General features: G+C 37.8%; 1 protein-coding gene and 1 pseudogene across 2 annotated transcripts; one reads left to right on the forward strand and one right to left on the reverse strand.

Moving 5' to 3' along the window:
* Positions 1-17,698: 17,698 nt before the first annotated feature.
* On the reverse strand, positions 17,699-36,015 carry BIRC3 (baculoviral IAP repeat containing 3). 2 transcript variants are annotated; one of them, XM_069554819.1, is made up of 9 exons: positions 35,783-36,015; positions 29,545-32,738; positions 29,337-29,436; positions 27,612-27,690; positions 25,681-25,729; positions 23,896-24,138; positions 18,804-19,058; positions 18,494-18,535; positions 17,699-18,380 (listed from the first exon to the last, which is right to left on the reverse strand). In XM_069554819.1, exons 2-9 carry the CDS (start codon positions 30,395-30,397, stop codon positions 18,187-18,189), a joined length of 1,815 nt encoding a protein of 604 aa, XP_069410920.1. In that variant the 5' UTR covers positions 30,398-32,738; positions 35,783-36,015; the 3' UTR covers positions 17,699-18,186. The 2 variants fall into 2 exon arrangements, with proteins under 2 accessions (XP_069410920.1, XP_069410921.1); XM_069554820.1 differs by having other exon boundaries at positions 35,516-36,015.
* A 12,113-nt stretch (positions 36,016-48,128) lies between these two features.
* Positions 48,129-48,620, forward strand: LOC138421170 (small COPII coat GTPase SAR1B pseudogene; annotated as a pseudogene).
* Positions 48,621-51,693: the final 3,073 nt, after the last annotated feature.

Genomic DNA, 51,693 nt, shown 5'->3' on the forward strand with positions numbered 1-51,693 from the left:
AAGAAATTAAGGAAACAATTCCATTCACCATTGCAACGAAAAGAATAAAATACTTAGGAATATATCTACCTAAAGAAACTAAAGACCTATATATAGAAAACTATAAAACACTGATGAAAGAAATCAAAGAGGACACTAATAGATGGAGAAATATACCATGTTCATGGATTGGAAGAATCAATATAGTGAAAATGAGTATACTACCCAAAGCAATTTACAAATTCAATGCAATCCCTATCAAGCTACCAGCCACATTTTTCACAGAACTAGAACAAATAATTTCAAGATTTGTATGGAAATACAAAAAACCTCGAATAGCCAAAGCAATCTTGAGAAAGAAGAATGGAACTGGAGGAATCAACTTGCCTGACTTCAGGCTCTACTACAAAGCCACAGTCATCAAGACAGTATGGTACTGGCACAAAGACAGACATATAGATCAATGGAACAAAATAGAAAGCCCAGAGATAAATCCACACACATATGGACACCTTATCTTTGACAAAGGAGGCAAGAATATACAATGGAGTAAAGACAATCTCTTTAACAAGTGGTGCTGGGAAAACTGGTCAACCACTTGTAAAAGAATGAAACTAGATCACTTTCTAACACCGCACACAAAAATAAACTCAAAATGGATTAAAGATCTAAATGTAAGATCAGAAACTATAAAACTCCTAGAGGAGAACATAGGCAAAACACTCTCAGACATAAATCACAGCAGGATCCTCTATGATCCACCTCCCAGAATTCTGGAAATAAAAGCAAAAATAAACAAATGGGATCTAATTAAAATTAAAAGCTTCTGCACAACAAAGGAAAATATAAGCAAGGTGAAAAGACAGCCTTCTGAATGGGAGGAAATAATAGCAAATGAAGCAACTGACAAACAACTAATCTCAAAAATATACAAGCAACTTATGCAGCTCAACTCCAGAAAAATAAACGACCCAATCAAAAAATGGGCCAAAGAACTAAATAGACATTTCTCCAAAGAAGACATACGGATGGCTAACAAACACATGAAAAGATGCTCAACATCACTCATTATTAGAGAAATGCAAATCAAAACCACAATGAGGTACCACTTCACACCAGTCAGAATGGCTGCAATCCAAAAATCTACAAGCAATAAATGCTGGAGAGGGTGTGGAGAAAAGGGAACCCTCCTACACTGTTGGTGGGAATGCAAACTAGTACAGCCACTATGGAGAACAGTGTGGAGATTCCTTAAAAAATTGCAAATAGAACTCCCTTATGAACCAGCAATCCCACTGCTGGGCATACACACCGAGGAAACCAGAATTGAAAGAGACACATGTACCCCAATGTTCATCGCAGCACTGTTTATAATAGCCAGGACATGGAAACAACCTAGATGTCCATCAGCAGATGAATGGATAAGAAAGCTGTGGTACATATACACAATGGAGTATTACTCAGCTGTTAAAAAGAATTCATTTGAATCAGTTCTGATGAGATGGATGAAACTGGAGCCGATTATACAGAGTGAAGTAAGCCAGAAAGAAAAACACCAATACAGTATACTAACACATATATATGGAATTTAGGAAGATGGCAATGACGACCCTGTATGCAAGACAGGGAAAGAGACACAGATGTGTATAACGGACTTTTGGACTCAGAGGGAGAGGGAGAGGGTGGGATGATTTGGGAGAATGGTATTCTAACATGTATACTATCATGTGAATTGAATCACCAGTCTATGTCTGACACAGGATGCAGCATGCTTGGGGCTGGTGCATGGGGATGACCCAGAAAGATGTTATGGGGAGGGAGGTGGGAGGGGGGTTCATGTTTGGGAATGCATGTAAGAATTAAAGATTTTAAAATTTAAAAAATAAAAAACTAAAAAAAAAAAAAACCAAAAACAAAAAAAAACAACACAAAAGAAAAAAAAAAAGCATGCACGAAGCTAGTAGGAAGGTTAAAAGAAAAAAAAACTAGTAAAGTCATCTATATCTGCAATAAGTAGTTAAGGATACATAAAAAAAATATGTAATATATGATGGATGTCAAACAAGAGTAAATGAAGGGAAAGAGGAGTAAAACTGCAGAGTTGTTAAAATGCATTTGAAATCAATAGACCACAACATAATATTATATTGTATTATATATTATATTGTATTATATTATATATGTATACATATATAAACCTTATGGTAACTGCAAACCAAACAGCTGTAATAGATATACACACACACAAAAGAAAGGAATCCAAACATAACACTGATGATGGTAATCAAAATCACAAATAAAGAGGAGAAGAAGAGAAAAAGTCAACAATCAAAAAAGAAAAAAAAAACTACAAAAAAATCAAAATTAACAAAATGGCAAGAAGTATATACCTATCAATAACTACTTTAAATGTAAATGTACTAAATCCTTCAATCAAGACATAGAGTGGTTAAATGGGCACAAAATCAGAACCTATATTTATGTGGCCTACAAGAGACACATTCATATCTAAAGACTGACATGGACTGAAATGAGAGAATGGAAAAAGTTATTCCATGAAAACGGAAATAAAAGCTGGGGTAGCAATATTAGTGTCAGACAAAATATATGTTAAAGAGTGTAACAAGAGACAAAGGAATGTTTAAAGGGTCAATCCAAAAAGAAGATATAACAACTGTAAATATATATGTACCCAACATAGAAGCATGTAAATACAAGAAGAAAATATTAACAGACATAAAGGGAGAAATTGATAGGAACATAATAATAGTTGGAAAATTAACACCCTATTTATATCAATCTACAGGTCATCCAGGCACAAAATCAATGGGGAAATGGATGTCTTAAAATGACACATTAAACCAAATTGACTTTATATATATTTATATATATATATATATATATATAGAGAGAGAGAGAGAGAGAGAGAATCTCAGCCAACAATGGCAGAATACACATTCTTTTCAGATGCACATGGGACATTCTCCAGGATAAGTCACATGCCAAGCCACAAAACAAGTCTCAATAAATTTAAGAAAACTGAAATTACATCAAGCATCTTTTCTAAGCACAGTGCTAAGAGAAAAATAAATTACAAAGAAAACAACCTGCAAGAACCCCACAAACATATGAAGATTAAACAACAAGCTACTAAACAACCAAAGGATAAGAGAAAAAACTAAAAAATATCTGGAGACAAATGAAATGAAAACATGATAATCCAAAATATACGGGATACAGGAAAAACATTTCTAAGATGAAGGTTTACAGCAGTAAAGCCTACCTCAGGAAGCAAGAAAAATCTCAAACTACCTACACTTACACCTAACGGAATTAGAATAAGAAGAACAAACAAAATCCAAAGTTAATAAAAGGAAGCAAATCATAAAAGTCAGAGCATAAATAAAAGAAATATAAAAGGAAAAGCCAATAGGAAAGATCAGCAACACTAAGAAGCTGCTTCTTTGAAAAAAATAAACAAAATTGCTCATCAAAAAACAGAGAGGGCCCAAATCAATAATAGAAACAAAAGGAAAGTTACAAAGATACCGCAGAAATTCAAAGGATCATAAAAGATTACTATGAACAATAAAATGCACAACCTATAAGAAATGGACAAATTCCTAGAAATGCATAATCTCCTAAGACTGATTGAATCAGGCAGAAATAGGAAATAAGAACAGACCAATTACTAGCAATGATATTGAATCAGTAATTAAAAACAAGCAAAGAAAAAACTTCCAACAAACAAAAGGTCCTGGTCCCTCCAGGACCAGATGACTTCATATATGAATTCTATCAAACACTTTAAGAAGAGGTAACATCTATCCTTCTCAAACTATTCCAAAAATTTGCAAAGGAAGGGACACATCCCAAGTCATTTATAAGGCCAGCATCACCATGATACCAAATCAGACATTACCAAAAAAAGAAAATAGCAGGCCAGTATCAGTGATGAACATAGAGGCAAAAATCCTCAACAAACCAAATCCAACCAAATCCAAAATTTAAAAGATCATTATCAAGTGGGATTTATACCATGGATACAACAATGATTCAATCTCCACAGATCATCAATGTGACATATCACATTAACAAACTGAAGAATAAAAAATCAAATGATCATTTCCACAGAGGCAGAAAAAGTTTTTGACAAAGTTCAAACCTACAAAGTTCAAATATGATTTTTTAAAAAATGCTCCAGAAAGTAGGCATAGAGAGAACATACCTCAACATAATAAAGGCCATATATTATGACAAGCTGACAGCTAATATTATACTCAATGGTGAAAAGCCAAAACCATTTCCTCTAAGATCAGGAACAGGACAAGGATGCCCACTCTCACCACTTTTACTCAACATAGTATTAGAAGTCCTAGCCACAGTAATCAGACAAGAAAAATAACTATAAAAAGTCCAATTCAAAAGGAAGAAATAAAATAGTCTCTGTTTGCAGATTACATGATATGACACATAGAAAATCCTAAAGATGTTCCCAATAAACTACTTGAGCTTATCAATGAATTTGGTAAAACTGCAGGATACAAAATTAACATATAGAAATCTATTGCATTTCTTTACACTAACAATCAACTATTGATAAAAGAAATTAAGAAAAAAATCCCATTTACCTCACATTAAAAGGAATAAAATACCTAACTAAGGAAATAAAAGACCTGTGCTTGGGAAACTGTAAGATAATAATGAAAAAAATTAAAATGACACAAAATGGAAAGATGTGTGCTTGGATTGGAGCCGATTATACAGAGTGAAGTAAGCCAGAAAGAAAAACACCAATACAGTATACTAATACATATATATGGAATTTAGAAAGATGGCAATGATGACCCTGTATGCAAGACAGGAAAAAAGACACAGATGTGTATAACGGACTTTTGGACTCAGAGGGAGAGGGAGAGGGTGGGATGATTTGGGAGAATGGCATTCTAACATGTATACTATCATGTAAGAATTGAATCGCCAGTCTATGTCTGACGCAGGATGCAGCATGCTTGGGGCTGGTGCATGGGGATGACCCAGAGAGATGTTATGGGGAGGGAGGTGGGAGGGGGGTTCATATTTGGGAATGCATGTAAGAATTAAAGATTTTAAAATTTAAAAAAAATAATAATTAATTAATTAATTTTAAAAAATGAAATAGTTAATATTGTTAAAATTCCCATACTATCCAAGGCAATCTACAGATTTAATACAATCATTATCAAAATACTGATGGCATTTTCATAGAACTAAAAGAAATGTATCTAAAATTTGTGTGAAAACACAAATGACCTTGAATAGCTAAAACAACTTTAAGAAGAACAAAGCTATAAGTATAGGCATCCTGATTTCAAACTATCCTACAAAACTTCAGTAAACAAAACAATATGGCATTAGCACAAAAACAGACACTCAGATCAATGGAAGAAAATAGAGAGCCCAGAAATGAACCCACACTTATATGGGCAATTAATCTATGACAAAGGAGGCAAGATTATACAATGGGAAAAAGACAGTCTCTTCAATTATATTTTGTGAAAACTGGATTGCCCATGCAAAAGAATCAGAATGGACTACTCTCCCACTTTATGCACAAAAATAAATTCAAAATGGACTAAACCAGTAAAGAATCCACCTGCAATGCAGGAGACCCTGGTTCAATTTCTGGGTCAGGAAGATCCCCTGGAGAAGGGAATTGCTACCCACTCCAGTATTCTGGTCTGGAGAAGTCCATGGACTGTATAGGCCATAGGTTGCAAAGAGTCAGACATGACTAAGCAACTTTCACTTAACTTTCAAAGACTTAAATATAAGGTATGAAACCATAAACTTCTAAAAGAAAACATAGGAAGTATACTCCTTGACAACAGTCTTTATAATATTTCTTGGATCTCTCTCCTTGGGCAAGGGAAACAAAAGCAAAAATAAATGGTACTACATAAAAAAAAAAAAAAGCCTTTGCACAGCAAAGGAAATAACCAAGAAAATAAGAAGGCCACCTATTGAATAGATAAAACATTTGCAAATGATATACTGATAAGGGGTCACTATCTAAAATATGCAAATAACTCATACATAAAAACATCAAAAAGACAAACAATCCATTTAAAATTGGGCAGAAAACCTGAATAAACATTTTTCTAAGGAAGACAGACAGGTGGCCAACAGGCACATGAAAAAATGTTCAACATTGCTAATTAGTGAAATGCAAATCAAAACAAAAATTAAATTATAACCTCACACCTATCAGAATGGCTATCATCAAAATAGACACAAATGTTGATAAGAATTTGGAGAAAAGGGAATCCTGTACACTGTTGGTGGGAATTTAAGTTGGTACAACTACTATAGAAAACAGTATAGTAACTTCATAATTGTTTCATCAAGAAAATCACAAAATTGTACATCTCCCCTTTATTTATTTACTAAAGATATTTCAAAAGCTACCACAACCATCACATAAATTTACACAGATTGGCCCTATTTATAATATAGGGATTTCTCTTTGGAAAAAGTTGATTTGAGAGAGGATCAATTACATGCCCTTTGAAGTAAAAATAGGTATGTCTACAAAAAAGAAAAAAGAAACAGTATAGAAAGCCCTCAAAAAATTATGACTAGAATTATTATATGATCCAGCAACAGCACTCCTAGATATTTATCCCAAGAAAACAAAAACATTAGAATATATATGCACCCCTATGTTCATTGCAGCATTGCTTATAATAGTCAAGGTACGAAACAACCTAAGCGTCCAGCAAGAGATGAATGGATAAAGATGATGTGGTATATATACATATAGTGGAATATTACTAAACCATAAAAAGGAAATATCTGTTATCTGTGATAACACAGAGGGTATTATGCTAAGGGAAATATCTTAGACAAAGACAAACATCATATGATTTCACTTACATGTTTAATTTAAAAACACAAAACAAATGAAAAAGCATAAAACATAAAGTTATAGTACAGAGAACAGCAGGTGTATGCCAGAGGGGAGGTAGGTAGGGGGAGGAAAGAACTAGGTGAGGGAGGTTAAGAAATGCAAATTTAAAAAAAAACAGAAATGCAAATTTCTAGTTGCAAAACAAACGAGTCATGGGTATGAGAGAGCTTATTCTTAGTTAGGTTGATAAGACCAGGACCCTTAAGGAGGAGAAAGTGACAAACATTTCTTTCTAAAATGCTTTGTCTTAGTCACATAAATCACATAGTTCAGTTCAGTCCAGTCACTTAGTCGTGTCCGATTCTTTGCAACCCCATGGACTGCAGCACACCAGGCTTCCCTGTCCATCACCAACTCCCGGAGCTTGCTCAAATTTATGTCCTTTGAGTCAGTGATGCCATCCAACCATCTCATCCTCTACTGTCCCCTTCTCCTCCTGCCTTCAGTCTTTCCCAGCATCAAGGTCTTTTCAAATGAGTCAGTTCTTCACATCAGGTGGCCAAAGGACTGGAGTTTCAGCTTCAGCATCAGTTTTTCCAATAAATAATATTCAGGACTGATCCCCTTTAGAGTGGAGTGGCTGTATCTCCTTGCTGTCCAAGGGACTCTCAGGCGTCTTCTCCAACACCACGGTTCAAAAGCATCAATTCTTCTATCTATTTTACATATGGTAATGTATGTTTCAATGCTACTCTCTCAATTCATCCCATCCTACCTTGGAGAAGACTTCTTGGAGAAGACTCTTGAGAGTCCCTTGGACTGCAACGAGATTCAACTAGTCCATCCTAAAGGAAATCAGTCCTGAATATTCATTGGAAGGACTGATGTTGAAGCTGAAATTCCAGTACTTTGGCTACCTGATGCAAAGAACTGACTCATTGGAAAAGACCCTGATGCTGGGAAAGACTGAAGGCAGGAGGAGAAGGGTATGACAGAGGATGAGATGGTTGGATGGCATCACTGACTTGATGGACATGAGTCTGAGTAAACTCCAGGAGTTGGTGATGGACAGGGAGGTCTGGAATGCTGCATTCCATGGGGTTGCAGAGTCAGACACAACTGAGTGACTAGGGATGGAACATGCAACATGATAAATATAATTAACACTATTGTATGTTACATATGAAAGTTAGATTTAGTCTCTAGAGTTCTCATCATGAGAAGAACATTTTTTTTTTTCTGATTCTTTCACTGTGTATCTATATGAGGCAATGGGCTTCCTAGCTGGTAAAGAACCTGACATAAGAGACGTGGGTTCATTCTCTGGATGCGGAAGATTCCCTGGAGGAGGGCATGGCAACCCAGTCCAGTATTCTTGCCTGGAGAATCCAACAGAGTCTAGTAGGCCAGAATCCATAGGATCACAACCATCAGACATGACTGAAGCAACTTACCATGCATGCATGCATGAGATGGTGGATATTTATTAAACCTGCGATAGTCTCTTCATGGACAATGTAAGTCACATCATGGAGTATGTAAATCAAGTCATTATATTTATCTTAAACGTATATAGTACTGTGGACTTCCCTTGTGGCTCAGATGGTAAAGCGTCTGCATACAATGCAGAAGACCCGGGTTCGATCCCTGGGTCGGGAAGGTCCTCTGGAGAAGGAAATGGCAATCCACTCCAGTACTCTTGCCTGGAAAATCCCATGGATCAAGGAGCGTGGTAGGCTACAGTCCATGGGGTCGCAGAGTCAGACGTGACTGAGCGACTTCACTCACTTACATAGTACTCTATGTCAAATATATTTCAGTAAAATTGGGGGGAAAAGAATCACAGTATGTATGATTTGTGCACAAATTCTAAGGACAGTGAGAATAAAAAACAGTCCCTTCTCACGAGCTCACAAACTAGCAAAAGAAACCAATAAACAAACCCCATAGTGAAAGTGGCTTGGTCGTGTCCAACTCTTTGTGACCCCATGGACTATAGAGAATACTGGAGATCAGAATACTGGAGTGGGCAGCCTTTCCCTTCTCTGGGGGATCTTCCCAATCCAGGGATCAAACCCAGGTCTCCCACATTGCGGGAGGATTCTTTACCAACTAAGCTATCAGGGAAGCCTGTCAAAACAAATCTCATACAATGTGATAAACACTAGCATAGTCAGTCATAGGGACAATAAAGGATCATCAAGGAAAATCAACTATACTTTAATACAATTCTTTTAAAAATAGAGCATTAAGGAAACTTTCAATCCAGACCAGAGGAAAAGGAGGTGATGGTGCATGGACAGAGTAGTATTCTAGAGAAGACCATATTTTGTAGTACAAACTACCTTTTAATAAACTTTGATGAGTCCCTAATATCTTGAAATTATAAAATTAAGAACAATTATATTATCTAGATCAGTACTATACAATGAAATGTAATGTGATCTATATGAGTAATTTAAAATCGTCTCATAACCATATTAAGAAAAAAACAAGTGAAATTAATTTTAACAATATATGTAATACAATATACCTAAAATATTATTTCAACATGTAATCAATATAAATTACCGAGTATTTTATAGCTTTCTGTACTAGGACTTCAAAATTTACTGTGTCTTAGTACTTACCACTTATCTCAATTCAAACTAAGCCACATTTTAAGGGCTCAATGGCCTGACTAGCCAACACAGAACTAATTTGAATTACTAGTTCCAAATATTTTCAAGTATGAAGACCTCTCAAAATATTTTGAGGATATCCACTTTATAGCTTGACACTTTTATTATCCCTTCCCTTATGGCTCAGTTGGTAAAGAATCCTCCTGCAATGCAGGAGACCCCGGTTTGATTCCTGGGTCAGGAAGATCCACTGGAGAAGGGATAGGCTACCCACTCCAGTGTTCTTGGGCTTCCTTTGTGGCTCAGCTGGTGAAGAATCCGCCTGCAACATGGGAGACTTGGATTTGATCCCTGGATTGGGAAGATCCCCTGAAGAAGGGAAAGGCTGCCAACTCCAGTATTCTGGCCTGGAGAACTCCATGGACTGCATGGGGTTGCACAGAGTCAGACACGACTGAGTGACTTTCACTTTTTTTTTCTTTCTTTGGCCTGACAAAACATAGAGATCACTATTTTTAAGCATCACCTAAGTTCTATCATATCCACCTCTATGACCATAAGGTCAATAAAGCTGACACATGAGCATTTTTTGAGAGGTTCCTTATAGAGATGATTCAAATATTCTGGTGCTACGATGAACTCCTAGAGAGAACAAGACGGTGGAGGAGTAGGTGGACGTGGAGTACCTCTCTCTCCACAGATACATCAGGAACACACCTTCAGACACAGAAGTGCATACAGAACACCAGCTGAGAGTGGACAGGAGTACCTGACCAGCAGAAAAGAATACATAGAACCATGCAAAACCCAGTAGGATGAAGGAACTAGGGGGAAAAACAGGACTGGACCTGCCCTCCACAGTGAGAGAATTGAAGCAGGGGTCTGATCCCCACATTGGGGTAACTGTCTGGGTTAGAGGAGAAACATTTAAGGCTGAGAGTGAAGCAGCTGATCTGTGGCAGCCTAAATGGAATGAGAACAGACAGTCCTTGCCACAGCCATACATCCCTGGACAGGGACACAGGTCCCCTAGAAGGTGCAGCAGCTGGGAGCTGGAGCTTAGGGATTGTGGAGCAATCCCAGGGTGAGGGCTGCTGTTGACTGCAGAGATGGATCAAGGAGATCTGAGGGAGGAGACTGTGGTGGGAAATGCCTGTGGAGGAAAGGCAGGCAGTTATGGAAGCAAGGAGATATGCTGAGTCACACATATGAGGTGGAGCCATCACCATAGCCTCTCTCCCCTCACATGCCAGCATCACCAGCTGAACAGTAGAGAGGCTGGCCCATCAAGCACATGATGCCCTAAACTACAGAGTAGGACCCCAGCCAGGATGCCCCTTCAAGTGTCTGACATGCCAATCTATAGCAGAGGACCCCAGCCAGGGGGGTCCCTCTATGTTCCTGATGCACTGAACAACAGAGAAAGACCCCAGGCAAGGGAGCCCTCTAAGTGCATGAACAGGCAGAGCTACAGAGAAAGACTGGCCAAAGAGGCCTTCTGATCGCCAGCTACAAGAGGCTCGAACAAAGACTCTGAGAAGGCCATAACTCCTGCAGCAGAGATAGGCCATTTCCCTGCACACTTGGTGCTGCCAGGATCCCCGCAACCCAGGGAGCCACCTTCAATGCTCAACCCTCACTGGGGCAGAGCTGCCACAGACAAAAAAAGAGTCTTGTGTCTAAGCACAGAAGGTCACTTCAGTTGTGTCCAACTCTTTGCAACCCTGTGGACTGTGGCCTGCCAGGCTTTTCTGTCAGGGGGTCCTCCGGGCAAGAATACTGAAGCATATTGGCCAACACTTGTTGCCATACCCTTCTAAAGCACTAAATTTCCTGTTGCCCTAGCTGCCAATTCCTGAGTACCTGGTGCTGCCAGAATCCCTGTGACCCAAGCAGCTGCACCACCTCTTATGAACAACTATATGGCCATAAAATGGATAACCTAGAAGAAATGGCCAGATTCTTAGCACTGAAATTGAGGCTGTGATCAAAGATCTCCCAAAAAACAAAAGCCCAGGACCAGATAGCTTTACAGGAGAATTCTATGAAACATTTGGAGACGAGCTAATGCCTATCCTTCCAAAACTCTTCCAAAAAATTGCAGAGGAAGGAACACTTCCAAACTCATTCTGAGACCACCATCACCCTGACACCAAAGGCAGACAAAGACAACACAAAAAAAGAAAACTACAGACCAGTATCACTGATGAACATAGATGCAAAAATCCTCAACAAAATTTTACCAAACAGAATTCAACAACACATTAAAAAGCTCATACACCATGATCAAGTTGAGATGCATTCCAGGGATGCAAAGATTCTTCAATATACACAAATCAATCAATGTGATACACCATATTAACAAATTGAAAGATAGAAATCATATGATAATCTCAATAGATGCAGAAAAAGCCTTTGACAAAATTCAGCACCCATTTATGACTGAAACTCTTCAAAAAATGGGCATAGAAGGAACCTACCTCTACATAGTAAAGGCCATATATGATAAGCCTACAGCAAACATTATTCTAAATGGTGAAAAACTGAAAGCGTTCCCCTTAAGATCAGGAACAAGACAAGGGTGTTCACTTTTACCGCTATTATTCAACATAGTTCTGGAAGTCCTAGATACAGCAATAAGAGAAGAAAAATAAATAAGAGGAATCCTGATCAGAAAAGAAGTAAAGCTCTCACTGTTTGCAGATGACATGATACTGTACATAGAAAACCCTTAAGATACTATCAGAAAATTACTAGAGCTAGTCAGTGAATCTAGCAAAGTCACAGGATACAAAATCAATACATAGAAATCACTTGCATTTCTATATACTAACAGTGAAAAATCAGAAAGAGAAATTAAGGAATCAATCTCATTCACCACTGCAACAAAAACAATTAAATATCTAGGATTAAACTTACCTAAGGAGACAAAAGAACTATACAAAGAAAATGATAAGACACTGATGAAAGAAATCAGAGATGACATGAACAGATAAAGAGATATTTCACGTTCCTGGGTAGGAAGAATCAATATTGAGAAAATAACTATACTACCAAACACAATCTACAGATTCAATGCAATCCTTATCAAATTAACAATGGCATTTTTCACAGAACTAGAACAAAAAATTTCACATTTCATATGGAAACACAAAAGACCCCCAAATAGTCAAAGCAGTCTTGAGAAAGAATGGAGCTGGAGGAATCAAACTTCCTGACTTCAGATTATACTACGAAACTACAGTCATCAAGACAGTATAGTACTGGCACAAAAACAGAAATATAGACCAATGAAACAAGATAGAAAGCCCAGAAATAAACCCATTCACCTATGGGTACCTTATTTTTGACTAAGGAGGCAAGAATATACAATGGGGAAAAGACAGCCTCTTCAATAAATGGTGCTGGGAAAACTGGACAGGAACAAGTGAAAGAATGAAATTAGAGCACTTCCTAACACCATACACAAAGATAAACTCAAAATGGATTAAAGACCTAAATATAAGAGAAACTATAAAACTCTTAGAGGAAAACATAGGCAGAACACTTGATGACATAAATCAAAGCAAGATCCTCTATGACCCACCTCCTAGAGTAATGGAAATAAAAACAAAAGTAAACAAGTGGGACCTCATTAAAATTAAACTTTTGCACAGCAAAGGAAACTATAAACTGTAAGGTGAAAAGACAGCCCTCAGAATGGAAGAAAATAAAAGCAAAGGAAACAACTGACAAAGGATTAATTTCCAAAATATATAAGCAGCTCATACAACTCAATACCAGAAAACAAACAACCCAATCAAAAAGTGGGAAAAAGACCTAAACAGACGTTTCTCCAAAGAAGACATACAGATGGCTAACAAACACATGAAAAGATGCTCAACATCATGTATTATTAGAGAAATGTAAATCAAAACTTCAATGAGATATCCCTCATACCAGTCAGAATGGCCATCATCAAAAAGTCTACAAACTATTAATGCTGGAGAGGGTGTGGAAAAAAGGGAACCCTCTTGCATTGCTGGTGGGAATGTAAATTGATACAGCCACTATGGAAGACGGTATGGAGATTTCTTAAAAAACTAGGAATAAAGCCACCATAAGACCCAGCAATCCCACTCCTAGGCATATACCCTGAGGAAACCCAAATTGGAAGACACATGTATCCCATTTTTCCTTGCAGTGCTATTTACAATAGCTAGAACATGGAAGCAATCTAGATGTCCATCAACAGATGAATGGATAAAGAATCTGTGGTACATGTACATAATGGACTATTACTCAGCGATAAAAAGAAACATTTGAGTCAGTTCTAATGAGGTGGATGAACCTACAGCCTATTATACAGAGTGAAATAAGTCAGAAAAAGAAAGATATTGTATACTAATGCACATATATGGAATCTAGAAAAATGGTACTGAAGAATTTATTTACAGGGCAGCAATGGACTTCCCTGGTGGCTCAAATGGTAAAGCGTTTGTCCACAATGCAGGAGACTTGGGTTCGATCCCTGGGTTGGGAAGATCCCCTGGAGAAGGAAATGGCAACCCACTCCAGTACTCTTGCCTGGAAAATTCCATGTACAGAGGAGCCTTGTAGGCTACAGTCCATGTGGTCGCAAAGAGTCAGACATGACTGAGCAACTTCACTCACTCACAATGGAGAAGCATACACAAAGAATAGACTTATAGACACAGGGAGAGGTGAGGAGAGGGTGAGATGTATGGAAAGAGTAACATGGAAACTTACATTCATATGTAAGATAGATAGCCAATGGGAGTTTGCTCAGGAAACTCAAACAGGGGCTCTATATTAACCTAGAGGGGTGGATGGGGAGGGAGATGGAGGGAAGGCTCATAAGGGAGGGGATATATGTATAACTATGGCTGATTCATGTTGAGGTTTGAGAAAACAACAAAATTCTGTAAAGCAATGATCCTTCAATTAAAAAATGTTTAAAAAAAAAAGAAAAAAGAACTCCTAAGGTCTCTTCCAATTGATGGTAGTATGAGTTCTCCTTCCAACTCTTTCACTTACCAGCTATGAGACCTTAGGCAATATACTAAACCTCTCTAAATCACTGTTCTTTCATTTTTAAAAAACAAGAACAGTATCTACCTAATATTTGTTGAGCACTCCAGGCATCTTACAGCATCAGCTCTTTAAGTCCTCACTGCAATCCCATGAGAAACATCTCATGGGAGATGAGATGTTAATCTCATCACAGGACATGAGATAATATAGCAACAGGTATATTATCCCCATTCCACACAGATGCACTCAGAGGCACAGAGGTGTTAACTAACTTGTCCAAGATTATTCAGCTATAATTTGAACCCCAAACATGCACTGTAAGTCCCTGTGTTATATACTGTTTTTAAGTTAGTGATTCTCTAATGAGATAATGTCCACAGACACTTAGTACATGCAAGTTCAATACATGTCAATTATTAAGATTCTAATGTCCATATTTGTACCTTTTTAAAATGCTCTTTCCAAACTTGAAATCTAGAAAATAATTGCCTTGCTTCATCACTCAGAAAATAATTGCAAGTCCCATCTCCTACATAAGTCTTTTTTTAACTGAGTTGATCGCGCTCTAAAACTTCCCTTTGATATCTAAAGGAGTGCAGACTTTGGTCCATGATTCTACACCAATGATTATGCCTTAGTACTTTATCAACAGTGGTAATTATGGAGGAAGAAATTCCCTCATATCCCAACCCTGCTCATAGAAAGTTATTCATGCACTCATTCAGTAAGGGCCTATTCTATGTCAGGCTCTGAGTTAGGTGCTAGACATGTATGGCAAACAAAACACATGGTTCCTTTTCTCATGGAGATTTTTACAATAAACATGACATTACACAAATAAATGTATAAATACAAATTGTGATTTCATTAAAAAAAAAAAGAGGACTTTGGAAAGACAGTTTCAGTTCAGTTCAGTTCAGTTCCTCAGTCATGAGACAGTTTAAGGGATATAATTTAGCTCTAAGAAGTAAGAGAAGGCCTCTCTGAAGAAGTAACATCTAAGCTAAAGACTTGAAGAATGAGTAGAAATTTTTCAGGGAAAGAGTGAACGAAAGAAAGAACAGTCCAGTCAAAGACCCTGAAGCAAAAGTGCCTGCCATGTTTAGAAACTGAAGAAAACCAAAGTAGCTGAGCTATAGTGAGCAAGAAGAAAGTGGCAGAAAACTGTACAGGGCCAGATGAGAATCTGACGAAGAGCAGGTATATTGTGCAACTTGGAGAAAAAAAAATACCTATTACTGTATTTGCACAGTACATACTCAGGAAATTGGACCTTGCCCATCTCTTCCTGACTAGAAGGGTGGGGATTGGCATATTTTTAAAAAGAATGAGCAATCCTGACCTACTAATACTATTTCAAGGGTACCAGTGTTGCTTCTAAAACAGTGAATCCCTTAAACAACCCATAGTTTTGCCTAGAACTTATACAGCAAACATCCACACTGTCTACTATCACATGCAAGCCATCAAAACAAGGTAAAGATGGTTGAATAACATTGCCTATGATCACAAAGGCATTTTACAGGCTAACAGTATCAAGTAATACAAGGAAATGAATAAAAAGAATGGATGGAAGTTTAATGAGCATAATCTAAATAAGAAATTAAGCCCACTGCAAATTCTGAATTATAACACTTAGTATATATTGTATATTGAGGTTTAAATTATCTACTCAGTTATGGGAATTGTAAGGCCAGGTTGGGTGAGGGGTGAAGATGGAGGGAATCAAGTGAATGAAAAGCATGCTTGATGCCTGATATGGCGTCTGCAAGTGAAACTACCATTATTATTATCTACAGTGACTAACAGGGTAATAACAAAATAATTTGGGTATGTTAGCTATACATATACTACCAAAACGAGAAATGAACAAGACTTTCACAGTGGATATGGGAAAGTTCAAATACTAAGTGTAGCATGCAATAAGAACCAGATGTAAACATAGCTGCTGTCAGAAAGGGTATATACTACCTAAATGTTTATAAGGCTGAGTTGGACCATAAAGAAGGCTGAGGGCTGAAGACTTTACGCTTTCAAACTGTAGTGCTGGAGAAGACTCTTGAGAGTCCCTTGGACTGCAAGATCAAACCAGTCCATCCTAAAGGAAATCAACTCTGAATGTTCACTGGAAGGACTGATGCTGAAGCTGAAGCTCCAATACTTTGGCGACCTGATGCAAAGACCCGATTCATTGGAAAAGACCCTGATGCTGGGAAAGAGTGAGGGCAAGAGGAGAAGGGGGCAATGGAGCATGAGATGGTTGGATGGCATCACCAACTCAGTGGACATGAGTTTGAGCAAGCTGCAGGAGACAGTGAAGGACAGGTCAGCCTGCGGGGCTGTAGTCCACAGGATCACAAAGAGCTGCACACGACTGAGCAACTGAACACAAATCATCTAAGCAGTAATCCAACTGAATCAGCCTCGCACCCCTGCAGGACACTGTGGTTACCAATGTGGCTAGCCAACTAAGTATTTGAACAAAGAGGCAAAATCAGTGGCATCACATGCAGCCGCCCAGCAACAGCCTGAAGAGATGGAATCTCCCCTCTTACTTGGTTCCTAAGCTTTCTCTCTATGGAACTCTAGCAGCCATTTAGAACTAGTTTAGAGGACTGGCTTTTTTTGTTTGTCTCTCCAGACTATTCCCAATTACAGCTTCACTTCTGGTTTTAAAGCCCTAAAAACTCTATAGGAAACAAAGGCTAGAGAATTATGAATTGGACACGCTGAGTACCAAAAAGTAATGCAAAGGAGGAAATCTTTCTGCACTGGCAGAGCAGAACAAATTGACTTACAAGCTGTTCATTCCAAACACTGCTAACCAGGGTACTTTTCAAATCCCAGAATTAATACCAAAGTGGTGAGAATAAAACTAGGGGCCTTTCCCGATAGCAGGACAGGCATGAGACTTCCTGAATGAATCAACAGACAAATGAATAAACAAATTTAATGGGAGGATATTTGATTTTAACTCAGACATCCTATAAAATCCTATAGATTAAAGCCAGCTGTGGTTGACTGCTGTGCTCTACAAGTATAAATGAAGAAGCATCTTACAGAAAGGGATCTAAAGCAGAGTTCAACATTCAAAAGGTCTTAGAGAGGTACGGAAGGAGCATGGGAGTCAGTACACTATCTGATATCATAGAAATGAAGGTATCAAGAACAACAGTAATTCTGATTGCTTTATTAAAATGTTCCTCATAGAATTCTTTACAAAAACATTCCTAAAAAAGTCATTCAACAAATATCAAGACCTTCTATGTATAGGACATTGATGGAAAAAGCAAAGGAATCTGTGTTCCTGATCCTTAATATAACTCAAAAATATGTAAAATTCAGAAAGGTCAGTTCAAAAGCTTAAATTTTACATCACTTACAATTTCAATAATGCTGAAATTTTAATTTAGTATTGTGCTTATAGTGCTATCCTTATATTTTGTTCATAAGAACAAAAGTCCATCATTCCCTGCTATATAAAATATTCATGTTCATATTTTAGAGATATATTTATATAAATATATTTATATAAAACAAAATCTTCTGAGTTGCAGATAAATAAAAAAATCTTAAAGAAACCAAAACACTATCAAAGTTAAAATTATAATACATTTCATCCATTAATTCTAGTCTAAGTTTAGACAGAGTTTTAGATCTTCTTCATGAAAGAAATGTACGAACTGTACCCTTGATTGTACCTCTACAAATAGGGCATTTTCTTAGAGAAGGGGCACAGTCTTTGCAAACTACTAGATGACCACAAGGAATAAACACTATGGACACTTCTTTGTCCATACACACTTTACATGTTCTTTCTTCTTGTAGTCTCCTCAACTGTTCTTCTATTGGTAAATCTAAGAACAGAGAAAAAGTATTAATAAAAGGCAATTTGCTGCTCCTCCTCCAATGAAAAGCCAAGAAAATAAAAAACAATGTTTTCTTCTGGTTTAAATTATTAATATTTTACCTGAAACATTTTCTGTAGGAATGTATTTTATGTCTTGTTGCACTAAGGGAGCAAAAGCAAAAGCATTACTATTACAAATAAGGTAAACAATATTTAGTCACAGAATATGTATTTCTAAACTAACAGTTTGGACTCTGCCCAAACACTATAAATAATTTTCAAAATGTCAAGGCAATGAAAGCCTTCTATCTTTTTGTACAATTATTAGCTTACAAATTAGGTTAAATTATTTTCAGTAATCACAAATTATTAATACGAGCATATTTTCAATTGACCTAGAAAGTTTCAAAAGTAATTTTTCAGCACTCACCAAATAAACGCTTGTATAACATGGGATCAATTTCTTGTAGAGAGTTTTTGAATACGGTGGCTGCAAAATTTCCTTTCACTAAAATAGTATCAATCAGTTCTCTTGCTTGTAAAGATGTTTGTGTTTTCTGTTTAATAACATCATGGTCTTGTTCACTAATCACCCTGGCAGTTAGGAGACTATCCAGAATTGGAAGTACACAAGTCAAATGTTGAAAAAGTGCCATTCTATTCTTCCGGATTAATGACAGGTCATCTTTATAGAAAAGAACACAAACATAATCACATTCAAACTCTGCCCGCAAACTTCCTTCCACATATACACATATAACTGAATGAAAACAACCATAATTCAGTATCAGTTAGCACAGAAGTTGATTGCTAGCTTGGCAGTACCAAAGTAGAAAATAACTCTATTTATAATAAGAACTAATGCTGAGCACTGTGGTAGGCACTTCATATGTATTAACTCATTTCATCTTTACAACAGCCCAGCTCAGTCAGTAAAGAATCTGCCTGCAATGCAGGAGACCCCGGTTTGATTCCTGGGTCGGGAAGATCTGCTGGAGAAGGGATAATACCCACTCCAGTATTCTTGGGCTTCTCTTGTGGCTCAGCTAGTAAAGAATCCGCTTGCAATGCAGGAGACCTGTATTCGATCCCTGGCTTGGGAAGATCCCCTGGAGAAGGGAATGGACACCCACTCCAGTATTCTGATCTGAAGAATTCCATGGACTGTATGGAATTTCCATGGAGTTGCAAAGAGTCGGACATGACTGAGCGACTTTCACTTTCACTAGTGTCCTTATTGGAGAAGGCAGTGGCACCCCACTCCAGTACTCTTGCCTGGAAAATCCCATGGACAGAGGAGCCTGGTAGGCTGCAGTCCATGGGGTCACTAAGAGTCGGACACGACTGAGCGACTTCACTTTCACTTTTCACTTTCATGCATTGGAGAAGAAAATGGCAACCCGCTCCAGTGTTCTTGCCTGGAGAATCCCAGGGACGGGGGAGCCTGGTGGGCTGCCGACTATGGGGTCGCACAGAGTCAGACACGACTGAAGCGACTTAGCACCAACAGCAGCAATGTCCTTATTTAGTGGATAAGAAAACAGAGGCACAATAAGGTAAATAAACTGCTAGAGTATATAAAACTAGGCAACTTGGTGTCATAATCTCTGCTTTCAACAATTCTGCAATACTGCTAATCTTTAACCTAAATAAACCTTAGAGCCAAATGAAATTGAAATTTCAATCCAATCTAGTCCAAGTGGGAAAGGCAAAATCAAGAGAATTAAAATGACAGATTTGTTTCTTAAATTATCAGTCACCCATAAAACTTAAAATTCCATTTAATTATTATTTCCCCAAATTATACATGGTATCATCATTAGCTCAATATTTTATAACAATGGGAAAAAGGCACTAACAACATTTTGAAAAAGAAATCCTACTTGTCAAACCTTCCTGTGCTATAGGATCACTATATTCTCCTTAAAAATCTAGATTTTGTATCTACTAGTAAAATATTTTATACTTGAAACTCTGTAACTGCATTATCTTTATGAAATATGACTTATGAATCCAGGTTTGTTAATTAACTATCATATAGTTTTACCATGATCCATTAAGCTTTACTATAAAATAAAAAGAGAAATTGAGTTGTCTAAAGAAGGATTATTTGAGTGGAGATGATTGATAGATTTTAGAAATTCTGACTCTATCAAAAAGGACACGTAAATAAAACCATTTAACAAGGAACATCGTTTAACTAGTGCCTAGTCAGATGGTCCAGGCTCAAGATACACATTTTGAAGAGGACTGAAGCTCTGAAAATAAATGAGAAAACGAACAGAACCGTGTCTGGGTAAAAAGTCAATGTTCCACACATACCTGCTGAACAAATGAACAATCAAGGCTCAGCAATTTAAAGAGCAGTTGGAACAAAGAAATTTGAAGTAGATTACAGCAGAGGGATGGAAGAATCAGAATTTACTATATTGTTAAGTAATTTATTATTAAGAAGTAGTGATATATTAGAAAATTAAAATATAATTTTATATTGAATTATATTCATTTTAAAGTTTTTTATTTTTCTAATTACATTTTACTTAAACTAATAAGTTCTCTGAAATTCTTAAGATTTCCAGAATAAGACTGCTACTGACTGAGGAAAATATTCTCACTTCAAAGCCATAGGCTATATTATAGCTTATAAGAAAGTAAAGACTTGAATATACCTTTTATTCTTTTATTCTGGAAAAAAATATCCTAAGTTGCCTCTTTAAGTGCACATTTGTAAAGAAATCACCCACCTACCATTCTCGGAAACTAGAAATTAATTACTAACACAAATGTAAGAATTTTCACTGTCATTTAAAAAATATTTCTTGGGCACAGACTGCGCAGACACATGAAAGTTATACCGTTTGTTGACTTGGAGTTATCTCTGGAAATTGTTGATTTTTTTTTAAGAAAAATAAGCATTTTATAGCTGGATGGCTTTAGACTTCATAGAGTTTTTAAACAGTTGTGGAGATGAGTGTTCTCTTCTTTGAGCAGTTGTTCACTGACAACCAGTGGTAAGAATGTGACAACTACAGGAAGAACTTGGCAAGGCTGGGCAAACTTGGACTATACTACTGCTGTACTGGTGACATGTACAACTGAATAAGTAAGTCACACTTTGGTAAATAGAGGATACTGTATCACCATGATACAGCATGGTATGTCTGTCTGGGTTGGCCAGGGGTAGATTTACCCAGGAATGGAGTGGACAATCTCACAGTCAACTATCCTGGGAGGAAAGAGGTCTCAGAGGGCCATGAACCAGGGCAGGGGTGCAAACCTTTCTCATTCTGGGCTTTGTGGGTATTTGTGGGACTCCTGACAAATCTGTACACAGGTCAAGAAGCAACAGTTAGAACTGGACATGGAACAACAGATTGGATCCAAACTGGGAAAGGAGTACATCAAGGCTGTATATTGTCACCCTGCTTATTTAACTTATATGCAGAGTACATCATGAGAAATGCTGGGCTGGAGGAAGCACAAGCTGGAATCCAGATTGCCAGGAGAAATATCAATAACCTCAGATATGCAGATGACACCACCCTTATGGCAGAAAGTGAAGAGGAACTCAAAAGCCTCTTGATGAAAGTGAAAGAGGAGAGTGAAAAAGTTAGCTTAAAGCTCAACATTCAGAAAACTAAGATCATGACATCTGGTCCCATCACTTCATGGCAAATAGATGGGGAAACAATAGAAACAGTGACAGACTTGATTTTGGGGGTCTCTAAAATCACTGCAGATGGTGATTGTAGCCATGAAATTAAAAGACACTTGCTCCTTGGAAGAAAAGCTATGACCAACCTAGCCAGCATATTAAAAAGCTGACATTACTTTGCCAACAAAGGTCCGTCTAGTCAAACCTAGGATTTTTCCAGTCGTCATGTATGGATGTGAGAGTTGGATTATAAAGAAAGCTGAGCACCGAAGAATTGATGCTTTTGAACTGTGGTGTTGCAGAAGACTCTTGAGAATCCCTTGGACAGCAGGGAGATCCAACCAGTCCATCCTAAAGGAGATCAGTCCTGGGTGTTCATTGGAAGGACTGATGCTGAAGCTGAAACTCCAATCCTTTGGCCACCTGATGCAAAGGACTCATTTGAAAGGACCCTGATGCTGGGAAAGATTGAAGGTGGGAGAAGGGGACGACAGAGGAAGAGATGGGTGGATGGCGTCACTGACTCAATGGAATTGAGTTTGAGTAAGCTCTGGAAGTTGGTGATGGACAGGGAAGCCTGGCATGCTGCAGTCCATGGGGTCGCAAAGAATCAGACATGACTGAGTGACTGAATGAACTGAACTGAGCCTTGCTTGGGACTTTCCTAGTCATTTGTGTAAACTGGTCAGAGCTACACAGAGATCAATCAGGAGCTAGGCAGAGAGATTCACGAGGATGGGTTTAGGGGCACCAAAAGAGCACACATACAGTTATAGCTATCAACTGCCATGTGTGATATAATGTCCTTCCATGATCCCTAAATCTTCAGTAAGAGCTTAAGAGTTGTATTCTGTTTTCAGCTGTGTTGAAAGGACTCTTGGATCTGGTCCATGCTTGAGAAAGAGTGGCCAAGGAGGGATCAACATTTCTCTCTGTCCAGGCCAAAGTGATGATGGAAGCAGAGCAACCAGATGAGAATGAACATGCTGAGAGGAGAGTTTTTTGAAGAGCAACAGAGCAGAGCTAACAAGAAGACATGGCTAGCATGGAAGGTCACAGGCAACTTGTCTTGAGAGAATGTGAAACAGTATTCAAGCACTCTTTTAAATAACAGAAAGACACTTCAAAGGGGAACTCAGATCTTGTGTGGGCAAATAGGAAACTTAATGATAACTTGCATATTACTTTACAGTCACAGGTTGAGAAACACTGTTACGCTACTATTAATAGTTGTCCCTGATCCCACCCCAATTTACAGTGAAGAGGACAGAGTAACTAGTCCGAGATAAAAAATGTGCCGTGGGCTTCCCTGGTGGTCCAGTGGTTAAGAATCCATCTTGCAATGCAGAGGACACTGGTTCAATCCCTGGTCTGGGAAGACTGAACGTGCCAAGAAGCAATTAACCCTGTACACCACAACAACTAAGCATGCACTCTAAAGCTTGAGAGCTGCAACTGCTGAAGCTCGAGTGCCAGAGTCCGTGCTCCACAATTGGAGAAGGCGTTGCAACGAGAAGCCGGGCACCACAACTAGAGAAAGCCCACGTGCAGCAAGGAAGACCCAGTGCAGCCAAAAATTTTTTAAAAAACAAAACATTCTTTTTAATGTGCCATGAATAATTATATACACAATCAATTATTCAAAGTAAAAACAGAAATTAAGCAAAGGCAGGAAAATTTGCTTTCACTCAATATATACAATTTCAATTTACTAATAAGCAACCAAATATAGTTTACTGTGAAGAAAGTTTTCAGAATTCAAACATAGAAGACTGAACATAAAATCCAATTGGATTAATGAGTATATTTTCAATAACATATACAGTGGCATCCTTATGGAAATAAAACTGTAAATAAATATGTGTACCTGATTCTCTTTCCTCAGTTGCTCTTTCTTTCTCCTCTTCCCTTATTTCATCTTCTGCATTAAGTAAATCTAATACAAGATCACTGATGGTTTTATAATTCTCTCCAGTCATTAGGATTTTACTCTGAACTGTCTGCTTTACCAGCCTTCTACTAAAGCCCATTTCCAAAGCAGCTTTAACCACAGGTGTATTCATCATGACTGAATCTTCTGAATGGTTTTCTCCAGGTCCAAAATGAATAACTATATGAAATAATGAATTTAACACATTATGAGAGAGTCTGTATATTTTCTAAATTGTGATTACAATATCAAAAATATAAGGCCCAGAAAATATGCAGGTACTATTTTTGTACTACCTTTCGTAAATTTAAAATAATGATATACATGTTCAGTCACTAAAATAGGAACACAGAACGTTGTATTCAGATACAAAATATGCCTTATCTAGCACAACTATAAGTGGGAGAAAGAAATAGAATGTTGGTGCTGGTGGATCATCCCAACCAGCATTGAGATTCCTTTTTCCCCAAGTTGAATGAACAAATGAGCTTTCTAAATTAAATATGTTTTATATAATTTTGAAATAGGCCAATTGTCATCACTCATCTCTATTACTGCAGTGGCGTTCTACAACACTGTTCTTATCTATTTTATTCTCAATATTGTAATCAGAATGACTTTTTAAAAACACAAATCTGAATTTCCATCAATTCCATCAATTCCTTTGCCTTTAAGGTAACATTCAATTGTGCCTTATAAGATCTTACGCAATCTGGACCCTAACCCCTTCAGCCTCACTACTTGCCACTTACTCAATTGTCTTCTACCCCAGAAGTCACAAACTGACAGCTGCTGGTTCAAATTCTGCCTATTGTGCTGACTACTGTTAAGCCAGCCTGCTTCATTGATTCACCTGTTCACAAATCCTACTTCTATCCATACAAAAGTTTGTTCAGTTCTTCTAATATGCCTGTTCTCCTTTGTCACTTATGTCTTTCACGTGCTGTTCTCTCTGCCGAGAATATTCTTTTCTTCCATTTGTTATTTGGTTAACTTTTACTCTTCTGTTTGCTTCTGTGCTAAGACAATACTTCTTCTGGAAAGGCTTTTCTGATTCTCCAAGTCTGGGCTAATGTCCCATATGTGCTCTCCGAGCCCACTTTATTTTCTGCACCATTATCCTATCTGTGCATTTTCCTGTATCTTTTAGACTAGCAGCTCATGAGAACAGGTGTTACATTTATTCTGTTCTTTGTTTCTCAGAATAGCAGAAGCACAACAAATATTTATTGAATTTAACACTAGGTAATGGAGAAGGGCTTATTCAAATATTGGCTCTATCACCTTTTAGGTTAAGGTGATAGGTTACTTAACCTCTCTGAGCCTCCAAGTCCTTACTGAAAAAAATGGGAATATTATTTTCTACTCTCTCCATTTCATAGAAATAATATGTATGCAATCTAATGTCATAGCGCATCTGTTCCCACACTGGTCTGAAAACTGGATGCATGCAGTTTGTTAAAACTAGAGACAGTCAAGCCCTACTTTTAGATACTATGATTCAGTTCAGTAGGGTTAAAGTGAGACTAGAAATCTATATTTTTTGGAGTTCCTCAGGCAATTATGATATGCACTAAGGTTTGAAAAATATCAAGTGTATCTAAAAATTCATTGTAAATTATAAATAATAACATAAATGTATATTATGTAATTATCAGCTTTCAATCGTAACAGTAGCAAATGATTCTAATATTTAAATGTAGCAATTATTAGTATACATACTTGGTGACTCTGCATTTTCATCTTCTGGATTGTTTGAAGTAGATAACAGCTACAAAAAAATGTACATAAATTAAAATGTAAATTTTATCTTATTCACTGCAATAAAAATTAATCAAGAGACCTGTTCAATTTATTGCAAACTGACTTGTTTATTGGCAACATGGTTTTTTATGTCAAAAGTAGAATTTTATTTACATTCAACAGCAATTCTGTAGGCCATAAACTAGTAAGACTTTCTTCACATGTGTGTATGTATTAACAAATAAAACTCATTTTCATTAAGGCACAAAAAGGGTTATACCTTTTCAGTGATCTATAAGACAATCATTGTTTACCTATTATCCCAAGGATCTTCCATTTTCTGGGTGTTTCTTTGGGATAAGCTGGATCTAACATTAATTCCATTGACCATGGCTAGGAAGTGTTTGACCCTCAAGCTGTTCTATAAGTTCTTATTTGCTTTTCTGGGAAGATTGGAAAGAGCAATACAATTATCTTCCTCAAATCCTTTTAAGAAAAATTTATACAGTATAGCTCATCATCATGGTGACATAGAGTATAACTTAACTGCTACTACCTAGTCAATTGTTTTCCTCAAGTAGTTCAATTTATTACAACTTTATTATAGAGTAATATTCAGAAACATAACAAATATTATTTTTCAGAAGGTTTCTAATTTTGCATCTGCTGTTATCCAAAGAATAGCACTCTCTACTATTTATTGACTATGCCAAAGCCTTTGACTGTGTGGATCACAATAAACTGTGGAAAATTCTGAAGGAGATGGGAATATCAGACCATCTGGCCTGCCTCTTGAGAAATGTGTATGCAGGTCAGGAAGCAACAGTTAGAACTGGACACAGAACAACAGACTGGTTCCAAATTGGGAAAGGAGTACGTCAAGTCTGCATATTGTCACCCTGCTTATTTAACTTATATGCAGAGTACATCATGAGAAGCGCTGAGCTGGAGGAAGCACAAGCTGGAATCAAGATTGCCAGGAGAAATATCAATAACCTCAGATATGCAGATGACACCACCCTTATGGCAGAAAGTGAATAAGAACTGAAGATGAAAGTGAAAGAGGAGAGTGAAAAAGTTGAGTTAAAGCTCAACATTCAGAAAACTAAGATTATGGCATCCAGTCCCATCACTTCATGGCAAATAGATGGTGAAACAGTGGAAATAGTGACAGACTTTATTTTTCTGGGCTCCAAAATCACTGCAGATGGTGATTGCAGCCATGAAATTAAAAGACGCTTACTCCTTGGAAGGAAAGTTATAACCAACCTAGACAGCATATTAAAAAGCAAAGACATCACTTTGTCAACAAAGGTCAGTCTAGTCAAGGCTATGGTTTTTCCAGTAGTCATGTATGGATGTGAGAGTTGGACTATAAAGAAAGCTGAGCATCGCAGAATTGATGCTTTTGAACTGTGGTGCTGGAGAAGACTCTTCAGAGTTCCCTGGACTGCAAGGATATCCAACCAGTCCATCCTAAAGGAGATCAGTCCTGGGTGTTCATTGGAAGGACTGATGTTGAAGCTGAAACTCCAATGCTTTGGCCACCTGATGCGAAGAGCTGACTCATTTGAAAAGACCCTGATCTGGGAAAGATTGAGGGCAGGAGGAGAAGGGGACAACAGAGGATGAGATGGTTGGATGGCATCACCGACTCAGTGGACATGGGTTTGGGTAAACTCCGGGAGCTGGTGATGGACTGGGAGGCCTGGTATGCTGTGGTTCATGAGGTCGCAAAGAGTTGGACACGACTGAGCAACTGAACTGAACTGAGCACTGTCTAAGATCATGCTGGGTGTTGAAAAAAGAAAGTATATTTTTAAAGTGATTCTTGTCTTTTCACTAAAATTTACTCTCTGTAATTATCAGAAAGTCAATTGAACAAATGATTTAAAAAAACTGTCCCTTACCTGTTCAAGTAGATGAGGGTAACTGGCTTGAACTCGACTAATGAACTCTTGTCCTTTAATCTGTATTAAGTATTCACATCTAAAATGTAAACAAAATTAAATCTGGTTATTTATATTTAAACAAATTTAAATCTGGTTATTTTAATCTGGCCATTTGTAGCCTGGTAAATATTTCAAATGAACTTAAGCATAATTATAACTACTTGACTATTCATTTAGCATATAGGAAGTGGTAAGAGATGCTGCAGTCAAAAGTAAGATATCATCAAGAGGAAGGCTGTAATTGGTAATCAGCCAAGGCTGAGGCAGGCAGAGGTCATAAGGCTCTCAAGTCTACTGAGAAAAGCAAGGCTGTCTCCACTCCAAGTTCCCAGCTGCTCTCTTTAACTGTTCTAAGATTCCTAAAAACACTCGGAACACTAATAACAAGGAGACAAGGTAGAAAGTTCCCTAATAAATGATACTGTTCATACATAAGGTATGTATGTATGGATGGATGGATGTTTAAAAGCTGAAAATACACAAAGAGAAAGAATTAGGAAGATGAGCACATTTTCTAGTACGTCAGACATTTACAAGTTTGGCAGTTCCTAGATAATATATATCCACTGTCAAATTTTTTTTTTTTTTTCCACTGTCAAATTTAAGAACAAAATTCAAAGCAAAATTATCAGTTCTTTATATACTCACAAAATTACCACAATAGAAAGCTAGCAGCACTTTTTAAAAATGTCTATTTTTTTAAAGGTATTCTTTTTAATCTTCATAATTTTTGAAATCTGAAATATTTGGGGAGTGCAAAGATGCTATAAGGGAAGACCAGTATTACAAACATATAATATAAACATTTAGTAATCAACATTAACAAATATTAGGAGTGTTGACCATGAAAAATATAATTAAAGGCTACCTGATTTTAATTTAAAAAGGAATGAAAAGAAGCATGGAATAATCGAAAGACATGACAGCAAAATGCTATGCAGTGACCAAAACAGATGAAATGGATCTATAATTACCCTGATGACTCTGTTTCATATTGCAATCAGCCTGGTACTTCTGATCTCCTTCATCCATCTCTTTTTTTCTTTTTATCCAAAGCACTTATTATATTCCAACATGCTATATAACTTATTTATTAAGCTTGTATTAATTGTGTGATCGGTCCTGCTATAAGTTTAGCATATGAGACTAGGAGTTTTGATTTTGTTCAACCAAGTATATTAAATATCTACAACAATGCCTGGTAATAGGTAATTAATATTATTGAGTGTTGAATAAATGGAAATATGTTCAAGACATAATTTTGACGGAAAAGTTTCAAAATAGTACATATTTCTAATTTATATAAAATTTTATACATTTGAGATGTCTCTGGAGGGATGTTCATGAAAATGGTTAACTGTGGTCATCTTTAGGTGGTGAGATTTCTTGACACTTAAATATTTTCTCTCTGTACTTTCCTATAATGTGTGACTTGGGTTTATAATGAGCATGTTATTTTAATATATACATATTTATATTAATTACACACACAAAGAAATCCTGAACTATTTATCTTAAATTTCCACCAAAACTTTTTAAGCAGTTATTTTTCTAAGTAAGCCTCCCTAAACTTATTCACAAATGTATTTTTGAAACAAAGGCAGACTAAAGTAACAGTTGATTAAGTTACACACATAAAACTCATCTTACACACATGTGCATAGAAAATCTCAAAACAATTACCGTGGAAACCACTTGGCATGTTCCATCCATGGATCATCTCCAGATTCCCAACACCTCAGTCCACCATCACAGCAAAAGCATTTCACATCATCACTGTGACCTAAAATTAATTTTGGACCAAAACTTATGAATCCATATAATTTTACCACTAAAATGTATAAGATAAACATGTTGAATATTTTTTTAATTATCAGATTAAGCTTCTTACCCACATAATAAAAACCTGCGCTTGCAAGCTGCTCAGGATGAACTGGAACACTAGAGGGCCAGCTGCAGAACGTTTTAATGCGGGCTGCATATGTCTGCATGCTCAGATTAGAAGCAGTATACCTTGAAGTGCCTTGGAGCTGATTTCCTAAAAACGGACAGCTGGGGAAATGTCTCAGGTGTTCTGACATAGCATCATCCTTCGGTTCCCAATTGCTCAATGTTCCACCACAGGCAAAGCAAGCCACTCTGTCTCCAGGTCCTATGTAGTAAAAGCCTGCCTTTGCCAGGTCTGTTGGTGACAGAAAAGTCAACGGCCACATCTGGAAGGTAAGTAATCTGGCTTTTTCAGTATTCATTGCACAAGGGTAGGAACTTATCCTCAAGGCAGAAAAATCTTGATTTGGTCCAGAGTTTAAAAGATTTGATGGAAAGCTTGAATAAGAGCCACTGAAGTAGCCACTGTTTTCCAAACTGGGAAGTAGTGAATGCGTGGAATTTGTTAATGAAGAAGGAAAAGTAGGCTGAGAAGAGGCTCCTGAAACGTTAATTGAATTTAGATTCTGAACAAAGCTACAGCTAGGATACAACTTTTTATGCTTCTCAATAGGATTGTCTCCTTGTTTCCAGTTATCCAGCATCAGTCCACAACAGAAGCATTTGACCTTGTCATTCACACCAGTGTAATAAAAACCAGCACGAGCAAGACTCCTTTCTGAGACAGGAACACCGGCAGGGAAAGCTGAATATGTTGACATTCGGTAGAGCTCACATGAAAAGTCATACTTCAGTTCAAACATGTTGGCACTCTTCATCAAATTTGATAAGAATACACTATTTTCTACTATGTTCATAATGAAATGGATGGGGAGGAAAAGGGACTAGTCTTTCTCTGGGGAGGTAGTTTTGTGCATGACTTTTGATTTTTATTCATTTTAGTACCAGGCTGAACACTTAGAACAGGAAATCTTTCTTTTTTTTTCTTCTATGAATTTAGGATTACAGCATGGCAAGATTCTAAATCCTATACTGATACACTTTAAGGGACAATTATGTACAACTTGCACCTCTGCATACTCTTGATATATACAATGTAAACATGATGCTACACAGTACCTTGTGATGAAAATTAAAGCCTTCATAAAAATGTACAATGCATTAGGTCATCAAGATGCCATTTTGTGTCAGGTGTCTCCACAGGAAGGTCACCCTCTCCACTAGTATGCTTCAGTGACATTCAAGTCAGCCTGAAGATAAAATGTCTCACATAGTTTGTTCTGGCAGAAAGCTATGCTGCATAAGTGTCCCATATACACAAACATATTCAAACTATACTTACTCTTTTTTTAAATTGTGAAATTTTGGAGCCAAGGGAAAGAAAGTTTAAAACCTACCTAAGAATGGATTATTATATTTCACTGATTCTAAGGCGCATATTTCAATATCTCTATTATGGAGAGGTATCTTACAATCAATGGCATATCACATTTTAATTAACAGGATTTTTATTTCTAGGAGGTACATAAAATAATGGCATGCTTTACAAATGATGACATCTTATATTCAGTGAAATATAGTATATCCTAAATCTTGCTCAAATTAATTAATTTTTCTTCCTACAACCATTTTAATAGGGAGAAGAAAACAATCCAAAATTTTCTTCCAGATGAAGAACTTAAGTAGTAACAGAACTGGCTCACAGATCTTAAGACCTGGTTTCAAGATTTAATTACTTCCATAGATAGGTACCTGACTGCTAAGTCATAGTGATGCCTCTAGATCTTAGCAAATTAAACATTCCATTTCAAATAAACTATCAGAGATGAGTATATTTGCTCATTTGATCTCTTAGGCTCAGCTGCATGCTGTTGAAAGCCAACATCAAATCTCCTGATTATGAATTTATTTTTAAAAACAGTCAAATGTCAGAGTGCTGAGTCTCCAAGCTAAGATGGATAATAAATTTTAAACAAACAAACAAAAAACAGATGGATTAAAAAAATTTGGTTTTGGTCAGAAACTATTTCACAGATAGCATACCCTGAACCAGAATTTATCTTGACAAACATAATAAATTTACTTTGTCACACTCCACTTCTTTTGAACAACAGAGACCTCAAAATTCAGAGTTTCTCAATTAAAACTAGCTACCAGTAGGCAGGACTACATCAGTAGTTATCAGTAATAACCAGTAAACAAGTCATCATGGTTCTTCTAAAAGTGATTTGCAAGCATGTTTCCTGGGTCTCATATATATTGAGGCTTTTTACTGCAGACTTCAATGCTTTCTTTCCAGGTGGCATCAGAAATAGCAGTGATTATTTCCCTCAAAGGTGAATTATTCTGTTTAACTTCAGTATTCCTTTCATTAGTCAATAATTTTACACATTGTTATAAAATGTGTAATATTGTGTTATTTTAAAATATAAAACTCTTGGTGTTATTACTGTCTCTGTGTGGTGTTACCACTATCTCTGTGTTTCTTTCTGAAGTTTGTTCATTTACCAAAAGTAACCATCCACCCATCACTCTCATTCTAATTATTCTCAGAGATAACAACCCATTTGAACAAACTAAATTTTTGACTTTCAAAAGATCAGTAGGCTTAGAAATGGTTAATTTATTTACCAATCATCACGTTTATCTTTCATACTTACTCTTATTTTGTTGTACCTATCAAAAAGTTTTGGTTTTGACATTTCTTTGTCACTGAAGAAATCTTTTAACATGCCAAAGGTTTTATATGCATATTTCTCTAACTTAGCAGAAGGCTGAATATTAATTCTTTGTTCTAGATAACTGTCATTCATTTTTAAATCTTTACCAAACACAGGTACAAGTTTTTCTATTCTATACAGCAGCCAGTACGAAACTGCCTGGCCAACTCTGAAAAAAAGTACTTCAACAATTTGTCTCGACTACAATCATGTCTTTATATCCACAAGTCAAATTCAGAATCAAACCTATTATTACTGTGTAATTATACCTCTTATAACTAGATTATATTTTTTAAATTAACATTCTTTGTATATAAAAAGTCCAGTTATCTACTTTGTTTATTCATGCACAAAACTACCTCCCTCAGATCAGACTAAGTCCCTTTTAAGAGTTTTAGGCCTCCATTTTCAGATGTTTTGATTTATAGAAAAAACTGAAAAAAAAATCTAGAAGAACAGTTCCTCTCTTTTGTAAAACCTGTTTAAAAAAAAAAAAAAAGACAGTTTTAAAAGTCAAATAATTCATAGATGTTACACCATGATCACTTTGTAAACATTTTTTCCAAAGCAGAGTAATAGTATTTACTGAATGTCTACCATATACAAGTTGGTGTGCTAGCCACTGTAGAGGCCAAAAAATCCCAGACGAAAACCAGAGGCCTCAGATTGGTGGCCAGCAGAGGTATTATGGCTGGCTTGCACAGAATCAGACTCCAGCATTTCATTAACTTTTTACTTTGAAATTAACTTATAAAGAGAGAAAATTCGTAAACATAAAGAGTTTTCACATATCCTGCACTCAACTTCCTCCAAATTAGCATCTTATAAAACCATAGTACAACTACAGAAACCAGGAAATTAACACTGAAACAGTGCTATTAATTAATCTGTATGCCTCATTTGAATTCCACCAGCCTTCCAAGTAAGATTTTTCCTGGAAAAATATCACTGTATTTTTTCAATGTTTTAGTTAATTACCAACACTTTTTGTAAGTAAGAGATTTCCAGACTTCCCCAGTGGTCAAGACTCCACACTTCCACTAAATGGGGCAAGGGTTCAGTCCCTGGACAGGGAATTAAGATCCTCCATGTTACGTGGAGGGGCCAAAAAAAAAAGTAAAAGATTTCCCATGACATTCTGGATCCCAATGCTCTCATAAAAATATCCAAAGATCTCACTGTGCCAGGCATTTATTTCTGGATGGCAACAATACGCTAGTGCTAAGCCATGGCTGCACCCTTTTGGGAGGGTTCATGCTCTCCCATTTGGCACTCTGATACAGAGATTCTTTTCCTTTATAGTTTATTACAAATGAGTAGTTTCCTGTGCTATACAGGAGGCCCTTGTTGATTTTATATATACAGAGAGAATAGTGTGTATATGTCAATCCTATCTTCCTAATTTATCCCTCCCCCTTCTTCCTTTTTTGGTAGTGGTTTCTATGCCTGGGGAAAACCACTCTCAATATGAGTAACACCAATGGCTTCTTTCCCAAAACCAGTGGAATTTTTCACACCTGCCACTGGGGCCCACTTCCTCTAACAAATGTTCTAGTTCCTTGGCTTCTCTCTCGGAATTCCTCTTTCCTTTCTAGTGGTTACTTCTCAGATTGGCTCATCCCCAATCATGCCTCTTCTCACTCTTCACTTCTAGTGGGCAACCTCCCTGATGCCAGGGATATTGGATATGTCTTCCTCTTGGACACTTAGCACATCCAAGTCTCTGATACTGGACGTTAAGTGTGCCTTTTGTCTCTAGCTCAGTCTGTAAAGAATCAGCTTGCAATGCAGGAGACCCGGGTTCCATTCCTGGGTCAGGAAGATCCCCTGGAGAAAGAAATGGCAACCCATTCCAGTATTCTTGCCTGGAGAATCCCATGGATAGAAGACCCTGCCAGGTTACAGTCCATGGGGTCGCAAGAGTTGGACAGGACTTAGCAACTAAATCATCACCCCCTAGTCTGCAGTCTCCTTCACAGAACTGTGCAGCAGCTCTGTATCAATCCTCCTAGCCCCACATCCATCCCATCTGGCAAACAATGAAGACACTAAGAGTTTCTGTTGAGAAGTCAATGTCAGCAAACTTGACTGAGTCCCTCAAGGACCGCAGCACCCTCATTTGCATGGTATTAAGGACATCAATTTTACATTAATGACTACAAAGTCTGCTAAGTGATGGTTTAGTACAGGCTTTGGAGTCAGACATCTTGGGTTTCCAATACTCATCAGTGTCCCCGTACCAGAGGTGTGACGTTGGACAAGTAAACCTCCCTGAGCCCAGAGTTTTCTCATTGTCAGTGGAGATAAATATGGCAACTGCTCCCTAGGACTGTGAAAAACCTGAAAGACACATATGAAGTCTTTTGAGAGAGCCTTTGAGTAGACTAGGTCTTAGAAACACCTAATGTTGGCAAAAAATAATGACAAAGTTAATATTACTCTTAGTTTGCTAAGCCGCTTCAGTCGTGTCCGACTCTGTGTGACCCCATGGACAGCAGCCCACCAGGCTCCTCTGTCCACAGGATTCTCCAGGCAAGAATACTGGAGCAGGGTGCCATTTCCTTTAGCATCAGGTAAATATCTCCAGCACTTTAATAACTAGATTAAGAGCACTACAGGATTTCCAGGACTATTATCAGGAAAACACCAAAAATCTCTTTCCACCACCACTTGGGAACACTCTTCCATCTGTTCATTAATGAAAGACTCTGCTGCTGCTAAGTCACTTCAGTCGTGTCCGACTCTGTGCGACCCCATAGACGGCAGCCCACCAGGCTCCCCCGTCCCTGGGACTCCCCAGGCAAGAACACTGGAGTGGGTTGCCATTTCCTTCTCCAATGCATGAAAGTGAAAAGTGAAAGGGAGTCGCTCGGTCGCGTCCGACTCTTCGCGATCCCATGGACTGCAGCCTACCAGGCTCCTCCATCCATGGGATTTTCCAGACAAGCGTACTGGAGTGGGGTGCCATTGCCTTCTCCATGAAAGACTCTAAGTCCTTACTATGGCCAAGCCATCTGGCACCGGCTGAGGCCAGTGATACCGCTTGGGCTTAGTCGCTCAGTCCAGTCGGCCTCTGTGCGACCCCATGGGCTGCGGCCCGCCAGGCTCCTCTGTCCAAGGGATTCTCCAGCTGAGAACTCGGGAGTGGGTCGCCATGTCCTCCTGCAGTGATACCTTTCGGCCATCCATTAAACCAACTGTCAAACACCCCCCCGTCCACTGACTCACGGCAAAAGGAAAACAGGAACTGCACACCTGGCAGGAAGGCGGAAGGAAAGCGAGTGTCGGCGAAGCAGGGCCGGAGCCGGCGGCCCCGAGAGCTGGAGGGCAAGTCTGGGCGGCGGAGGCGGAGGCGGGGACCCGCCTGAGGAGACCGGCCTAAGGAGCGCGGCCGCGCCAGTCAGGGCCGCCCCGCTCGCACTCTGTTCCCGCGCCGGCTCGCGAGACCCGGGAAGAGCCACAGAGGCGGCCCCCTCCCGCGCAGCGTCCCCGGGGGTCGCGCGCACGCGCACGCTCACTCACCGCAGTCCTGGTCGCCGGCCTGCGGCCCGGCGCCGTGCGCGCCAGAAATATGCCTGCCGAGACCTGGCGGGCGCCACCCGTCGCCCCCGCCGTTCGGGGAGGGCCGGAGGCTCCCGCGGCCTTTTAACCGTCTTCCCCACCCCCACCCCGCCCCGCCCCTTCCCCACCCACTCCCCGCTCCCCGCGTCCCGCACTCCTCCCAGCGGTTTGCTTGTGAGCTGGTGCTTTCCTCTGAAGTCTTAGGGGAACTCCAGCGGTAATAACCACACACACTTCCCCTTAATCAGTGGCCTGGCAGACCCACTCGGGGATTTCCATGACCCAGAAAGCGTGACTGTTTCTTAACCGGGGCGGATCGACGTGGCATTTACTGAAATACCTTTACTTCATTGTTCGTGGGTCAGAGGAAATCTTCATAATCTGTGAGGGGGCAAGATGATCATTGGTCAGCCTGACTGGAAAAGGTGCATCTCCCCACGTAATAAAATATTAAACTTTGTGCAAGCTTTCTGATTTATTTTTACTTTTTGTTCTAATTGTAAAGCATAAGTGGAAATGTAGGGGTTTTGTTAAAAAAAAAATCACAAGATTCTCCTTTTCAATTTATTTTTAGTCTGAAAAAAAGGTTACCATATTAGTTTAGTGGGGAAAAAAATTGTTTTTTCTGGTTGATTGGTTATATTTATAACTAGGGTGGAGTTGGCTGTAAAACAAATTCCTCTTTGTAGGCTTCAGTTTCACAGGGGAGATGTCTGCCATGATAGCCTCATAGAAATCTGAAGTCAGTCTCACTACACAGTCATATTTTCCTCAACATTTCCTGCCTAAGGAGTCAATTTAAGCACATATATCTAAAGACAGTGCATGCCAGGATAACAGATTGGGAAAGCTCACCTGATTTTCCTGCCTTCCAGTAAATCAAGAAAAAGCTACCAAGCACTAAAGGCAGAACTGTAATGTTACTTAGTACTTCACTCTCCTGTGGAAACAAGGATGCAGAACAGTCAGGATGAGCTGGGGTATCTTCTGTGTTAGCTGATTTGGCTGTCCATAGCAGATTTCCAGCTGGAACTATATAAAAAAGATTAAGTTTACTTATGTGGAGATTTCGATTCATTTTGAGCCTGCTTAGTTGAAAATTTTATAAGCCATTTTCAACTCTCCTGTGAGATGGTGGAAAAAAATTTTGTGATCTTTATATATATTTATAATCATGTACCCACCAAAATAATTTTGGAAAACTATATTTCCCTGCACATTTTTAACTTAACATTAAAACACAAAAGTTGTAGTTGCTAAGGAACTACTCAGTTCAGTTAAGTTCAGTCACTCAGTCGTGTCTGACTCTGCGACCCCATGAATCGCAGCACACCAGGCTTCCCTGTCCATCACCATCTCCCGGAGTTCATTCAGACTCATGTCCATCGAGTCCGTGATGCCATCCAGCCATCTCATCCTCTGTCGTCCCCTCTCCTCCTGCCCCCTATCCCTCCCAACATCAGAGTCTTTTCCAATGAGTCAACTCTTCACATGAGGTGGCCATACTGGAGTTTCAGCTTTAGCATCATTCCTTCCAAAGAAATCCCAGGGTTGATCTCCTTCAGAATGGACTGGTTGGATCTCCTTGCAGTCCAAGGGACTCTCAAGAGTATGCTCCAACACCACAGTTCAAAAGCATCAATTCTTCGGCACTCAGCCTTCTTCACAGTCCAACTCTCACATCCATACATGACCACAGGAAAAACCATAGCCTTGACTAGACGGACCTTAGTCGGCAAAGTAATGTGTCTGCTTTTGAATATGCTATCTAGGTTGCTCATAACTTTTCTTCCAAGGAGTAAGCATCTTTTAATTTCATGGCTGCAGTCACCATCTGCAGTGATTTTGGAGCCCAAAAAAATAAAGTCTGACACTGTTTCTACTGTTTCCCTGTCTATTTCGCATGAAGTGATGGGACCAACTAAATGGATTTAAATCTAGACATTGATGTCTTAGAATAAGATTGATCAACAGTCTTTCAGATATATTCAGTGGACTACAAATACCATTTGATAACCTTCATTATTAATATATCTGTTCATCTTTAATAATTGGAAATACTCTATCATTGCTTTTTGTCCTTGAACATTCTACTTCCCCACAGAATTTTTGTGTTTAAAATGGACATCTTTATGATCCCTCTGGCACAAATTTCTGAAACAAACATGTATAAATTGAAATTTAACTTTTTTCCTGTGATCATAGGCTGTAACTCAAAATTTTCTCCTTGATTACATTATAATTTATATTACTTTCAGTACTTATATTCAAAGTCAGTTGGTCAAAGCAATGTAAACATATGCTGATATAACAATATACTCATAAAAAATGATTCTTTTACAAATGCAATCTTAATGGAGGCTGCAGCTTATATTTGAACAATTTATTCAAGTGTGTGTTCATGAATATTACTTATTAGTAGAATATTATAGAGTTCAGCATAGATTCTCTTCCTTTTTTTAATTTCCATAGAACATTATAGAGTTCAGCATAGATTCTCTTCCTTTTTTTAATTCCCAAAGTTTATGTGTTGAAAAATCTTTTCTACATAAGTAGACTGGCCTCCAAAAAATGTTACATCAATTTTTTCCAAAATTTTTAGTACCAGTTTTATAGCTCCAAAATTATTTAGTAATATTTAATCCTAAAATGCAATTAGGTTTCAATAGACAACTCATTTTGTTGAACTCTGTGACTTGGAAACCACAGGTATTTTACCCAAATAGGACTGCCAGAGTTAGCAATACAGGAAGCCTAGTTACATTTAAATTTGAGACAAACAACAAATAGTTTTTTAGTATAATTATGTACCATGCAATATATTAATCATTGATTAGCTAGAATTAAAATTTAGCTGGGTGATCTGTATTTTATCTGATAACTATACCCAGATATATGGTATCACCAACTTGATCGACATGAGTTTGAGCAAGCTCTGGGAGTTGGTGATGGACAGGGAAGCCTGGTGTGCTGCAGTCCATGGGGTTGCAAAGAGTTGGACACAACTGAGCGACTGAACAGAACTGATACCCAAATATTAAAGTCATTCATTTTTCTCAACATTAACACCAATTACTTCTGACCATTCAGGAATATTTTACACCCTTGGCCAAAATTATATCATTTTAAAATCCAAGATGGGTGAGAGGTGGGCCTGTCTTTTTTTAAGAAGAACCATTGCAAAAAGGTGGGTTGGAAGACAATCCTCGCGCCTTTAACAGCTCTTGTTTTCACTCAGATCTGTTTTAGGAAAAACTACACGTGAAAACTGAGGATCAGGTTGTTAATTTCCTTAAAAGTATTTGAGTTCCCACTTCCCCAAGACTAAATTTTTGTAAATACTTGGTAACTTTGTCCAAGGGAACAGTATCCCAATTTAAAGATCATGGCCTAATAAACACTGAACTATTATTAGTTAATAGGATTCCCACATTCTTCACATTAGTAATGAAAGTTGGGATCAGATCTGTCAGGGCCTAAAGTAGATGAATATGTCTCCTTTGCAAAATTTTGCACAACTTTATTGATTTTTTAAAAGTAATTTAAAGTACTTTTTAAAAAGTAATTTAAAATAATAATTATGATCAAGGACTGTATTTATTTCACTTACTGCATTATTCTAATACTAGAGGGGAACATGCAGACAGGAAGAAAGAAAGTGAAAGTTGCTCAGTCGTTGCCGACTCTTTGCGACTATAGTCCGTGGAATTCTCCAGGCCAGAATACTGGAGTGGGTAGCCTTTCCCTTCTCCAGGAGATCTTCCCAACCCAGGGATTGAACCCAGGTCTCCCGCATTCCAGACGAATTCTTTACCAGCTGAGCCACCAGGTGCTCAATAAAGCTTTGTTGATAGACTGACAAAAAGGAAGTCAGTCTATAGGCTTGGGCCTTCTCTAGTCTAAGACAGTGAAGTGAAAGTGTTAGTCACTCAGTCATGTCTGACTCTTTGCAACCCCATGAACTGTAGTTCACCAGGCTCCTCTCTCCATGGAATTCTCTAGGCAAGAATACTGGAGTGGGTAGCCTTTCCCTTCTCCAGGAGATCTTCCCAACCCAGGGACTGAACCCTAGTCTCCTGCATTGCAGGCAGATTCTTTACCATCTGAGCCACCAGAGAAGCCCTTCTCTATTCTAAACCCCCATCCAAATGTTTAATGATGTAACATACCTTATATTTTCCTCTAGCCCACTTTGACTATACCAAATATTTTGTGTAAAAAACCCTTCTCCTCCCAATACCCAACTTTGCTAAATATACTTTTTTCTCCAAATATTCTTTAGGGACAGAAATAAGCAAGGAAATATTTGAGGAAAGTGACAAGCTGGCTATTACTATGTCTAGTTTGCCAGTTTTTCTTCTATTTGCAATGTGCAAACAAGGTATTAGAAGTGTGCTGCAAGAGTTTTCCACCCCATTCCTGGTTTGGACTTTTTATAATTTTTAATAGTGGTGTGTTCTCAACTTCCTCTTGTTAACTAATCAACTTAATTTTTTTCTTGAGGGTAACCATGATAACAAACATTCTTTCTCTGGAAGGAACTTCATATATTATTGCTGTAACATCTTCAGATCCAATATAATGCTATATCACTGTAAGTTTTTACATTTTCAATTTTAGAAATTAAAATCAGTTGAACATACATCTGGAGGTTTCTTTCTGAACTCTATTCTGGTCTATTAATCTGTCTACACTTTGCTAATAACATACTGTATTGATCACTGTATCCTTATAGTAAGTGTTGACATCAGATAGAATAGGTCCTCTAACTTTGTTCTCAAAATTGTCTTGGCTATTCTAAGCTCTTTAAATTTTCCTATAATTTTTAGAATTATTTTGTGAATATCTTTCTTAAAGTTCTTGAGAATTTGATTAGCATTACATTCAATCTATAGATCAATTGAGAATGAGTGACATCTTATTGTTATTGAGTCTTTTAATCCATAAGCATTGTATATCCCTTCAGCCAGCCTTTTTTAATATTTTTGTTTGTTTTCAGTATGAAGATATTTCTCACCTTTTATTGTTATTCTTAAGTATTTCATATTTTGATGTTATTTTAAATACTATTTAAGTTTAGATTTTAATTGTTAATAGTATTTTTAAATTCCATGTTTAGTTATTTCTTGTCTGTATGTAGAAATAAAATTGAATTAAGAATCAGGATCTACCTTGCTAAATTCACTTACTATAGTCATTTCTTAGATTCTTCTTTATTTTCTTCAGTCAACTATAATGTCATTTGTAGAAATAATCATTTCTTTTCCTTTCTGATTTTTGTGCCTATTTTTTTCTTGCTTTATTGTACAAGTTGGGCGGTACAATGGTGAATAGGCTTGATTAGTCAACCTCCTTGCCTTATTCCTGATCTTAGAGAAAAAGTGATTTATCATAGATATTCTTTATTAGATTGAGGAAATATCTTTCTATTCTTAGTTTACTGAATCTTTTAAAATCATAAATAGAAGCTATATCTACAGATATGACCATATAGTCTTGTCTTTTATTCTATTAATATGGAGATTTACATTAATTTATGTGTTACTTCAATTCTTGTACTTCTGAGATAAATGCCACTTGATCATGATGTAATATCCTTACTATATATACCTGGATTTAATTTCCTAGTATCTGGTTTAGGATTTTTGAGTTGAGGCTGGAAAAGAAGAGCAATAAGGGGGGAAAAATGGAAATAAGGTAATTGAGATACCAAGACAATGTAGGATATAAGTAGAACAAAATACTTATATTTAGTAGAGAAGAATTAATTAAAAGTCAACAGTTTACTTACTGTGTAGTTGAATGAAGAGAAACACATGCAATGTAGACTTAAACTACATTTGATCCCATAAATTAACTATTACTTACTGACAGAATTTTTCGAACAATAGCAGCTGTGGACGTGGCCCCAGACTCACATCAGCCAAGCTCTGGAGTAGGTCACAGGTAAAGCATTTAGTGGCTCCCACATCTTTGGGGTTTGGTGCATGGAGAGATAAAGCCGGTCAATTCGTGTTAGAAGGCTGAAAACCATTAGGTGTCTTCCCTAGGACCTGATCAATTATTACAGAAGCCAAACTAGCACAATGAAAATATTGGGACTGACAGTCCCCCTATGGTAGCTAGGAAATAGCACTCTCAGAACTGGGGAAGCTTGAAGGCTTGAACTAGGCTAAGAAGACTGGCTGAGGTTTCAGGAGAGAGATATTATGCAAAGAGCTCTAAGTATATAGGACGACTGTAGTGTAGCCTTGTTCTCAAAACTTTCCAGCTTTCCGTGGCTGACTCCATGCCTGTGTAGGTTTGAGTACATTCCTAAGTCCCAGAAGCTTTAAGAGCTGAAGTGAGCAGTTCCAGATGTCTCCTTCCCTTATTCTACCATATTCTTCACTGATAAAGTATAGGAAAAGGAACATAAGAAAATGCCAGGCTTGTTAGGGCCAAGCAGATTCTCTGCTGTCTGAAGAAAAGGTATAGGATCACACCCTTCTATCCGTGGCACTGGGACAAGCCAACAGAGGTTCTTCTCTTAGGTTTGTGTACACTAGTCCTGGCCCCAGGCAAGTGCATTTAAAAGGCCTTTTGAATTGGGGGCAATGGAAACAAGATAGCTGAATTGGTCTTGCAACCTCTGAATTAAATGGGCATACATTTTTCTCCAAATGAAACGCTCTTATTCCTCTAGGAAACTGGAGGCAGTGCTTGGTTTGGCAAGTCAAACAAAGCTTGATGGGCAGTGTTGAGGTGTCTGAAGGCAGCAGACAGAGTTTGCAGGAGGCTCTGTAGTGGTACTGGTAGAACTCTGGAGCCAGATGACCTGGCTTTGAACCCACTTTCCCCTCCCAGCTCTATGGCTACAGCAGACACTACTGGTACTCATCCCAGATCTCCCTTACTTCCCTGTACCCCTAAACCCCAGGTGGTGAAGAGCTGCTAACAGCTTGCACTTGTGACCTAGAGTATCGCCCTTGGTTGATGAGACTCTGAGACCACTACCACAGCTCCTAGCATTGCCATTCTCTGCCCTCCCCACAGTGGGTCAGGCCAAGGCTCAGCTTATCCCCCTGCCCAGTTCATGACAGGCTTTCTTGAAGAGTGGTAGGTACACTCTCAGGAGATTACGTGTTCCTGAATCTCGGTGCTAGCTTCTGCTTCTAGAAAGCCTAAGACAGTGGTGGCTAGAGCAAGTTACCCATTACATTCCAGCTGTAATATTGGCATAGTAGTAGTACACACCTTTTAAGAGTATTACAAAGATTAGATGATTTGAAGTTTATGAGATACTTCAAAAAGGTTCTGACATGTAGAGTCAGTTTGGTTCTTACTATAAGAGGTTGATGCCATGTAACATAATAATATGACAGTTCTTCACATTTTCAGAATAGGTAATCAGTACAGTTGTTTTAGGAATGATGTTTCTCAGCCAAATTAGTGTCTTACTTATACCATTAGTCACAGGAATGTGTTAGGTTGCATCAGTGTTTCGCAGTAATTTATCACTTCAACTGAGGTGGGGGGGCGGGGGAAACCTCAAAATGTAATCCAAACTAAATAGAAGAAGCACACAGTGCCCCATCCCATGATCTCTGCCATTAGCTTGTGCTCAGTCAGTATTTCTGACTCTTTGCAACCCCATGGACTGTAGCCCACCAGACCCCTCTGTCCATGGGATTTCCCAGGCAAAACTACTGGAGTCAGTTACCATTTCCTCTTCCAGGGGATCTTTCCTACCCAAGGATTGAACCCACATCTTCTACGCCTCCTGCATTGGCAGATGGATTCTTACCACTCTACCACCAGGACCCCTCTGCCAGTGGATAAGTGACTAAATAAATTATATGTCTAGACCATGAAACATTATATACCTATTTAAAATATAACAGACTGCATAACAGAGGCAAACTCAACTTCTTTCTGAAGGACTGCATCTTCAAACTGCATCTCAAAAAAATGTTGACAGAGCCCCAACAAATGAGTTTACACATGTCACAAGACATTAGAGTCACCAAATATCTAAGATATTTAATTAGATATCTAAGATATCTAATTTTACTTAATTCTTAAACACCTAAGATGTTTAAAGAAATGAAAAGAGTTGCAAACCTAAGTAAAGAGTGAGAAATGGAATATTTCCTGCCATATCAGTAAACCATGATGTCACAATCAGCAATTGCAGCCCTCCAATGTGAGCCAGTGAGACCTGAGGGAACTCAAGAAGGAGAAGAATACCTGTGATCTAGCAGGCATCAAACTGCAGCCACTCCCTATGGTGAACCCCAAGGGAGCTCACGATGTGAAAAACGCAGGAGACTGGCCCCAACAGCTGAGAAGCATATGAAAGGAATGATTTCATTGAGCCCAGACTCTTGCATCTTCCCATACATAGAAAATAGCTAAATTCCTTAGCTTGGCTTACCTGGTTTTCTTTAATTAACAAAAATCTTTTTATATTCAGACTATCAGCCCTCTGTTGCTGGTTCCTGCCTGCCCCACCCCACCTCACCTCCTCGATGCAGTTCTCTCAGGGTTACTTGAGATGTTGCCTCTGGGCCTAAGTCCAAAAAATTTCTACCAAATAAAACATAACTCTCAACTTTTAGGTTGTGACTATATTTTAAATTGACAGGGGTAAGAGCTTATTTTAAAAATGAACAGGAAGATTTGTAAAAGAACAAAGTAGAACTTCTAGAAGTTGAAAAATAATCATGGCATTAAAAACTTCATGAAATATTCAAACTTCTGATAAAGAAATATTTAGTGACCTGGATAAGCAGCTTGTGGAAACGACGAAGTTGGAGCATAAAGAGATGAAGTGAAAAAATGAAAATGTTGTTAGACATAGAGAGCAGGCCCTATATTTGTCTAATTCAAGAACCAGTAAGAGATAATAAAGAGATGTGCCTGAATGACAAGTCTGATTCTTTCTGACCCTATGGTCTGTGGTCTGCACACATCTTCTGTCCATGGGATTCTCCAGGCAAGAATACTGGAGTGGGTTGCCATGCCCTCCTCCAGGGAATCTTCTGGACCCAGGGATCAAACCTGTCTTTCTTATGTCTCCTGCACTGGCAGGTGGGTTCTTTACCACTAGCACTACCTGGGAAGCCCAATAAAGAGACAGGAAAATCCAATAGAGAGGTTATTGAGAAGTCTGAGACTTTTCCAGAAAGATTGAAAGACACTCAGTCTCAGGTTCAGTAGTTTAAGATGACTATAAGCAAGTAGAAACCACCACGGACTAATCAATAACAGAATATCTCTTATTAGATGTTGTAGTCTGGGCGCAGGTTGGAAAAGAATTTCCAGATATGAGACAGAATGAGAGGGAAATAGTTTATTAGAGTGGGAGACGCTGTTAGAATAGCAGGCCAGCCAACTCAAGGGAGAACTGACCTTGAACAGGGGTCCTTAGTCCACTTTTATAGCCAGGGTACAAGGAATGGGATAAGGGTTTTGTGGGTCATTTGTTGATTGGATGAGGCATGTATACTGGGTGGGGGGAAGAGTAAGGCAAATACCTTCTCTCTGTGGGGTACGAGGGGAGACAGGTTATACTGCTCAGGAGGACCTAAAATCCATTAACAGTTACAACACAGGGGAGGGAAGGACAATAAGGGTCTGGTTTTTCCCTTCCTGCCTTCCAAGACCCTCCTTGGTTTTATGTGCTCTTTCCTCCTTGGATCACAACATCAGACATATTTGAAAAGTTATTTACAGCTCAGCCAGTAAAGAATCCGCCTGCAATATAGGAGACCCTGGTTCGGTTCCTGGGTTGGAAAGATCTCCTGGAGAAGGAAATGGCAACCCAATCCAGTATTCTGGCCTGGTGAATTCCATGGACTATATGGTCCATGGCAGTAGCAAAGAGTCTGGACATAACTGAGCGACTTTCACTTTCATTTTACTTTTAAAACAACCAATAAAAACTTTGATTTCTCTGTAAGTATATTATGACAATGAGAGTAAATGTTAGATTTGGAGTTATTGTGCTCATAAAGGGAGTTTATGAAGAACATTTTGACTGTATTTTACTCATATTTTACTGGCTGTATTCTTATATCTGGTACTATAGAAAAAAGTATAATAAATAAGAGACTATTCCTCTGGATATTTGGCAAATATGTTGACAAAATGATTTTTAAGTGTTTAGAAGGTAATATTGATTTATGATTAATAAAGAACAGAAGTTAGAAAATAAAGCAAGTTCTTATTATTTCATTTCATGTAGTTTCCTTTTGTTTTAGTCTGCAGATCAAATTAGGAAAATGTAATTTAACCTGTGCCAAAGGCAATGCTAAGGAAAAAAATATGAGTCATGCAATGGACTTCTTCAAAATGGTCTATAGAATTTTATGCAATAATTGAATAGAACTATCTGACTTTATGTTATCATATTTTTTAATTTGAAATAACAGAAATTTGGAAAGGAAAAAATAAATAAATTTGCTTTGGGGATAGGCTGAAAAACATTTTCTCATAAAATAAAAAGCACTAAAGTATTCTCAAAAAATGAGAATACATGAGGTATCATTTTATAGTAAAAGTATTTTGAAAATAGCCCTCCTCTGATATGATTATGAGTACCTCAACTTTGGGCAGTTATTCCTATTTTTCTGATGGGTGCAAAAATGCTAAATGGAGCTGAGGTCAACCATTGCAATATGTCAATATTTTCTACAACAATATAGTCAAAATCACAACATTCCAAGTAGTAAACCAAAGCTAATAAGACATATTAGTTATAAGGATTCCAACTATTCAGACAGCAAACTCATGCTTTTGAATGTGACCGCAATGAAAATTCTTGGAAATCTTCTCCAATAGAACTTCTTGACTTACCTCGCTTATAAATTTCATCTCTATAAGCTGGAGGAAGTGGCAAGATCTGACCTTGATAACCAACATTTAAGAACTGGTTGATGAAGTTAAAAATAGCATGGACCTTGAGTCAGAGGAGCGGACTTGTCAGATTTTTCCGTTGTGCCTTTTGCATTCTCTGCGTCGTGTAGGTTGCACTCTCTGGCAAGCAGACCTTGCCATGGAGACACTGTGCAGGCAGAACATGGGGCAGTGATTTCAGGCACATGCCCATGAAGGAATGAATGAAGCAGTGCTGAGCAGAGGTATAAATTGAATCATAATGCAGCTGCAACAGGGGTTATGGCAGGTCTCACAGGAAATTCTGAAACTCGGATGGTTCTTCCAAAATGTCTCTAACTGAAGGGGCCAAACCTGGACTCCCTCATTAACCAACCATTAGACGCAGAGAGCTGCTTGGGATACCACTGGAGGGGCAACTTCTTTCGGACCTGTAGAATTCTTACAGAGAGTTTCAGCTGAGCACCATCAGGCAATACTCCCAACCATCAGGGTAATGAATGGCTCCGAGCTAAGGGAGATCCAGACAGCACAACACATTCATTACAAGGGCCAAGAAAGAGAATGCCTGTTGTCATACATTTACCCCCAACTTTAGGAATGTACATTTCAGAAAGATTAACGGATCTGGGGAAAACTGAAACAACAGGAGATTTGTGGCTAGCAGAAATACTTGTTCATTCAACAAGTACTATACTTAAAATGGGCTTACTCTTTGTTGATTATGCAAGCTACTGCAGAAGCAATGATGAATCATGGACAGTCCCAGCTAATGGTGGACTGAAGCTGGCTGCAACCTGCTGGCCACAGCCAGCTTATCAGGACTTCTTCCAGACTCCCAGTGATGTCCAGTTGGTAGCTTGAAATGGGCCTTGATGGAAACATTTGTACTATGGAAACTAGATAATGGCAGAAAACAGGGATTTTTTTTAACCCCAAGAATCAATTGTTAATACTGTGTCAGCACAGTACTGCACCCCACTTTTGAGATGACAATCCAACAGAACTGGAAATGAATAAAATTGTCTACTCTGCCTCTGGTCCTTTGAAGTAGCTGCACACTCCCCCGTATGTATGAAAAGGTGAGTTCTTGACACTCCAGCATTGATCATGACAAGATCCTTAGACTCATGCTGTCCAATGAAAGTATAATCCGAGCCATATATATAATTTAAAATTTCCTAGTAGCCATATTTTTTACAGTGAAAAGCAAACTTAAACATTTTCAAGTAACTAAATTGAATATGGAAAGTTCTTTTCTTTCAGTATTTGCATGTACATTGACAAAACTTGTTCCTCTTTTCCAAGAAGAACTATTTGACTTTTAAGCAAAGCTCATCAAGTAGCCATCACTTTGCAGTCCAGTCTTAGAGGGTTCAGGGCCAGTACCAAGCAAGGAATAGCATTCTCTTCAGTCTGATGCTAAAATATGGACAGATCCTTCATCTTTGATTGGATATACAGTGATTTCAACAGAGTGCTATAGTTTTTGGAATTATAAAAGAAAACTGGCAAATTGGTATTTTTTGGATTGGACAAACATGAGAAAAACAACATTACTGCTTATGTTAAAAGATGACAGACATGGACACATGTCCCCTATATTAGTTACATCCCCCTTCAAAAGAACTAACCACTGCTGGCACAACCTTTGCAAATTTTAATGTGGGTGACTGTTCAAGCTCAAAGAGTATGGAAAAACTACCTTCCTGCTATCAACGGCGTTACACTTCTGGTGGATTGTACAGATCATGAATCAAAAGAATCAAAAGAAGAACTCGATTTGCTAATGACAGTTGAAACCACTTCTAATGCATTTATACTGATTCTTGGGAATAAGATCAACAGACCTGAAGCCATCGATGAAGAGAGGTTATGAGAGATGCTTGGTTTATATGGTCAGAGAACAGGAAAGAGCTGAATGCTGACCTGTAAGTTTTCAAGTACAGTGTGCTCAAAAGACAAGGTTCCTAAGAGAGTGTCCGCTGCAAGCGCAGGTTCTTAACACCAGCCTGAATGTTTCCAGGTCTCACTATTTAGTTCTACTCGGAGATCTGATCATGCAACATGTATAACTTGAATTCAGTAGAATTTTGTTGGTTATAAGAAGGTTATTTAGATTATTACTATTACATCAACTTAATTCGCATGTGAATTGAAAACTGATTATCACAATGTTAGCTTTATCATTCCATAAAAGTAATTAGTTTTTACAGCTTATAATCTGATATTACCCTAGCAATATTCACAGTACAAAAAGCAACTTTCCAGCAGTACATTTGAAACGCTTATTAACAACATGAAACTACAAATATAGCCATATTGAAAAGTGCATCATGTTAAATTTTGTCTACTTTTTTTTGAAACTAGCTTTTAAATTTAAGATTATATGTCTGCCTAGCTTTAGTGTAGAATTAATAATTAGCTGATTGATGGTTGTAGGATATCTTAGAATTTTCAATACTTTTTCTTATGCAAATATTATGCAATAAAACAAACTGTAAGGTTCAGCATCCTTAAAAGCATATCAATTTCAAATTTATGTCAAGTTTAGTAAATTCACTAACAAGACAATTAAAGTTAACTTCAAATTCAAAGGAGAATTGCATAAATTGAAAGCAACTCTGTTGGCCAAACTGTACAAACCTCCAGTTATAAAATGAACAAGTTCTGAGGATCTGATGTGTGGTGACTATAATCAATAATACTGTATTGTATAGTTGAAAGTTGCTAAGAGATGGGATCTTCAATGTTCTCAACAACAAACCCTCAAAAATAAGTTATTTATGTCAAGTGATAGATGTGTTAACTAACCTTATTGTGGTAATCACAGTGTACACATTAAACTCATACAATGTTATATGTTAATTATATCTCAACAAAGTTGGAGGGGAAGGAAGGAAAGAAACTAAATTAAACATTAGCAACAAAGTGTTTTCAATTTTTGTATTTCTATCAGCCAATTTACATAACACTTTCAGTTATAATTAAAATATTCTGCATATGAATTTATATTATAAAAATGTATAAAATCATTATTGACTAGTATTATGAAACATTTCAGTATCAACATTAATTCTCATATCTATAGATCTAGGTTACAAATAAGCTGTTCTATTCTTTGGAGCTTCAAGTTCTGCTTGTTCATATGCAGTGTGATATGACTGAGAAAACATAACTCATAACTGCCAAGTTTTGTCTTTCATTACTGAAAATTTGGCAAATATTCTTTTGTTTCAAGAAAATCTTGAATTGGAGTTAACAACATAGTTGTTGTTCAGTCACTAAGTCATGTCTGACTCTTTGCAACCCCATGAACTGCAGCATACCAGGCTTCTATGTCCTTCACTATCTCCCTGAGTTTGCTCAAACTCATGTCCATCGAGTCAGTGATGCCATCCAACCATCTCATCCTCTTTTGCCTCCTTCTCCTTTTGCCCTCAATCTTTCCCAGCATCAGGGTCTTTTCCAATGAGTCTGCTTTTCACATTAGGTGGCCAAAGTATTGGAGCATCAGCATCAGTCCTTCCAATGAATATTCAGGTCATGATTTCCTTGAGGATTGACTGGTTTGATCTCCTTGTAGTCCAAAGGGACTCTCATCAGTCTATTCTTTCAAAATTCTTATAAATCCAGATTTTTAATGTAACAGCTGAAGCACCTGTATCATATAGAAACCAATTTTTTTTCATATTTAGTTGAAATTCTTTGACAGTCATAAAAAGTTCAAATATATCTATGCCATGAGTTTGACTTTTTAGACTATGAGTTGACAGCACTTCTTCATGAGTTTGGAAGTCCTCTGAGACTAAACATAACCAAAGTATTAAGCAGGCATGACTCATCCTAAGCACTTGAAATGTATTAAAGAAAGTTCTTGCAGTCTTTCCAATTCTGAATCAATTGATCTTTGATATTCTTGAAAAGGGCTTGTGACTTACAGATGATTGTTCAGTGGCTTTATTGAAGATATTTTGTTTTTTGTAAAATGTGATTTTTTTTTACTCCTTTCCTAGTAATTTTATAATATTTCCATAACTGAAATGGATTTCTTTTACCATGTTGCCATCTAAAAAATTAGTTTCTTTTTTTGTGCAAGAGTCTAAGTCATTTAACATCTAGCTAAAGTTATAAGCTCACATTAAATATAATTTTTAAAAATTTTGTCAGATATTCATTTCTGATTTCTGATAACTAATTTAGTCTATTCTTTTCAAATTTTTTTGACTGTTAGAGGAAACTTATCAAATGCACCATGTTTTTTCTGCTAATGTCTGTAATATTGTCCGCTTCATCATCTTAAAGAAAACTTACACATCAAGCAAATAGCTTTTTCATTTTGTTTAACCCCAAAATCTGCAATTACCGTGCTTTGTGAAATTTGGGACACATTTTCTCTCAATTTTTTTTTTCCTTTATTGCTTTGTTTGTGCGACTGGCTTCTCCATCTCCATTTGATTCTACATCAGTGCTAACTGCTGCTAAGTCACTTCAGTCGTGTCCAACTCTGTGAGACCCCATAGACGGCAGCCCACCTGGCTCCCCCGTCCCTGGGATTCTCCAGGCAAGAACACTGGAGTGGGTTGCCATTTCCTTCTCCAATGCATGAAAGTGAAACGTGAAAGTCAAGTCGCTCAGTTGTGTCCAACTCTTAGTGATCCCATGCACTACAGCCTACCAGGCTCCTCTGTCCATGGGATTTTCCAGGCAAGAGTACTGGAGTGGGGTGCCATTGCCTTCTCCATCTACATCACTAGTATGCCCTAATTTTAAACTTAAAATTTTGTTTACACTTAACTTTAGAATAAGAACAAAAGCATAATTGTTTTAATTAAAATTATAAGTATTTCCATTTGATTACTATTTTCATAACTATCACTGTAACTTGTTTTCTGCATAAACATCCAATAATCTTGTTGCAATGTTACATCATTGTGTAGGAAAAATCACTTAAATAATTTTGTTTATACCAAGTAGATTGCTGATGTGTAAAC

Source organism: Ovis canadensis, chromosome 15, assembly GCF_042477335.2.
Source record: "Ovis canadensis isolate MfBH-ARS-UI-01 breed Bighorn chromosome 15, ARS-UI_OviCan_v2, whole genome shotgun sequence".
NCBI lineage: Eukaryota > Metazoa > Chordata > Mammalia > Artiodactyla > Bovidae > Ovis > Ovis canadensis.

Excerpts from the sequence above, each read along its gene's own strand:
- BIRC3 (XM_069554819.1), bottom strand. The coding sequence starts at position 30,397 with ATGAACATAGTAGAAAATAGTGTATTCTTATCAAATTTGATGAAGAGT. Across the intron at positions 25,730-27,611 it reads ACCCTCATCTACTTGAACAG|CTGTTATCTACTTCAAACAA; the intron begins GTAAGGGACAGT and ends ATTTTTTTGTAG. Across the intron at positions 18,536-18,803 it reads GTTATACAAGCGTTTATTTG|TGCAACAAGACATAAAATAC; the intron begins GTGAGTGCTGAA and ends TTGCTCCCTTAG.